This window comes from Simochromis diagramma, unplaced genomic scaffold (assembly GCF_900408965.1).
Source record: "Simochromis diagramma unplaced genomic scaffold, fSimDia1.1 OVJJ01000293.1, whole genome shotgun sequence".
Taxonomy (NCBI): Eukaryota; Metazoa; Chordata; class Actinopteri; order Cichliformes; family Cichlidae; genus Simochromis; species Simochromis diagramma.
This window is the reverse complement of record NW_024386801.1, coordinates 14,826,030-14,882,153: the sequence shown is the minus strand read 5'-3', so window position 1 is coordinate 14,882,153 and position 56,124 is coordinate 14,826,030. Positions and strand designations below refer to the sequence as shown.

The 56,124-nt window shown below is 40.1% G+C and overlaps 6 protein-coding genes across 10 annotated transcripts; 4 read left to right on the top strand and 2 right to left on the bottom strand.

Annotated features, from left to right (window-relative positions):
* The first annotated feature begins 11,200 nt into the window (after nt 1-11,200).
* On the top strand, nt 11,201-21,601 carry tmpob (thymopoietin b). The gene is made up of 6 exons (XM_040026078.1): nt 11,201-12,099; nt 12,251-12,368; nt 13,469-13,621; nt 13,798-13,907; nt 14,825-14,922; nt 19,237-21,601. The coding sequence occupies exons 1-6, from the start codon at nt 11,866-11,868 to the stop codon at nt 19,619-19,621; spliced, it is 1,098 nt and encodes a 365-aa protein (XP_039882012.1). The 5' UTR covers nt 11,201-11,865; the 3' UTR covers nt 19,622-21,601.
* Nucleotides 21,602-21,715: 114 nt separating this feature from the next.
* ldhbb (lactate dehydrogenase Bb) lies at nt 21,716-29,140 on the top strand. Of its 2 annotated transcripts, none has more exons than XM_040026080.1 (8): nt 21,716-23,153; nt 24,959-25,095; nt 25,509-25,626; nt 25,848-26,021; nt 26,122-26,295; nt 26,381-26,498; nt 27,030-27,153; nt 28,178-29,140. In XM_040026080.1, the coding sequence occupies exons 2-8, from the start codon at nt 24,967-24,969 to the stop codon at nt 28,343-28,345; spliced, it is 1,005 nt and encodes a 334-aa protein (XP_039882014.1). In that variant the 5' UTR covers nt 21,716-23,153; nt 24,959-24,966; the 3' UTR covers nt 28,346-29,140. The 2 variants fall into 2 exon arrangements, with proteins under 2 accessions (XP_039882014.1, XP_039882013.1); XM_040026079.1 differs by lacking the exon at nt 21,716-23,153 and adding an exon at nt 23,164-24,510.
* On the bottom strand, nt 29,130-33,775 carry LOC120730019 (spexin prohormone 1-like). Its single transcript, XM_040026087.1, has 5 exons — nt 30,738-33,775; nt 30,614-30,659; nt 30,467-30,526; nt 29,432-29,518; nt 29,130-29,335 (listed from the first exon to the last, which is right to left on the bottom strand). The coding sequence occupies exons 1-5, from the start codon at nt 30,798-30,800 to the stop codon at nt 29,277-29,279; spliced, it is 315 nt and encodes a 104-aa protein (XP_039882021.1). The 5' UTR covers nt 30,801-33,775; the 3' UTR covers nt 29,130-29,276.
* A 22-nt stretch (nt 33,776-33,797) lies between these two features.
* Nucleotides 33,798-46,146, top strand: slc35b4 (solute carrier family 35 member B4). 2 transcript variants are annotated; one of them, XM_040026081.1, is made up of 10 exons: nt 33,798-34,007; nt 40,143-40,256; nt 40,370-40,472; nt 40,574-40,623; nt 41,808-41,889; nt 41,992-42,052; nt 42,244-42,353; nt 42,465-42,540; nt 42,622-42,697; nt 44,479-46,146. In XM_040026081.1, exons 1-10 carry the CDS (start codon nt 33,877-33,879, stop codon nt 44,726-44,728), a joined length of 1,053 nt encoding a protein of 350 aa, XP_039882015.1. In that variant the 5' UTR covers nt 33,798-33,876; the 3' UTR covers nt 44,729-46,146. The 2 variants fall into 2 exon arrangements, with proteins under 2 accessions (XP_039882015.1, XP_039882016.1); XM_040026082.1 differs by lacking the exon at nt 33,798-34,007 and adding an exon at nt 38,469-38,922.
* golt1bb (golgi transport 1Bb) lies at nt 34,050-37,613 on the bottom strand. Of its 2 annotated transcripts, XM_040026086.1 has the most exons (6): nt 37,469-37,613; nt 36,730-36,821; nt 36,245-36,423; nt 35,863-35,944; nt 34,570-34,585; nt 34,050-34,477 (listed from the first exon to the last, which is right to left on the bottom strand). In XM_040026086.1, the coding sequence occupies exons 1-6, from the start codon at nt 37,491-37,493 to the stop codon at nt 34,470-34,472; spliced, it is 402 nt and encodes a 133-aa protein (XP_039882020.1). In that variant the 5' UTR covers nt 37,494-37,613; the 3' UTR covers nt 34,050-34,469. The 2 variants fall into 2 exon arrangements, with proteins under 2 accessions (XP_039882020.1, XP_039882019.1); XM_040026085.1 differs by having other exon boundaries at nt 34,454-34,585; nt 37,469-37,611.
* A 116-nt stretch (nt 46,147-46,262) lies between the features above and the next one.
* On the top strand, nt 46,263-55,651 carry LOC120730017 (MICOS complex subunit MIC19-like). Of its 2 annotated transcripts, XM_040026083.1 has the most exons (9): nt 46,263-46,486; nt 48,994-49,860; nt 50,628-50,721; nt 51,169-51,349; nt 51,466-51,480; nt 51,685-51,768; nt 54,707-54,777; nt 54,916-55,051; nt 55,148-55,651. In XM_040026083.1, exons 3-9 carry the CDS (start codon nt 50,666-50,668, stop codon nt 55,169-55,171), a joined length of 567 nt encoding a protein of 188 aa, XP_039882017.1. In that variant the 5' UTR covers nt 46,263-46,486; nt 48,994-49,860; nt 50,628-50,665; the 3' UTR covers nt 55,172-55,651. The 2 variants fall into 2 exon arrangements, with proteins under 2 accessions (XP_039882017.1, XP_039882018.1); XM_040026084.1 differs by lacking the exon at nt 51,466-51,480.
* The last annotated feature ends 473 nt before the right edge of the window (nt 55,652-56,124 follow it).

The window sequence follows — 56,124 nt, the reverse complement described above, 5'->3', positions numbered from 1 at the left end:
GTATATAGTGTCACGTCCTTTATGCTATCTGAAATTTCAAATCTGCTTCCTTTGCTGGCTTTTAGAGCAGGGATAGCTCAGTAGGTAGAGTGGTCACCATGCTCGCAAGATCGGGGGTTCGAATCCACTGACTACCTACCATGAGGTACCCCTGAGCAACCTACACTCTGCTTCCCGGGCGCTGGATTGGTGGCTGCCCACTGCTTCACTAAGTGAATGGGTTAAATGCAAAGAAGTAATTTCCCTACAAGGATTAATAAAGTACACATATCATTATTATTTAAGTTCAACTGAAACCAACATTGAAAACAGTTAATATAAAACACTCTAGAATGTGTCTGAAATTACTGACAAAGTCAAATTCAGCAGTTTAAACACAGTTTAAAACGGTTTTTGCACACCCACAGGTTTAAAATTGTTGGATGATGGTAGACTATAATGCAGATTTTATAGTCCAAAAACTTTGTATTTAACACAGTAATATCTAAGAGATATGATTAGGTAAGTTTGGCTACCAAACCTAGTAAAACTCATTCTTAATCCTTTTCAGAGGAATATTTTTTCTTGGCATCTAGAAAATTATGTCACAGTTCTCTGCCCTGCCTATAAAGTTTTGTCTGGCTCTATTTTTTCCACTTATAGAAACAGTTGCCAATTTTCAGAGGTCTGGTCTAGGTGACTTATTTGGATGGTAGAAGACATTGGTAGGAGGGAGGGAAGTATAAGCTTTTGTGACTATGAAGGTTTTTGGCAAAACTCAGGATATTGGGGTTGATTTTACTGTCTTGACCCCTAATTCCAAGAATAACTATTCCCAACATATTAACAAAGGGAAGAGCTGCTTTTACAGCAGTGAGCTCACTTTTTTTGTTCAGAAAGCTGTTTTACTGCTTCTGTCTTTTGCAATTAAGTTGGGCAAACCATCAGTTAAAGTCTTGCCATTCACTCATTTGATAGTCTGCTGGGAACCAGTATAACCAGACTGACTGAAAGACTTCCTGTCTTCTGTCCCCCTCTTACCAGGCGCAGAGTTGGTGGATATGGTTAGCAGCAGTCATAACAAGCATTTTTCAAAATGAGCTTAGTCTGATGACAAGCTCAGACAAATTGAATGCCTGACAGTGTTTTCCAGCCCAAGCCTCTGATGACGCTGCTCAACAAGGGCCTTCTCTCCAACGCTGTTGAGGGAGGAAACAGAAAAACATGTTCTTGTAAATGGAGCAGACATCATCTAGGAAGGGAATGTTTTTTAGCGTCTTACACCCAGCTGGACATGCAGTTTCCTCAAGCTGCTGCAGGGATTTTTATTGAATTTGCCCCAAATCATTATGTTGTCACTTCAATTTCAGTCTCACATATGGCATTATACTTACAGTATATCTTAATGTGTGTGGTTAAAACATTTATTACCTAGCCAGAGCGTGTCCATCAACTCGCAATGTTTCACCAGTAAACCAATTTCCATTTATTGTCTGCTGCTGAAGCACATCCACTCTGTCCATATCCATAGTGACTGCCGGCAGTCGGCCAACCCACCCATCTGGTCTCACTTTGACACCCAAGGCTACCATCTTGTAAGACTGAAAAAAGTAAGAGCTATAGAAAGGTGACAACAGTTTTCCTTCCTAGTTTACCTCCCTGCACCACACTGAGCCTGACAAGCTGCTGAAAAATAGGACCAGGTCACATTTCACCCTTAAAAGAATGTGCAAGGGCTGTGAGTAACCCTGTGGTCTGGCTTGGCATGTTTGGTCTGGCTCCTCATAATATCATGTAGTGTGCCACTGAGGACCAAGGGCATGAACACCAAAGAGAAGTGTTGAGGGCGTTCCTACTTTGGTCCAAAATCGATGCCAGAACCTAATAGTAGCACTGTAATCAGTCTCCCCCCCTAATATTAGCACCATAGCTTTTTTCTCCAGGGTGGCGGTTGGTGTGTTTGGCTCAGTGTGTCCTCTTTGACCTTAAATTCAGTCCTGCGGCTGTGTAAAGCACCTCTTGGCATCATCGGCAAGCAGCACATTAATAAAGCACAGTATTAGCCTTGTGTATGATGATTTTACCTGAATGTAACATAGAAGATAATGATACCAGTGATTTAAAAAACATTCTCCGTTTTGACATTAATCCTGCATAACAGAACAGATTACACAGCCGATCCATAACGCTACTCGGCATGTCAGTTATATTAACTTCTTGAGCTATTGTGGCCATATGTTTTTGTCATCGAACACTCCCAAGAACTGATTTCCCTTTTATCAGAACCAGAAGTGCCTTACAATGGTGGGCTAAAGCAGAGACTGCAAAAAGGTCCAGTTACATAAGGAAATAAATTGTGTGTCCCAAAAGGACTGGATATTACCTTAAAGATAACTTGGTCAATTTACTTTAAATCATAGCTGATATTGAATATCACCCCCGCTGGCGGCTCTTACACTGCAGGGTGGCTTTCTAGTGATGCACCTGTGCTGAATTTGCAGGAAAACTCATATCCTTGTCTGAACGAGAAGAGCACGTCACTTTTGACTAGAAGCCGATCTCTGCTCAATCAAACCACCCAGTAGGCACTCTCACTCTAAATTAGAATTAAAATTGATATCCCCAGCAAGGCCAATATTTTTTGTTCTGCCACTAAATGTCGGCGATTTATCATTCAAACATCCTAGGGTTTTGTGTAGGTACTTTTGGACCTCAGGTACAGTGGGTTTGATGCTCAGCCAGAGACAATATCAGATCCATGCCAAGAGTCCAAGCTGTGAACGCTTGTCTGAGAGTTACCGTAAATCCTTCTGCTCGCACCACTAAGAAGCTCAGAAAGCCACAACCCTGCTATTTGCCACCCCTGTGGTCCTTACAGGTAGCCGCTGAGACTCCCTAAATAATGATCGCCATGTATAGGAGAGCAATGCAAGAACAGAGCTCAATGGATAAAGGCTTACCTGTTGCCCCTCATTTTCCTCAGCGGATAAGGACCGGGACTGTCAGTTTTTCTCTGTGTTGATTAATCTGGAGCTTTATTGGATATGATTCTGATGATTAATGGCATATTATCCTGCCCCTCTGATAAAAAACATTCAGCTTTAAGATATTTCCTGATTGAACCTGATATTCCTGGCTGTTATTCCTGAAAACACTAAACTTTTGAATGTAAAAATGTAATCAGCTCACTGTATTTATTGTAGAATTACAATGTTTAGGATTTTGCTGGGACTATATTCAACCTTCTAGCATTAATACTATGCAAACTCAGGAAGCATTTGAATTTGAACATATATATACGTGCATGATTTCGCTTTGATAAATAAAAAGTAAATGTTTTTCTGAGTTGATTGATAGTGGCCGCATGGTTCATTAACGTGGACCCGTGTTCATTAATTTTAATGACCCTGCACATAAAAAGTGATAACTAGGGCAATGTCAATAAACATGATAATGTTCTTAATTTAGACGTTGGCAGATGGAAACTGTTTGATCAAAGCTGTCCAGAGAGGTTAAGCCCAACACTGCCTCCACCAGGAGTTCCCAGCAGGCTCCTGGAGTCACACATCAAGGTCTGTCGCTGGCCCTCGACCCCAAGACCAAGTTTGAGTGAGCCAGAGGGAGACAACACACCATAGCTATGTGTAACTACACAGTGAGTCCTTTTGCTCGTTGCCATGCTGTAGCTGACCGCAGGATTGCAGTGTTTACTTAAGAGCCGGTGCATAAGAGAAAGGCGGACCACCGGCAGTAGCCACCCGCCGGGCTCTGGGCAGGACCTGGGGCTCATCTTTGTTGAAAATGGCTGTAGAACCTGTCACCTCCCACCGGACTGGCCTATATTTAGCAACAAACTGAAAAACCTCTTCATTCTTAAAAAGCTGTTTAGGTTTCCATTGAGAAGAGGCTTCAGCGGTGAGTGATGCTGCACTCCTGTGGTCTGAGGGATGCTTCTCTTTGGCATGAAGGACATATTTTGCTTACAGTCATAATCTAACTTCAAAGCACAGCCTAATACGATGTGGTCTAATAAAAACATGGAAAAACACATTTTGAGACAGTTATGGCATACAGCTCCACAGCTGAACAGAAAGAAGGCGATAAGAGCAGGATGTGGAAAATACCTCGAACACATGTGAACACTTTTGCCAGTGCAATTATTTTCTTTACTTGGAAGTAAATTGAAATTTTTTTTAATCATTTCACTCTCTCACCAATATGAAATGTGACTACCAAGTCTGTAAGCTGTGCGCTTCTAATGTGCTGACCAACATACTGTAGAGGCGTAATTGCATGTGAACCGCTCGGCTCATTCCAGACTCACGAGGTGATATCGGATGAAAACATTAAAAAAAAAAATTGCACCTGATCACTGAGGACAAAACAAATATTATATCTTCCCTTTTCAAACTTCCACTAGCAGTTATGATGAATGGTTGCTGTAGAAAACAACAATAACAATATATATAAATAAATGTTATGTGTGTATTTGTGCCTAACTATCATTTCTTCTTCTCCATTCTGTAACAAACATGTTTTAAAAGCTAAATTTCTTATACATTTGAATGAGAACTGAGAGTTTTCGGTTCATTTGCTGAGAAAAAAATGAAAAGATTGCATGTTTTCTGTCCTAATGAAGATGTTTTATTAATGATGATTTGCTGACTCTTGACTTTTTCTGTTTGCACGCCGCTCTCACTTCTCAACGTCTCATTGAGCTCGAGAGGAAAGCAAATCCAAGACAGGACATGCGTATTACATGTTTTCATTTGCCCTCGTATATGCCTGAATGGTGAAACAATCCCTCTTTTCATGCCCATGGTTTCATTCAGTGGGTGGCAAGAGCACCTCTATGATTGGGGATGAGAGAGCTGGGTGATTTTTTCCAAGGTGAGCACCTCACGGGAGATGACTGTTTGCTGCCATTAGTTTAAGTGCAGGAGTGTCAGTTAACCCGACACTGGCACCAGGAATACTTAATACCAGATGGAGGGAGCTGTCCTTGAAGTCTTAACAAGCAGGCGCGCAGAAACAAGCCTTTATTCAGTATGAGAGGACGTAGAAAAAACTGATAACTTAGCAAGGTTACCACAAAGTGTACGTTAAATCCCACATAGGAAAGGGAGGGATAAAGGAGATTGAAGGGGGTGGGGAGGGGCAGAAGTCCAAAGTGGATAAAAACACAGTTTAGATGTTGCTGACTATAATTTTTTATTGCGTTCAAAATACACAGGAATATAAAACAAAGCAGTGGTTGTCACGCTAAAGGGTCCAGCTGGTTAAGAGGTGTCAAATTATTGTACCTCAGCTGGATACATCGGTGTTGGACGCCAGGGGGTGAGAAAAGAGCCAAACCCAGCAGACTTTGGCACATTTGTCCTTTACCGCTGGCACGGACAAGCCACGCTGTGAGGCTTCGGAGCATCGATAGGCTCGCGGTGTTTTACTACCCAAAACTATGAGCTGCTACATAATCTGAACCATCAAGACTACCTCCTGGAAGAACAGCAAACACGAAGACAAGTGCCTTTTCCACATGATTCACCTCGGGTCTACTGACCAAATAGTTCTGATGTAGGATGAGCTGAAGAGCAGCTCATTCAGGTAATGAGGCCTGAAAGTTTTTACATTTCCAAAATTGAATAAGATAAGAACGTATCAGCAAGTACCAGATTTGTCTTGGCTGCAGCAGATACAGAGCTGAGATCTATTACTTAAAATAACTTGACACCAGAAACTCCCAAAACTGGCGAGGAAATTGCAAGAAGCCACGTCGGTCTATGGAAGCACCTCACATGAAGATCCCCAAAGAGGTCTCTGTTTGTCAGCTCTGATAAAATCCATTCCCTTTTCTTTATTCTCTTTTTTTTTTTGGTACTTAATTGAAAATTGAGCTTCAGTTCTGCCAATGATTGCAATAAAATGATGAATGCACTGCATTGTTGGCGAGCTCACAGATCTGGAACTTGGCAACTGTGAGTCCTGCTGAGTCTCTGTTGATTGTCTACTTCTCATTCATTAGGGCCACTTAATGGGCCCTCCTAGCTTGACTGTGGAGACCTGTGAGCTCAGAGCCCAGGTTTCTGCGAAAGAGAGGAAACAGTCGCAGGGCATTGGGGTGTCACTACCGACACATCGCAGGAGCCTTTCGAGAAGTCTTTGGCTCTTCCCATGCTGGTCTGGTACCTGTGTTCGGCCATGTAGACAGAAAAACTAAGCAGAGGCAGGTCTGTGTAGAACTTTTGCCAAGTTAAGCACGGAAATATTTCTTTCCTGTTAACTTGAGGCTCTGGCAGTCACTTGTGTGAGGTTGCCCTTTCTTTTTATTCAAGGGCCACTAGCCACTGTCTTCAGCCATGTTAGGCATGTAAAACAAAAAAGCTTACCCAACATCACCACCAGTCCATTCAGGGTTAGGGTGGGATTGGTGGTCACTTACTATCCATCCATTTTTGTAGAAGTTACACCTGTTTGGAACATAATTATGAAAAACAAAAAACCTATTTCAACATCATTTTAAGACTTGATTTCAAAAGCAAAATCTTCTAGTTTCTTAAAATTCACCCCACTCTAACCTTAGACAAGCTGCGAGTGACCTGGTAACTGGTAACCTGGTAACTGTCTCCAACGTGTTTTTTTTTTTTTGTCTGACATTAACTTTTGTGACATTTGGTATCGAATAGCAGTGGATTCTTGCTGAGACTCTCAAAAGTGATTGCCCTCCTATAGCTTGCATTAGTAATATATTTAGCCAACTGAGAGTAGCAGAGACAAACTGTGAAAACAGCACAGCAACTTTGATCTGGATAACTAGTTTGCAGACTGTTCAAACAGTTTCTCTTCACGACAGCAGATACAGAGAAACATTAGGATTTTGTAGGATTTTTTTTTCTGTCACTTTTGCAAATGTACACACACACTCCTTTGTTTGTTCCTGAAGTTATTATCTGAAGAAACATTAGTACTGCTAAAACAATAGTATCAAGGAAGTGCTGACTTTTAATCAAGGATAACAACGCTGACTGATACCCGTCACCTGGAGAGAATCTAACATAACCTTAGTGATGGACTCCAGAAGGGATGTTACTCATTTTACATTGTGGTCCAGATGCAGCTTTCTTTGACCTCAAGTTCAAGCCATTCCAGAAAAGTGAAACTCCACTTGCTGTCAGTGTAAAGAAGATTAATTACACATTGAATCCCTGAGATAATTAAGAAAAGAGGCACAATTTCAAAAGCACGTCTCAGTTTTTCTACATTACAGAGAAATGCTGTTGTGGTTAATGGAGGGAATCTGACATAGATGTGTAAAATTACAGACAAGTTTTTTGTTAATTAACAGGAAATGTTATTTTTAATTTCTATTGTAAGTAAATACAGGAGCTTTTCTATCATTTAAATGTTACTTAGTTACTTAGTTCATTTAATGCCGTATAAATGGTCATGGAGGACAACTTTATCAGTGCAATGCTGTGATTGCAGCCATTCCCCAACTCTCTGTGAATGGTACTCATGGCCTTGGATCAGTGGTTGTTGAGCAATGGTCATGAGAATTTGCATAATTATGATGAAGGAACTGACCTCCCAGCCCATTGTTCCTTCAGTGGTGCTGGTTTCAATCCTTATGCAAACGCACTGTTTATAAGGTTGGGGAAACCTGCAGTCAGCTGAGTCTGAAGAATTCACTTGGATGAGTGACGAAACGTTTCTCCCACTGAAAACGTCACGTTCAGATGAACAGAATCAACCTTCGGAAACCTTATCAGTAGGAAAAACTGTAAAACTATAAGTCAGAAGTCTACACGCCCTCCGGGATTGGAGTCTTCGGTGGGCCAATTCTGCCCCTCCGGGCCTTATGTTTGACACCTCTGAACTACTGAACTACAGGATTTGAGCAGATTGCTCAGTGATAAGAGGGATAGGGTGTTAAATGTGTTTTCTTTTCTTCTTTGATGCTTGCCTACTTGTATTTCATCTTATTTTTCAGTCAATCGGGCTTTTGCTGTGACTGCTCCGAAACTGTGGAATAAACTGCCTTTACATATCAGGACCTCTCCAACACTGGATACTTTTAAAACTCGTTTTAAGACCCATTTTTACTCCTTGGCTTTTAATTCTGTATGAGTCTGTCATTATTTTATTCTTATTATTTTCTTATCTTTTATTTTACTTTCCTTTTAAATTTTATCTGATTATTCTATTGTACAGTACTTTGGTCAACAGTTGTTGTTTTTTAAAGCGCTATATAAATAAAATTGATTTGATTTGATTTCAATAAAAATGGGGCATCAGGTGCACCAGAATTTTGTATCAATAAACTGAAAGAGAACAAGAAAGAAGACTTTGGTGTTTGGTTTGATTTCTTAGTACCTCTCTGAAACATTCATAAATTACTTTTGTAAAAAAATAACATTTTGAACCTTTGTATGTGCTTATTGACAATGAGCAAAACTGTGAAGTGAATTAAAGCTCTAAAGCAGTACAGTGTCACAAGCAACTGCTCCGACTGATAAGAGCTGAACCTTTATTTAGGCAAGTGGATGGCTTGTACTAAATTTTCCACCAGATGAGCTACATGAGTGCCTCGGTGGGGACTTAATAGAAAATCTTCAATGACTACTTGAAATTTCACACACAGTTATGTTTGCCTTAAGTTCAGCGAGGACATGAGCAAGTTTGTCTCTGCTCTCAATAGCCAAATAAAACGGGAAAAAGCCTAAATCATAATAGGAATGCAAATACACAGAGGAGTACGCCTGATACAAACAGGCAGGCCGCCAAATGGGCATCAGCAAGGGCCAGAAGGGCAGTCTCATTTTTCCTTCTGACAGAAATGTCTACAACTAAGTGTGTGTCCGTTAAGTAGAGTTTAGATTGTCAACAGATGAAAATATACTGTGTGAGCATTACTAGATGGCTGTTCCTAGGCCAGGACACACAAAACCCTGGTGAAATACACTGCTGCCCGCATCCTACCCTCCTTTTTGCACAGGAAACTGCCCAGGATTTGATCTTAATTAGTTTGGCAGCAAGTAATAACATCCTTGGAGGATTAGAGATTGTTGTGATAGATTAGTGCAGCAAAACTGACCGTTTTTAGCTTTTCGTGATACTGCAAAATGTTTCACATTATGTAAAAATTTGTGAATCTTGTTGCGTAAATTTAGACCATGCAGCAGTTCTACGCCCGGAAAGTGACAGGTCTGTTGTCATACAGTATGCTGAAGCTTTGTAACACCGATTAATTTCACAAGTATGTGTTTTGTTGTGTCAGTGGAATTGGATCAGACATTCACTGGGTGGTAAAGGTTGACTTTTCCTAAGGTACTTCTGTGGTTGGCTCATTTTGGATTTAGAGATGCTTAAAATCCAAGATAAACTCAAGCGAGGAGCCTGCGTTCAACATTTTTCTAAATGATCAGAAATCCTCTTTTAGAACATGGATGTTGGCATTTAAGTTCATTTGAGAGGTGCCGTCTTTTCCAAACACAACACAACATTTAATATTTCAATTGCCAATTCAACTCTCTCTCTCGGGGTAGCCGCCCGCTGGCTCTTGCTTTCACCTAAATTGTTTTTTTGTCTTCCTCCAGCCAGTTGTTACATTTGTTCTGTCAGTTTATTTAACAATCATCTGTCAAGAAATGCCATCAAATAAACTGACTGCTCGACATTAGGTGGAGCAGGGCCATTTCAAATGAACTCATTCTGAAAATGTGAACGTTGACGATTAAAGAGTAGTCTTTGATCATTTTTCAGAGGCCATGACTGTTATGCTTAAAGAGGCACTCTCTGTGATTCTTGGCCCAAGTCTTATTTTCTGTATAAATTACATACAAAGAAAGCTTAAGAGGTGTTTCTCAAGGGCTCAACATTTTTTACGCTTACACTCCATTGGCAAATCCGCTATGGAAAAGCTGAACTATACTTCAAGTGCTGTATTTTAGTGTGGTTTGGAGCTGAGGTGGGGATCAATTGCTTGGTTTCTGCAGCAGCATCCCAGAAAAGCCCCAGAGGGGCAGGTCTGAAGGACAGGTGGGGAGCCACACAGTGCCACCTCAAACCACTGTCCCCACACTGAGGGGAGGAGGAGGAGGAGAGTGTTCAGAGACCAAGACAAAGAGGAGGCAGTCGAACACTGCCGTGTCTGTGAGGGAGTGCGTAGCTCTGCACCTAGTGATTTTCTGTTAAGGGGTCATTAAAAATAATTGACAGATTGTTTGGGCAACATTTGTCTTCTCCCAGACTCTTGAATTACCACCAACATCACGTGTTTGTTCAGCAATTCAGTGCAGCAAAATGAAATGTCACTTTAGCACAATTACCATCCCACCGAATAAACGTCCATCCCAACTTCCGGTGTCTCATTTCTGTAAGTGGTAAATGCTTTTCTACTTTACTTGAGCACTCACAGTGCTTTATACAACATGCCTCATTCACCCATTCACACCCATTCATAAAAGCACTTTTTATATGCCTTTTCTACCTAACATTCACACACATTCATCGTTTGATGGATGCATCAGAGAGCAACTTAAGATTTAGTATCTTACCGAAGGATACTCTGGCATACAGAACGGAGCAGCAAGGTATCAAACCACCAACCTTCCAATTAGTAGATGACCCCATTTGTCCAGCACTCTATAAAAAAAAACTAAAGATGTGCAACTTGTAATGCAATATAGCAAGCATGTTTTCATCTTTTAAGCTGTCTTTCTGTCTACAAAAGTATTCATGCTTATAGATTAAAATCTAATGATCATGCAGATTCTTGGTAAACATCCATGGAAAAAAGTCTTAAAACATATTCTTGGCTTTTTTTCAGTGCTCTTTTTCTTTCTTTAAATATATATTTTTTATTATTCTTGTGAAAGTTGCCAAGTAATTATACCTGCTTGCCTTATCCCTGCAAAGCAGCATTTGTGCATTTATAACGTTAATAAAGTTTGCTTGCTTTCTGACTTCATAATAAACAGCATTAAGCCTTGGATAACCGATTTCTTTTCAAAAACTATGCGGCATTATGCTGCCCTCTTCTGTTACAGAGGCAGATTTCATCTAAATCGCGGAACATACGCCCATTGCCATGTGTAGCATGAAAATCTGTAGGGGCTCTATATTATTACAGATAATCAAGTTATTTACTACTAATGATTAGACTAAATTCATGTGGCAAACGGGGTGGATAGAAACTGCAGCTGTATGAAAGCTTTTAACAGCTATTGCCATTGTAACATTGTTATCTCTTCCCTTGTTGCAGCGAATCAAATTAGTGTTTTAAACTCGCATCTGGCCGCTTCATAAAATCCCAGTATCAATAAAGTCCTGAAAATGTAACTAATATGCGAATTTCGTCGACGAGATTTAATGTAAAGCTGTTCTCCAAAACCCACAAAGCTTCGGTTTCTTTGTCGCGGCAGCCTGCCAAGGTTCCATTCATAGCAAGCCAATCAGAGAAGAGTTTACTGAGGACTTCCATCCAATAGCGGCGCTGTTTGATGTTTGGCCCTGTTGCGACCGCGGACAGACAGAAGCAAGTGGACCGGTTTGAAGCTAAGCTAATTCAGTCAAATTACATCAGTGTTAATTTAGCTTTTTTCACTGATTTCATTTACAGCAAACGCGCTTATCTGTTTTCGAAAAATCAAAGCTATCTGTAAATAGTTGAACCGATAGGCTAACGAGAAGAATTGGGCGTTTATCTTAATAAACCGCTTCTGTCCTGCTAGCTTAATTGGCAGCGAGTAGGCGCCACTTCTGTTTGACAACAGCGCTATTCCGTCACGTTCCCGGTGTTGTTTGTAGCGGCTCGGCGAACTAGCTTCCGTTAGTCACGAAGGAAATCGCTCAGAGATTTTTTTTTTTAACAATAAAAATAAAGTTAGAATGGCAGAATTCCTCGAAGATCCGTCAGTTCTCACGAAAGACAAGCTGAAGAACGAGCTTACGGCAAACAATGTGCCCCTTCCGAGCGGAGAGCATAAAAAAGAAGTGTATGTGCAGCTGTATCTGAAGAACCTGACCGTACTGAACAACAAGAAGACCCCACCTGCAGACACCTTCTCCAGCGATGAAGAGTTACCTGCCCCGGTGGTGTCAAACAAAAGTCGCTCCGGAAGGGTAAGTTTCTAATTGCTAAAAATTAGGTTTTATTTTTACTTTTTCCCACCTGTGGTTTGATGGTAGTCTCCACGCGTCTGATTGGACTGGTTTATGTTTCGAAAATTGCAACACTAATGTTTCTTGGTTTTTTTTTTCACCTTTTTTACAGAAAGCTACCAGAAAGACAGACAAGCCTCGCGCGGAGGAAGTGGAGGTGACAGATCTGACTGATGAAGACTTAAAACAGCAGCTGGCAAAGCATGGTGTGGACGTAGGACCCATTGTTGGTGAGTTCCCTGGATTCATTCATTCATGTCCTACACATGCGAAATAAAACAAATGTAATTTATCAAGATGGCAAGAGCACAGATACAAACAGAAAAATTAAAAATATTTTTAAAAAGGAAATTTTTAAAAAAGAAAAAAAAAGCAATCGCAATACATCCTTTAAAAACTGAATCAAACAATGATACTAATAGCGTGATATTTTTTATACTAATCACAGTCGAAACAGGAAAATCTGGCTTTTTTTTTTTTTTTTTTTTTTTTTAAGTGTAAGATTTGATCTAATTCCAACCCAACCCAAGACTATACAAATGTACAACACCGTAGTCAAAACAAGTCTAGTCCAACAATAAATGTCAAGACCTATGCTGTCATAAGAGAATATGTTTGTTTTAAAGGTAAATTATATTTTTAGTTTTAGTTTTTTTAGTTAGTCAAGGGTTTTCCAGTTATAAAAATAAAAATGGCAGTGCATTTGTTACACTGTGCCGTGGATTGTTGCTAAATCCACGACTACAAGGAGCCTAATATATTAGTTATGTGAGATGAACATAATTACTTGCAATGATTAAATACAAAGGTGATGAGAGGTCAGGGAAAAGAAACAGATTAGAGTTGGGCTAAATTAGTGAACTAAACAAATCTAAAACTGAAAACAGTCAGTTTTAGTAAGTTTGTTACTACTGTTAGTTACTGCTGGTAACTCCCACTCCACTTATTATAAATAAGAAAAATGCAAAAAGCAACTGAGGAAAAAAGCTTGAGGAGAGGGAGACGTGCAGATGAGCCTCCACAGCCAGTCAGTACGGTGAATCAGCGAGCATTTTAACCAGATGATGGAAAAAAACTATATGAAGGCAACAGATCAACCAATGCATCAAGGCACACCTAACACAAAACGATTTATGATAAGAATCAAATCCATTGTCCAAAAAAATTATAAAAATCTGTACTATGCAGGACATTGCATAATCATGCAATGAAAATGAAATGATACAAAGATGCCGGTAAATCTGAAAAGAAAACTAAGGCAAATACTATACAAACGTCTAATGAAAGGCATGAATTATTTTCCCTTTAATCCCTCTCTGTGTCCTTTCAGCCTCTACCCGTAAGGTGTATGAGAAGAGGCTGCAGAAGCTTTTGGACCAGCCTCCAGCTGAACCCGAAGCTCCTACTGTCACAACTCTCCCCAAGGCAGACAGTAATCAGAACGGCAACACAAACTCCGACCAGTACAGCGACAAAGAAGACGGTGAGCCCTTGGGGGGGGGGGGTGTTGGTTGGTTGGAGGTTTCATCGAGGAAAAAGTTTCCAAATTGGTTGCAATAGGCCCATGAGTATTACACATTATACATATTTGTAATACCCCATGGGTATTACAAATACACATCATGATATTGATGTTCCCTCATTTCAATCTTCACACAGAGGAGGTCCCTGCCCCTGAACCAGAGCCAGTTCCTGTGGTAGAGAAGCCTGTGAGGAGCAGAGGAAAAGCTCCTGTCACTGTCAGAACCAGCAGCAAACGGCAGACAAAGGTGAGGCTCACTCTACCAGCTCTGCATCAGTAATAATAATTGGCAGTCTCAGAGTGCAAAGTGTCTTAAGTGGATTTAGTTATTTAATATTATAGATTACTAAAAAGCCAACAAATAGACTAATATTTTCTAACCCATCTTATTCACAACAATTCCCACAGAGTAAAACAGACCAAGCATAAAGATAAGTTCATGTGTCACTTGACCCACTCTGGATTCAGTTGATGATGTTTTTCTGCATCACCAACTGAATGCATGCACATTCTCGTCACTCTGCAGCACGCAGAGTTTGCACAGCTTCAGTTTAACTGCAGGGTGTGATGTGGTGGTATTCCCAATGTTCAGCTCAAAAGGGCAAAAGGGTGAATGTGTAACACATTTCCTCAGCAAAAGGAAATATTCAGTAAAAATGTGAAACTATAAAATATTTGGGCATATTGGGGCCTGATAAATGTAAAAAGAAAGAATTACCAGATTTTTTTTTAACCTTATTTTTGTTTTTAAGAAAAATAAGAGCCACATGAGGATATTTGTTTCAATTTTTTAGTAGAACAGTAGCAGTATAATGTCCTTGTAAGTGGATATCAGGCCCTTGTAGAGCAAAATTGAGTATTTTGGTCTAAATAATCCAAAATGTGATGTCCACATATGTGGACACCAGGTACTAGGAGGTTAAAGTCAATTTTAAACTAAAACTTCACCAGCTTCATGCCAGGAGTTGTGGTTAGTTTTATTTAGTATCAGCATCTAGTTAGGTAAAAAGAGTGCCACTAGAATAACACTGAAATCGTAACACTAAAGATGTTGACTTCAAGCTCTGCATACCTCACTAACCTGCTCATCTCCCTTCATCGCACCCCACTATAATTACAGCATAGTTTCAGTTTGCGTGAACATGTTTTATGTTACACTGACAGGTGGTGGAGGAGATTTCTGAAGAGACCCCTAAAAAGGCCACTGAGAGTGTGGTTGAAGATATCCTTGCCAATGAAATAAGCACACCAACCGGCATCAGGTAACACCTGATAATCATGTTTTATGTTATTTGTCTTTATTTGTTTTGAGACAGTTGTATGGAACATGCGAACCGGATATTTGGAAATATTAAAGAACATGACTACTGTGATGTGTTAGAGAGTTGGAGGGTTTTTGACAGTGCTACAGTGCAGACTCCAGCAAGTGTAATTGTTCTTGGTAGCCAAAAAAAAACCTAAACATGGGTTGTTATAATTTTGGAATACACAGAAGGCTGTGACTATGTCTGTTTACTACGTAATGCTAACACAAAGCCAGTAATCTGCAAGGTGTGTAAGTAAAACTGATCAACATTTGTTAGCTCAAACTAAAAATCTGCTTGGCTTTGACACTTTACCCAAACTACATAAAAAAAGCTAAACACAGCATACAAAGACTAGAGATGGCACGATACCACTTTTTTATGTCCGATACAGATATCATAAATTTGGATATCGGCCGATACCGATATGAATCCGATATAGTGTGTTTTTAATCAATAAAACTGTTTTTTTTAATATCTTGCTGCATTTTGTATAAGTTCAAACTCAAGTTTAAAAAACCCCCACTAAAGCTATTGTTATACCTGTATGCAAAAAATACACTGCACCCAAAATATTTCATAGTTCAGCAATAATGATCAATCTAATAAACTTAAACCTACTCCATCTTTCCTATTCTGGTATTTTAAGGAGTACTTACCTACCTAACTAATAGGGTTGTAAACTCCCAGCAAAAAAAAAAAAAAAAAAAAAAATAGGGAACCCCCCCACCCTCCACCTCATGATGCTTAATCGACATAATCAACTTTAATTTGATGCAGTGTGGAAAAAAAAAAAAAAAAATCCACAGAAATCAATTATTTTTCTACAATATTTAAATAGATTCAACATCTTTCTTCAACAGAACTGCAGACTGCACAGCTGGTACCTTCCCAAAGGGAAAAAGTACTATAGCTTACTAGGGTATATTAGACTTAATAGGTACTATATACAGTAATGGACTTCTATACATTTTACATCAGATTAAACCTTTGGGTGTAAGATTCAGATAATTATTTATTAAAAGTGTTACGTTCTTAGTCTAGGCAAGTATTGAACGCAACAAGAAGTTGGCCCACTCACACACCACCCAAACAAGAATGACCGCTTCAGCCTTCGTCTGTCTTCGCTGGCGTGTCCTTTATGTTACGTTCTAGGTCTAGGCCTGTCTTGAACGCAACAAAACATTGGCCCACTCACACTCCACCCAAGCAAGAACACAAACAACAATCTCTTTTAAAATGCTAAGCAGCCATTTATTTGCTTCAGCAGTGAGCAGTGCCAAAAATAACAAACAAAACTCCCTAATGATCCCTATGCTTTCCTACCCAAACTGAAAACCAAACAAAAGACAATTCCCTTACCTAACTCGCTACATGAAAAACAGGAGAAAACTTAATCAACAAAAATGGCTTCTCACGCCTACTAGGCTGCTGCAGTGAACAATATATACAAGGTGGGAAAAAATACTCAATTGCTACTTTACAAATCTATTTACAGCTATTTACAAAACTACAATACCAACATCACAATGATCACGACCCATGACAAACTGAAACACAGGGCTTAAATACATAGAGGGAGCAATCAGGGAATGGACAACAGGAGGGAAACACAGCTGGGGCAAATCAGAACTGATGAGACAAGGAAGCGTAAACTGAACACACTGAGATAAGACAGACCTTCAAAGTAAAACAGGAAACACATAACAGTCACGCCCAACACAAAACACTGACAACATTGGATCGTAACAGCTAGACATTTTAAATGAGAATAAGAAAGAAAAGTATGTCTTTGTGCACCCTTTTCCCTGTTAATGCCCTATCGGCCCCCCTGGCTAAACTTTGCTAGATCCGCCCCTGCACAGTTACCAGCCGTCAGCTGCGCAGAAAAGGATCCTGGTGTAGAAAGTAATATTAAATAAATTCTAACAACAGATTATCAAGCTTAAACGTGCTGCTGTTGTTCAGCCGCTGGTTTCCTCTTTCTGGCGCGAAGTGGGTGATAAACAAACAAGAGAGACAGAGTCGCGACAGAAAAGCCGATCAGCTGATCATTAATCAGTTTCATGATTGAAGTAGCAGCAGGAGAGGGAGGGAGAGAGGCAGTCGCTCCATATATCTGTTGTTAAGCTTAACGCTGGAATGCTTTACAAACATTCAGAGATGAACTTACACACTTGCTTTACTTCTCTCTGGGATCACTTTCTCAGAGATGAAATGCCGGTTTGGTAGCGAGGCTCCAAATGCTCAACCTGACCGCAGACAGGTCCACAACCACTCTATCACGTGATGCATACTGCTCCGACGTGCTACGGTTATGAGCCGAGTTATGCCATGTTGCAAGTGCTTTTTGATATTTACTGATATTTCTCTCTGATATCGATCCAGTAATTTAGGTCAGTATCGGACCGATACGTAATATCGGATCGGTCCATCTCTAACAAAGACATTAAAAATGGCTGGGAAATGCTGTAATTCACTTGCAGTTCTTTCCATCTACTTGGAGCACTTTTAATAAAATACCAAAACTTATACAAGTTTTTTTTCTGAACACACAAAAAATCAACTGAAGAAAATACTGAATTTTTGTTTTGTGTGCTGACAATATTGGTCACAAAGACTCATAAAAATTCCCATTGAAGAAAACTTCAATCAGTTCCTCTCAAAACTCAGCCAGTGTCTATTTGAGCAACCACTTGGTGACAGTGGGGGGGAAACCAGGAAGAAATCTGTTAAGAGACTCAGCAATCTGACTCAGCCAGTTAGGGTCTAAAGAAGAAGGAAGCAGTAGTAGGATTGTTGTTGTTTTTTTTGTTTTTGTTTTTTTAAACCAGTAACACAGGGTGCACCAGCTTATCTCCAATTTTTAAATTTACTGCAGTCCAGCCCTCCTCACTGCAATAGATCAAGGAAGCTGGCTAAGGATGTATTTGAGCAGACCTCTTTCACTTTAAGTGTTTTGTGATTGAGCACAACCGAGTAAACTTAAAGCTGCCGTACACCATTCAGGACCCCTTGCTGTTTTCACTACATTATCAGCATCTCAGATTAAAAGGGCTAAAGAGTGCTGTTGGAGGCATTTAGCAGCCTTGTGAAAAGCAGACAAGTACTCCCTGACTTTTTTTTTTTTTTTTTAAGAGGCCTTTTTAGCCAAATTACATGTTTGCTTTGGCGGAGAATCTGAAAAGTTGCCTCCAGCTGAACACTCGGATTTCAGTCTGAAGCTAGCATGTTACAAATCTCAGGATGTTTTCACACATACTCCTCCTGTATCATTTACTCTAGTCTGAATCAACGAAGTTTGGTTTCTTGACACAGGAAAAAAAAAACAAGCAAACCAAAATATGTCACTACAAACCACATGAGAAGGCTTTTTGGCCAGATACAGGAAACGCAGGAACAAGTTGCTGTGTTCTCGACTGGTGGAGAACTTGAAACTCCATTTATATTTATCTGGAAAAATATTTTACATGTGTGTGGTCTGGCGCATTCCCAGAATACAAAAAGCATGCCTGGCTACAGGAAGACTTTTAGCTCACACTTGAAGTATTCACCTCAGATCATGCTCTAGAGCAGCCTTTTATTGAACTACTAAATAAACAAATTGGTATTCTCCTTCTGGCCAGATACGTGGCAGCGCTTCAGCTACAGTTTTGTTCGTATTTAGCAAAAATAAAATGAAGACATAACTGTACACATTAGTTTTTGATTGCTAGTGAAAAAATGTTTTCTTTACAAATACTCTTCTCACTGAACTAACACAGCCAATCCCTCAACATGTTTGTACTCTCTGCTCATATGGCCTTCATATTGAATATTTGTTTTTTGCTTTTTAAAGAACTTATTTTAACATTGCACTCAATAAAAAAACAAATCCTCCCTAACAAAAAAAATAACTTCAAGGGCCAAATTGCATTATGCAAGTAGGGGTGATGTGGGCCGCGAGTTTGAGATGCCCCTGCTCTAGAGTTTTTGGGTTTGGGTTTTTTTGTTTTTGTTTTTTTTTGGAACTAGATTAATTCACATTACAGCACAAAAAGATAATGTTGCTTTATTTTGTGCAAAGAAAAGAAGTTCTTTAAATGGCAAGGTTAAATATTTAAAATCTTTAAATTTGGGTCTAGATCCTTTTGATCTGCTCAGAAAAGATCGTAATATGTGAGTGCGAGCTGTGGGGAAAACTGTTGAGTGCACAGATGTATTTATTTAATTTCAGTCTAATCAAATTTTTCCTGTTTTTGTTTTGGGTTTTTTGGGGGTTTTTTTTATCAGTGCGACCTGCAGGCGTCCAATCAGAGGGGCAGCTGGTCGGCCTTTAAAACCAAGTGAGTACTGGCTGGATGAGTCACGCGTGAAGACCGATGTCCACACCGAATACAACTTGTATTCTGAGTCTCTGTCCCGGCCGAGCTTCACGGTCTCCCCAAACGCAGCACCGGTTCGACGAAGCTTCCTGCCCCTGCTGCTCAAGCTCCTGCTCCTTGTGGTGGTGTGCGCTTCTCTGTTCTTTGTCTACCAGAACCTGGACGCCGATCAGATCAGTACCCTCAAAGGCCTCTCTGACAGCGTCGTCGTCCCGGTCCAAAGCGCCGTGGACAAAGTCGCCACCTACCTGGGCATCAGCGGCAGCGGTGTCACAGAGGGCATCCCCAAGTAAAGACCATCAGCAGCCCCTCGCCATATCCACAGCACCTCCCTGCCGCCCACCACAGCACACCACAACTCAAGCAGTAAACCTTGCTCACCTCTTTTCCTCCATGTGTGGACAGATTTAATTGGAACGATTAAAAATTGTCCTCTCTGGACTCGGACTTTCCTCCTGCCACAAGAGGGAGGTATATTCAAACAGTAGCTTCTGGATAACACTGTTTGTGGCAGTCAGAAGAGACTAATTTTAATGTTGATTTTAATCTGTGAATTGTTTGTGTCTTTGTGTGTATTATAACCCTCATATGTAGAAATGAGTGCAGAATGGAGAGGCCATTTTTATCCGTGCATGGTTGTAGTTTTTAAAGGTCATACTGTAGTTTTTTTTTTCCGACGCCGTGTGCCAGGTGTTTTCTGACGGTGAAGTGCCTGGACACTATTAGCACTTAGTGCCCTCCCGTACATCTACATATATATAATTTTCTTTTTTCTTTTTATCCCCAAGCACAGAGCAGCGCTTATACTAACACCAGAATGTCTACACCCGTGTTTCTTTATCAAATAGGGACGCACTCATGTATCGAATGGTGTTGGTTGTTATTGGCCTTGTTAACTGATCAGCTTATTGGCAAATATGATGACATTTCATTGGCATTGGGGGAGGGGGTTATTTGTTGTGTGTCATCCGTTTTGTGCTAAATGTTCACAGATGGTTTGATAAAATGATATTTAGTTAATATGATGATGATTTATGTGTTTCCCTGCCACAAAAGAGGAATATAAAAACAAGATAAATAAAAGCCAGCATTAGCTTTAGGCCGTACTGTCACTGTAAGCATCGCTGTCAGGCCAAATTTTCACAATCAGTGCGTCATTGGTATCAATTTCAACATTTTCTCTCCAGCTATAGTGTTAAGTAGAATGTTTGATTTATTTCTATGGTGCTCAGGTTGATTCAGCTCAAACGTTTTTCATGTGGTCTGTGTTGGGAGGAGGCGTGGTGTAATCAGGTCACATCACTGCATGAGGAAAATCAGCCCACGTTCAAGCATGAATTAGAAGCTCTTTTTTTTTTTTTAAATAAATCTTTTTTAATAGCTGATCACTGCTAAGATCTCTCATAACGGGATTTGTGATCATGGCTTAAATTTTAATTCTCAGCTTTGTGTATTGTAGCGATTTTTACACTTGGCAGGTTGAGGTTATAAAGTTTACTCTGCTTTCTGCCTCTTGCATCGACATTGTCGTTTAAGACTTGCAAACAGAAAATTATGAGAAAAATAAAGAATTCAGCGATCACAGGTTACTGGTTTTGTCCATCCCTGCCAGTCCAGTTCATGTGAGTTTCTACGCGTTGAGTTGTAGTGCTCTGTTGTGCTTTTTCTTTTGTCCTGTTTTTATAAGATTTCTGATCCTTCGGTCCTTTATGCAGGGCTGGCTGTTTAGCGTGCACCCACATAGCCCACCTCACAGGCTGCAGGTGTTTCCAAGAGGAGGAAAGTAAATCCTTTTATTTTTTTATTTTTTATTTTTCCTCTCCTCATCTTTTTTTTTTTTTTTTTTTTTTTTTTTTTTTTTTTCCCAACAGTTAGCCTCATTTTATTTTTGTCACAAGTTCCGCCTGGGCAAAATTGTAAAGACGCTCCAGGTTTCTCCGAATGGGGTCGTTTATCCGCTTGGAGTAACAAGCAAGGATGCATTTACTCGAGGGGGTGTTGGAAGATTTCTCGGTGGCGGGGATTGTTTCTATTTTGATATTTTTCTAAAGTGGCGTGTTCAACTTTTTATAGCATATTGTAAAGCAATACATGGAAGTAATACTGTATCTTAATCTGAACCTTGCTGAGTTAACTCAAGTGATTTGATCATCAGGCAGCTCTCCCACAACGGACAGAAACGACAGGGGTTATGTGGGTAAGGATTCTGAATCTGTTTATTTATGATAATGTAGGCAGTGTATCATAAAATAAACTTGGTTGTTGCTAGATTATTTTTTTCTTCTGTCTGTGAATCCTTTGAGACCAATAAGTGTTTTATGCATGTTTTGTTTTTCTTTTTTGAACGCCATAGCTTTTCATTTATTGAACATTTGTTGTGATATTAAATAAGAAATCAGATATTGTAGCTTCTGTTGTCATCACTGTAAACTCATGGAGACAATTACAATCTCTGAAGTAAAAACGGTGTTCACTCTGCGGTATTACATTGCTCTCAGAAGCTAGCTTTAATTTGTTTGACAGCGGGCCTCTTCCAGACCAGGCTCCAGGATGGCCCCAGTAACCCTACCCAGGGTAAGGTAACCTGCACCATTGGTCTATAAGTCAAGGTCTTAGTCAGGCCCCTCACCCAGGACCAATTTGCCTTAAGAGACGCTACAAGCAGCAAATTGTCCAGGACAAGATCACTCAGTCACACAGACGCCTCCATGACAATAGAGTAGTAGGTCATGGAGTTGAGTTCAGGGGCCTCACTAAGATGCCTACAGAAAGCCTCATAGGTAAGGTGTTTCATGTACGTGGTACTGGGTGAAGACCCAAGACAAGCTGGAGAGATTATGCGTCTCAGCTGGTTTAGGTACCTCCCAATATTCCCCCAGAAGATATGTAGGAAGTGGCTGGAGAGAGGGAGGTCCAGGGAACCTCTGCTTGGACTGCTGCCTCCAGGACAGCATGTGCACTGGTGGCTTTTTAAAGGCGATGAAAGAATGCGTTTGCACTTTGCTGCATTTCATGCCTTCCCTCATGAACTGCACACAGTGTTTTATGAATCTTTTCTGCATGAGACTGTATATCCCCCTGCTGGTTTACTGGTGTGTGTGCTTGTGTTTGACAAAGTGTCCTCATGACACTCAGATCCAGCAGCGTGTAAACAAGGACTGAGCGTCCAAATGCTCGATCAGTCCACACCTGCAGCTGAATCACACATCTATTTCTTGGAACAGTTTAAAGAAAAAAATACAAGCTGAAATAAGTTTTTTTTTTTTTTTTAAAAAGATAATTGAAAGTCAGGAAATAAAGGCAAAATTACCTAATTTATATTAAGTATATTTACATAGTGAGGTAAAAGGCAGGTCCATCAGAGTGCGTGAGTGTTGTACTGACACTAAAACGCAGGGCTTTTTGTTTGTTAATTATTAACTTTGCTAATTCCAACCCAAAAGACCGGCTAGAAGGACAAACGCCACAAGACCAAATCTGCTGGAGTCACCGGCACGTGGCATTCATTCACCCACTGAATATGTAAAGTAAATGTGACAATAATGTCTGCAACAATAACAGCTCTAATTTTGGTTTGTTTTTGGAATACGTAGTCATGTTTTGTTATTTCGCATGAAGTGTCAGTGAATGATGTACCAGCTGACTGTGGTGGCCGATGGAGTGCCAAATTGAGTCTTTGCAGGGGACGGAGAGGCTTAGCCCATTAAATCCGGCAGACTGCAGGCTGACAGCACAACAGGAAGAAGAGTAGCCACACTGTACAGCACAACAGAGGAGAGTCTCACTGTAGCCCAAGGAGTTATACCTGGACGCTCAACAAAACAGGTGAACTGCGGTATAATTTTATCTTTCTGTTGTTGAAATATGTGTAGCAGTTTGTGACACCTGAATGCCTTTGACTTTGTTTTGCTTGCATCAGTCCTCTCTTCACTCTCACTTTAGGGTGGTCCATTTCAGTGTGTGCAGAATTGTGAGTCACATTTAAGTTTACATATACGTAGGGTCTGCTTGTGTTTACAGTGGCAGTCAGAGTATTTTTTTTTTTAAGGGATTTGTTTTCACAACCACAAATGAAAAGTTTATGTATAAGCAGGGCAATTAGCTAGAAGATAAAATTCTGCATTACATCAATTTTATAGCTGAGTTTGGGGCTTTAGGCTTTCCTGTTGCTTTGTTTTGTCATCATGTATTCATTATATCTCATCCTCCCCCGCAGTGGCTGTTTAGGTTCAAGTTCAAGGCAGATGTAACTTTTTTCAGACGTCGCAGCCAACTACCTCACTGTGTTGGAGTACCAACCATGCTTCTACTGCAGTTGACTGAGAGTTATGAAAACTGCTGTCACCCTCCCTCCCTCCTTCCCTCCCCAATGACCTTGGATGCTAAGCCATCTCATTAACCGCTCACATTTACAGGACTGGAGTGCATGGTGCTGTCAGCTGGTAATCCAGCTTCGGTCTTGGATAATGAATGGATCGTTTCAGCATTGCACTTTCAATAGCAGCATATTCAGCATTCATGCCTGCTATTAGAGACGCACAGGGATGTTAATGTCTGTCTCTTCAAGCATAAGTGCCCCTTGCTTTACATTATTTGCAATTTGCAGTGCATGGTTTTAATCTAATTATTTCTAAATGTATCTGATGGTTGTTTAACAACAGCATCATTTCAGATTCATTACAGGCCAGTGTTTTAAACTGCTTAGAGACACATAAAGCAGGTCCCTTCATTCATTTAGAATAAATTATCAAGCCTTTTAAATAGAAATCAGCTGTTCTTTTGAGACCTCCCATTAGAGGTGAGGTGTAGCAGATGGAAGCAGCGTTAAGGGATTACAGTAACTCCTTTAACAGTCTGCAGTCAGTCAATCAAGTTTGGCATCCGATTATACTGCTACGTCCTCCTCGTTTGGGAAGGAGGGAGGAAGGCGAGGAGCGGAGCTCTGTGCAGCTGACAGCTCCTCCATCCAACCCTGAGTCACATGAGCTCTGTGGGACTGCTGCAGCTGAGCGGATACTTGCCTGGACCGACTGCATTGCAAAAACTGTGACTCAGGGAGGTGTTGTGGATGCAGGAGGGGGGACAGAGCTCTGTAGGAACACGACTTAGTCATCCATCCAGGTGGCCATGCTGATTACATGGTGGTATTTATACCTTGCAGCTCGGAGCTTCATCGGACAATGCAAGTATTGCTGGTGTTTTTGTGTCTGGCCATATGTCATTTCAAGGTGAACTCTCTGCAAATAGAGAACGCGTGAGACAGGACCTAATACGTTTCTGTCTGAGAGCAGATCGCCTTCTTCATACCTGCTAGAAAGGGAAGTAATGCACTCTCTAGTTGTCCTTGAAGCCTTTTCTTTTTCCTGCCCTCCTTCCTTTGCCTTCAGTTCCATTTCAAAAAAGAGAAAACTGCTGTAAATGATCGAAGTGTCTGAGAAGTGGTTTTCTTCTATGCCACTGTATGTCAGGCTTGCGTTAGAAATCCCTCTGCACTCTGACTTATTTATGAGTTGTGTGCATGCAAGGCTGCACGCAGGACCATTGGCTACTGTCGTGTCTGTGTAAAATGCTTTGCTGCTTCACCTGACCCTAAACACTCATCCCTTTCTTCTTTCATTTACACTTCTCAGCACTGAAAATGGCTTCAGTCCTGCAGAAACTGATCACACCGCTGTTCAGTGGTCCACCTGAGCCTCCGAGGAATAAAGTTACAGTGGTGGGTGTGGGCCAGGTTGGCATGGCCTGTGCTCTCAGCATCCTACTCAGGGTAAGAGTCTCACTGGTTCTGCCTCTCAGATTACCACGCTGCCTGCTGGGGTCACGAGATGGGATCATACTCAGGCTCTTCCAAGATTGCCACGAGATTACTGATCTCTTGGTGTCAGATCTGACCGTTATCCCTTTACTGCACTTGTTAACAAGGAAACATGTATTTGTAATCAAAAAGGAAGAATTACAGTGGAGTTATCCTAAAGCTGTTCAGGTTTTATTTTCATTCACTTAAATTAGATAACCCGTTTCACCGTTACACTGAATCATACATCATAAAACAATTATTTAAGCCATTAGGCTTAAAACAGACTAGCTTGAAGCTCTCTATTATGTTCTTTTTTCAACTAGTTCTAATGGCAACAAACAAACTGTACTATGGATCGGTTTGACCTTGTCTGATATGTGCAGGAGCTGGCTGATGAGCTGGCGCTGGTGGATGTGGTGGAGGATAAGCTGAAAGGAGAGATGATGGACCTGCAGCATGGCAGCCTCTTCCTCAAAACCCCCAAAATAGTTGCAGATAAAGGCGAGTTCATATCGCAGACACACACACACATACACACACACATGCAAACACACAGGAGCTCAATCTCATAAAGCAGCCTTAGTTTTAATTAAAACTCTTTAAAAAGTATTTACAGGGTGCAGCTCACTATGGAGCTGTTTAAATTTAATTTCCCACCTTTGCAAAGGTTTGAAGGAGAATGTGAACCCAAACTGATCTGTTTTTTAAAATTTGTATTTCAGACTATTCGGTTACAGCTAACTCCCGCATCGTCGTGGTGACCGCCGGAGTCCGTCAGCAGGAGGGGGAGAGCAGGCTGAACCTCGTTCAGAGAAACGTCAACATCTTTAAGCACATCGTCCCCCAGATTGTCAGATACAGCCCTGACTGCGTCATCATTGTTGTTTCCAATCCAGGTTCAGCCAACCACACAGCTCTTCTTTATTTACATCCTCAGACATGAAATCTTGCAGTATTCACCTTTTAACACTATAAATCTCTCTCTCTCTCTGACAGTCGATATACTGACTTATGTGACCTGGAAACTGAGCGGGCTTCCAAAGCACCGTGTCATCGGCAGCGGCACCAACTTGGACTCGGCACGCTTCCGTTTCCTGATGGCTGACAAACTGGGAATCCACCCGAGCAGCTTCAACGGATGGATCCTGGGAGAGCATGGAGACACAAGTGGTGAGGATGCTGTAGGCAATAACTGTGTATGGTGTGCACGTGTGTGTACGTGCATGAAGGTTGATGGTTTCCAGATGTGTTACAGTGCCTGTGTGGAGTGGAACAAACGTGGCTGGAGTCAGCCTGCAGACGTTAAACCCTGATATCGGCACTGACAGCGACGACGAGAACTGGAAAGAGACTCACAAGAAGGTGGTGGACAGGTAGGCTGGAGGTCGCTTAAATCTAGTTTATGGATACAATATTTTAAAGTATGATCTTTTTAAACTCACCTGCTAGTGGTGAGCCGATATCTCTGTTCACTGATGGGCAAGTTGATAACATAGTCACAGTCAATGCTGGACATGTGCACTGTCAGCAAAGAGCTTCACCTTATTGGTCGGAAACCCTGACATGGGTCAGATTTCAAACTAAGGCCAACATGGAAGCTCATCTGCAAACTTTCTCTTCAATTCTGAAATTCTTCAGGCTAAAAGTCTCTCTTTCTTTCATGCTGGATCAACATCAGCTAGTTTAAAATATTGTGTAGATGAGTGTAGATCTCATCTTTACCGAGTCAACACCACGTCACAATACAATGGCTGACCGTTTAGACACGACACAGACGTATCACCTATCGCTACCTTAGCTGTTACCTGTCGCTGTCTTAATCAATCTCGGTGAATTTTCATGATTTTAGACACTTTAGACATGTTTTTGTTTGTTTGTTTGTTTGTTTGTTTTACATCTCTTAGTGCCTATGAGGTGATCAAACTGAAAGGCTACACCAACTGGGCCATCGGTCTCAGCGTAGCCGACCTGACAGAGAGTCTCATAAGGAACATGAACAGGATTCATCCCGTCTCCACCATGGTGGAGGTAACAGACGCTCATGTTCATGTACTCGTTAAAGAATTTCCCAGTATTCTTTAAAATATAACTTTAACTAGAATTTTGAATCCAAAATGTATAAAGTGTGAGTGTAATTACCAGTTGTGTTAAATAAAGCTCTTTTTTTTCCAAGCCACTTTTCTGATAGTAAGAGTGAAACACTAAGCCAAAAAAGAATCATCAGATGTAATCATCTGTTTGGATAATCATTATATATTCCAAAAGGCAAGTTTCAAGGAAAAACGCAGAACATTTGCAGGTTCAGTCGACACGTTCTCTAGAGTTGAAGCCCGGCAACCTCAGTCACCAGAGCAAGGGCCTGTGTCCTGCAGGTTTTAGATATCACCCTGGGTCAACACACATGAATCAAATGATAAGTTCATTACTAGGCCTCATTACCAGACATGTTGAGGAGGTAATTTAACCATTTAAATCAGCTGTGTTGGATCACGGACACATCTAAAACATGCAGGACACCGGTCCTTGAGGCCCAGAGTTCCCCACCCCTGCGCTAGAGCATAAGACTGCTGATCTCAGGGTCGTGGGCTCAAGCTCCACGTTGGGTGTTCAGATTTCAACTCCACCCCCTTTGAGCTTGTGCGAGTACATATGTACTATATTTCATGACGTGTAGATGCACTAGATCAGCGGTGTCGAACTGCAGGCCTCGAGGGCCTGTGTCCTGCAGGTTTTAGATGGGTCCTTGAGCCAACACAGCTGATTTAAATGCCAAATGACCTACTCAACATGTCTTGAAGTTCTCCAGAGACCTGGTAATGAACTAATCATGTGATTCAGGTGTGTTGACCCAGGGTGATATCTAAAACCTGCAGGACACCAGCCCTCGAGGCCTGGAGTTCGACACCCCTGTTCTATACACAGTAATGGCATATTTTAATATTTAAAAAAACAATTGCTTTCCCTATAGTGCCCCTCTTTAGACCTCTATAGCAAGTCTTTGTTATGACGCTAAGCCCTTCCACATAAAGACAGTGTGCTTTGTCATTAACAGGGCATGTACGGGATCAGTGACGAGGTCTATCTGAGTCTGCCCTGCGTGCTGAACAGCGGGGGTGTGGCTAGCGTGATCAACATGACCCTGACAGATGAAGAGGTGGCCCAGCTGCAGGCCAGCGCTAACACACTCTGGGACATCCAGAAGGACTTGCAGGATGTCTAACCTGCCCGCAGGGGGAGCTAATAGCTACACCTTCCTGACTACTCATGACCTTCAGCATCACTCCACGGTCACACCAGAAAGCTTTGCCCCTCTGCACCTTCAGCCTACTGCACTATGTAGATTCCCAGATTTTTGGAGGGGTTTCATCCAGCCAGATTTAGCCGTAGGGGTCAGTTTGTGCACTTCTGCTCGCTGGAGACCAAAAGGTGACCCCAATAATGAGGGAGATGCTCTGACTCATTTGTCCTTTGCTGTGTTGCACTGTGGGACCACGTGTCATGTTGCTTTGGCAACTAATAAAAGAAGCAGGGGCTTAAAGCAATAAGTGCAGTGTTTCAGTTCTTCAGTGTTGGCTATTTATGTAGCGTGATAGAAATCTGTGAACATGGGCTTTCTCTTTTGCTGAAAGTGAAGAGCAGAGTGTTACATGTGGCCTATGATCTAACAACATGGTTCAATAAAATAAATCCTAAAACCCTGCTGGAAGCTCATGGTGATTTTACTGGAATGTATTAGTCGATGAACTCTGTCTGATCCCGATCGTCTACCTCCGACACGGCTCTCTCAGTGACCGCTGTGAAGACGGCGTGATGATGAGTGACTGATAGTTTGTCATCCTGGTGTTAATCACTTCATGGTGTGAATGAGTGACTGGCGTAATTGTTTTAATAAGTTGACAAGGATGAGTGTAAATGGAAATCCATCCATGCGTCACACCAACAAACTGCACATGATGACAGTCAAATGAAGAGATAAACTCACGCATAAATCAGACTCTAACATCTTGCAGACGGACATTTTCATTTATTTTGCGCATTTTATTATAAGTTAAGTCAAATTTGCGACACGCAGACAAACATCAACAATAACAATAAAATGTAACAAGCAACATAAGAAACAGAAAAACATAGAACTGGGCTCTGATGAATGTTCACAAGTGGGTTCTATTCACCTCCTGATAGTCCAGGTGATTATCTGGATTGCCTGCATCTGAGGATTAAAAAAAAGAGCCATAAATAATCTTAAAGCAGTTCAGGAGGATCTGGTAAGTCAGGGTGTTGGTGGTGATGAATTCCAAGGTTTTACCTTCTTCTACAGCTCGCTGTAGGAGTTCCAGTAAAATGGATAAAAGCAAAGAAGAGCCTCGGCCATCGCTGTTCTGCTTGTGAGTCCCTGCAGAGAATCAGAGCAGAAATGGCAGTATTTGGAAAAGAAACAAAAAACTGTGCAACCAACAAAATACAAATATAGCTGTGTGAAGAGGAGACTAAGATTTCCTCTTTTTTTTCTTCCATATGAAACCCTCGTAAATAAACACCCAGGATCAGGCTGATGAAATCACATATGTGGCACTTCACCCTCTTAATGCCTCGTGTATCATATTTGACACATACAGTTTTTGAGACTTCTACATCATCAGTGGGGATTGTCTAAAATCTAAATAAATTCCACAATACACTCTGTTTTTTTTTTAAAAAAAAAAAAAGAATTTTCTGGTAATCATTTCATTGTTCAGGCTTTAAAGGGTTAAAACAAGGAACACAAAATTAATAAGTAAACATAACAAAATGTAATATTTATTATGATTTCTAACTCTGGTAATAAGCCATCACTTCAAACATGATAGCAAAATAATTTATTCATGGAGTTTTTACTCTGATGGAAATAAAATACCTGCAAACTAAAAAATTTAACAAACTCTTAAAACTGCCTAGGATTAAAAAGAAGAAGAAGAAGAAGCTCTCATTAATGACTGATTTCTGAAACATTAGTAAATGTTTCAGAAAATGTAACCAGTTGAAAATCACAATATCAGCCTTATTTCTAGAGTACATTTAAAACAAACAAGCTCGACCATAGTGCTTTACAAGTTAGTGTAAAACAAACAAGATCAATAAAATCAAGTAAATCATTAAAAAACTAACAAATACAATAAATGTGAGTAAAAACAAACTAAAACAAAAAGTTACCACAATATTAAGTACAAACTTATTCCAAAGGATGATTTATTACAAATGAATACAGGCTCCTAAGAGCCAAATACAATACTAGTCATCTTACACAGAATATTTAGTTGTTTATCTGATTACACTACTCGAGCTGCATCATGTATTCACACACCTGAGTGAAAAGTGCTTTCTTCCTCTCTTCTGGCACGCTCCAAAAATGAGCGGCGTCCCTCTGTAAAAGATCAGCACACAATATTGTTTTGATCTGATAGACGTCTAAAATCTGGGTGACTGTTTGCTGCCGTCAGTGCGTTCTTACGTGCTCCTTTCAGGTATAGGATCGCCTGAGAAGTCCAGTTTCTCCTCTGAAAAGGGAAAAGAAAATTCTGTTCCAGCTCAGGCTGATCAGGGTTAAACGTGACAAAAGAAAAATACCGACTAACCTGTGGAGCAGTCCAACACTGAGAAACCAGCGACAGCAAAAGCAGCGTGACTAGTAGAGACATTGTTGAACTCTGCAACAGAACAAGAGGGGAAAAAATGTTTTTCTGAGAAGTATACGTTTAATTACAGTCATCCAGCACAGATCTATTTCTCTGTGTTTAGATGTAAACTCACTGTAAACAAATTTTAAAGCACTTCATCGGCATCTGGATGCCAGTAATTTACAGTAAAATGTTTGCAGTAACTTTACAGTAAATTACATTTTCTGTCATTTTTATTACAGTAAATTTACTTTAAATTAAATTACAGCCACTACCTTCAAGTAAATTTACAGTTGGACACCAGTAAGTTGCGGTTTGTGTACATTATACAGTTAAAATGTATTTATAATAACAGTATTTGTAGCATATTTTCCTTAATAGTGTTGTATTTTACTTCAATTTATAGCATTCTGACTTTGTTACATGTTACTAATGTAAACACACTATAATAAATCTCTGTAAGCAGGTTTAAGAAATTGCCCGTGTATTTTTAGCAAGTAAACTTCTCCTGTACACACAATTGTGAGCTGTTGTATTATACTAACACCTCACTATACTAACTACTACTGAATGACAATAGTTACATGTTTTCTGTCTGTGCTTTATTAGCTTTATGATTTATTATGCTGTATTGTGTTATAAACAGATTTTATTTTGCTCATAAATAGTAAAAGGTAGACTTAGAAAGTAAAAGTTTAATTTACTTAATTTTTTCACATTTAAGAAAATTAAAATATTATATATAACTAAGAAGAGGGATATCTTACCTTTTACTTTAAGCGTCGTGCTCTCCTGCAGGTTGCAGCTGGTTTAAATGTTTAATGTTTCCCTGTCAGTGCAGTCACATCGTTTGTAAGAAAAAAAACAACTGATGACGCTGACAGGTGTCTTAATCACTTCACACCTACTTCTTCAGCTGACGGTGCTGTTAAAGATGTCGCTGCACATTAATCGCAGACGCATGAGAGACACTCAAACTTTTAAGTCTTGCGAGCAGCAGAGTATTTTCACAGGGTCACTGCAGGACGACAACGCCGGTGAGATTTTATGAATGAAGCTGATGCGGTGAGCAGTGATGAGGTGGCAGGTGCAGATGCCAGAATAAGACAATTCTAGTCCTTCAAGGGCCCTGTGTAATCTGTAAATCTATTTTATTGGCTACAACTGATTTGTCCATATCCATGACTTCAGTAGGTCTTCTCCCAAATTGCGGTCATCATTGTGAGGAGCACTACTTGCTCATAGGGGGCGGAGTCATATGATTGTTCAAGTGTCTTGGTAATATTGCAGGGTCTTTGTCTCTTTAATATAAAGCCTTGGGGCGACTGTTGTTTTGAACTGCAGCTATGTAATAAAACTAAAGTGAATGGTGGTCTTTGCTAAAATAAGACCAGCACTGTATTAATGTGAACTATGGATGAACTTAAGTCTTGCCGTGGCTTAAGTGCATTGGTCCTTCAGCCAGGTGAGCTAAAAATATACACGTACTAATACATTTTAACCTCTCAAATATTTTCTAAGAGACATTTAGGCCTTTACTATCACAACATGGCAATTAATGTGTTTATTTCAAAGGCAAATATAAGTGTAGTTAAATTAAATGTGTTTGTTCTACCAAGGGCTCTAGCAAAAATATTTAAGTAACCCATCATTAGTTTTTCTTCCACTTTTATTATGAATGCAGTGCATTTGCTTGAAGATGATGGATTTGTATCAAAGTTTGAGAATGTGGGTTTGACATGAGGAGCAGAAGCCTGGATCAGCTGAAAGCATGAAGGACATTGGATGACATGAGGACCTTGAATTTATTTGTTATTTTTGTTTCAACTGTTTTAGAAATTTCACACATACATAAATCTCTGTGTTTATGACCTGTACACACTGTGTATAAACAGTTAATTCGTTTTGAATTATAAATCTAATCTCTGATATGTGAATGCTTAAAGGGAACGTATTATCATTTCACAGTGGTTGACGTTGTCATATAAAGCTGGCTTAAGACACATCAGAGTAAACAGCAGTTTGATGACCAACCTTTCCATCAGAAGTTGACCGTACAGCACCCTCAACCACTGAGTGACCACTTTGAATCACAAAGTGACCGCACAGGTCGCCTGTTGGGAGGCAACCTGTCTGCAGACAATTGCGGGCCACTCGGACTAACTGCAATCACTCTCAGGCAGATTGGTGAATATTTACAATGCCGACCAATTAAAAACGCAGAGTGCCAACACACTGCAATCTAAACAAGTCAGTCTGTGCCAATCAGCGCAACTCATCTGCAACACGCCTCTTTGTAACAGGACTCAACTGGTTTCCAGCTGCTTATATAGTTAAATCCCTGTCCTGTAACAACGCCGTCACTGTTTTTGGATGAATTTGTTTCAAATCAATGAGTTTTCAGCTGGACTCTGAATCTAAATGGTTTAGACTTCTGTTTATATACATGGCAACAAATTTGGAAATTTATGCTAGTAAATCTTATATATATTATTGAGTATAACCACCGTATTATCACAAACAGATTGCATGTGGATGCCAACTTGAGCACATTCAATCGTACACTGATAGCAGACTGAATCCATTTAATGCTGTTGTATTGCCACCTTTGAATCCAGCAACTGACTACAAGTGGTTGCAGACTTGGTCCCTGCCTCTGAAGCAACCAAGACAATGAGATTAGTTTACTGCACACGATCATACAGTCTCCAACCGCCTTCTTCCTTCTTCTAAATATGTCCCTGCTGCAACAACCTGAATAAAATTAGTAGGTCATTAGCAAGACTTGACTACATGCTCAGGTGGCAACACCTAACCATACTGAAGTTTAAATAAATGTGAGTAAATATAAGTTTTTGGAAGAAAATAAAAGTACTTTTATTGTACCATGTTAATTTAGTCATGAGCTGCTGTAACATGAATCAAATGGATGAATTGCCACCTCAGCATCAGTCAAGTTCTATAAAGTCTAATGACCTACTGATTTTATTCAGGTGTGCTGCAGAGGGACACATGGAAAAGTTTCAGGACACCGGCCATCGAGGACTGAAGTTGAACACCTGTGCATTAAAGGGTAAAACAGCTTGTTTCAGAGGACATGTGCATTAGAGGAGCTTCACCAAGGCCCAGTATGGGTGAACCATGTAAAGCTCTTCTAGTAGAGTCCCTGAATAGAAGATGGAGCTGGGCTTCTTTTAGCAAATCATACTGTTATTACCCAAAACGCAGGTAAGATCTGGGACATCTAAATTACTTACGCTACAAAACAAAATTTATAAAATGCACACTTTATTTCAAGCGCTTAGAAAAGTTACAGTTAAACATCTCCATCCAGGACAATATAAACTGTTTTTACATTTCTGCCACATTTAGCTCAACCGCACATTTTTTTAAAGTATAAAATTCCACTAACTCTTCATGGAGGAAAAAAAAAGGCCCTCAGTGTCTGTTCAGGCACACAGATGCTGTCACTGTCCTCCGAGTTAATCCAGTGGTCCCAGATTATCAGTCCATAAATATCAGAGTGGAATGACATAAAAGAGAAACTGCTTTCAGCCTTAAAAAAAGATCTCTTGGTAATGTTTTCCAGTAGCAGTCAGATAGAAACAGTTTCCCTCAAATAGAATTAAATGTACAGTCAGTCAGACATCCACAGATGCGTGTGTCTTTTGTGCAGAGTAATGTTTGGATTCACAGCTCTGGAATGGCAATGGTCAAAATATACAGTCACCATGACACGGTAAGAAACGCTGAAACTGTCCTCTTTGTTATACCATCGTGTTGCTCTCACCAATTTTGTCCACCAGCTGAAATAAAACATGAAAAAGGGCAGAATTATTTACGAGTTGTTATGCGAAGGATGATTTAAAATAACATGTATGAACCAGAACATGCAAGGATGATGATGTTGATAATGCAGTGAGGTTTTTATATTGGTAAACAGCTGTAAAATATTAGCGACCACGACAGAATTAACTGATCCTGGACGCTGACGGTTTCCAAGAAGCTACAAAAGGCTTCAAAGACACGAGACTGAGCGGGGAATCCCATGAGGTCGTGCTCAGGACAACAGGGACCCTGTTATTAGTCTAGATGAGAGAAAGACCAGAGCCCTCTCATCTAAAAAACCTTCCTCAGCTTTTGGAGCCATTTCACTCTAAAAATCTTTAAGGCCCACATAGATCAACAAAGTAATATCAGCTTCTTTAAAAACTTTCAGCTGCTTTTTGCCGTAAATGCCATTTGTATCATCTAATGGAAAAAGTTCATGTTTAGCTTAGAGAACTAATCCCCAAATATTTTGATAATCAATTCTTTGCACTTAACATTATTCAAATACGAATAAAGAAAACAAATCCCTGGTTCCAGCTTCTCAAATGCAAGATTTTAAATGATGTTTTTTAGTCATATATGGTGGTAAACTGAATTTTGTTTAGCACAAATGAAACAAGATAGTTTAGTATTCGTATAATTATACTTGCATGACTTTTTAGACAACGGGCTGCAAATACCAGATTTTTCCATGTCTGCCAAAGACTGTATTTAAAAAGATGGAGGAGGCCACCGTGACACCCTTTGATTAGCAAAATTCTGCTTCCAGGCCTTGAGCTTAAATAGATGCAAGGTGCGGATCAGACCATGAGTCTGAGTGACTCGGCCACAATGTAGGTGGCGTACCCTGCTATTTCAACTACAGCTGGAATCTTATGTACACAGTGGACATCATGTTGTATTTAATGAAACCTGAAAGTAGCAACTGAGACCATAACCTAAGCAGGAGAGCCAGAAGCCATTTTCTCATGCACTTCTATAGAATCTGACTTCTTACTGCAACCAGAGAGGCTTGCATAAAAGAAAACTGCAGGTGCACTCAGAGAGCACCTTCTCCACCATGACCAACTTTTATTATTACTGCATCAAAGATTAGTGGAATCTTCCTCTCCACAAAGTTTCATCAAATTCAGACAATGTTTATTTACTGTTAGTCTTGCAGACAAATGTCATTGAAAGCCTTATAAAGCTAAACAATACTTTGTGATTAGTGACCCTTATTAAGGTTAAAGTGCCCGAGAGTGACACTTACCGCACTGATCCCCGGTAAGCTGAGCAAAGACCCGAGCACGGGCACTCGTCTGATGAATCCGACTGCCACCGGGAAGAATCCCCTGTTAACGAGTGCAAGAATAAAGTGAGACTTGGAAATTGTTTTGGACATGTGCAGAGGAGAGATAGTGGACAAAAGATGTTGAATATGGAGGTGCCAGGCAGGAGGAAAGAAGGAAGACGGCAGAGGAGGTTCATGGATATAGTGAAGGAGGACATGCAGAGGGATTGAGGTGACAGACAAAGGACGTTAGGTATAAGGAGAGATTCGGGTAGATGATCCACCATGGCAACCCCTAATAGGGAGCAGCCAAAAGAGGAAGAAGAGGAAAAGGAGTTCAGCCCTTTCTGACTGAGCTGACCTGAATAAGAGGAAGAAACCGTAGATCTCCAGAACAACCCCAACAATCGGCCAGCCAAGCAGAACCACCAACACTCCTCCCAGGAAGAAGCTGGTGGCTTTTAGTTTGTGCCTCTGGAAGAAAAACCTGAAGGTACGCTCGAGGCCGATGACGAACGACAGTCCGGAGACAAACAGAATCTGCACAGGAAACAACATGTCACGAGTCCAACATCTTTTAGGTTATATAGGGTTGACTTTCACACTGTGTTATAATTACTAGGTAGGTTCTGTGCTCACAGCAATTTTTAAACTAATAATTTACCCGATATAAACATTCATTTTCAACATCTGTTTCCTTTTTACTGCCCTGCTCTAGAGCAGCAAAGAAAAGATCAACTTCCACTCACATCAGCAAATGTGATCATATGGACCAACAGCCAAATGGCAATCAACAATACAGGTACTACTCTGATATATCAATGAACCCAAAAACCATCAACTCACATTTCCAATGGCAAGGAGAGCTTTATCAAAAAACAGCATCATCCCAAAGAAGAGGAAAAACACACCAAACCCCGTCAGTCCCATCCCAATCTCTGCAGACATCAAGAAAAAGAAAGAAGTTATTAATAAGTCGCATGATCTACTTTGGTTTACATGGATTTCAATTTTATTAAAGAAATGCAGAATGACTATTCATTAAGGGGGGTATTCATATTCATTTCCAGCTTCACATTTTATTACAGGGCAGCTTTGCATGATCCAGTCCAAAGTAAGCCTTGTTTATCTTACAGTGGGACTCTGGATTAGCCAGCTGTCTGATTTTTTTTTTTTTTAATTCTATCCCTCTCATTTTAAGCAAGCTTTCTTATTATTGGCTGCCCTTTGCAGACAGAAGGTTTGAACAGCAGGTAGGTGGGACTTCTGTGCTGACATCACACAGCCAAGTGTAAAAAAACAAACAAAAAAAACCAAGCAGTTAAATGACTCGTGCACATACGCTAACCTCGTTGGTTTACACTTCGGCCGTGCTCAATATACGTTTTTTTTAAAAAAAAAACAAGAAACAAGTGAAAAAGGAAAAAAAAAACAGTTCCCCTTTACAGCTACTTCACGTGGTGACGTAGCGTTGCTCTCAGCCAATCGTGTTTGAGCTGCTGGCCTCGTACATTCAGCTAAACCCGGTTTCGCACAGAAACACCAGAAAGACAAAGAACAGCATAGAAACAGAAGCGGCTCTTACTTTGTGAATCCGTGAGCGAAATCATTTTGGTATCCGCTGAAGACTCTGTCCAATCACCAAGAGGTCGCAACGACTCAAACTGGCAGCTTTACGAAAGCAGCGTAGCCAAAGTGTTGATGCTACAAGCGGCAGTAGCAGCAGTGGAGGCAAAGGTAGCGGTTCATTACGCAACCACGTCAGCCGCGCACTCCAGCAAAGATCGTCTATGATGACACTCACTGATCCAACACACACTCTGCCAATTTTGCTGTCTGTGTGTGCACGTTTAGGAAAAAAAGTACTTGTTATCCTTTGGTCTTATTAATTTGATTTATTTGGCTGTTGTAATCATTTAACTGTAAGACATCTGTAGTCCAAAAATATATAAGGTGTCATATCAGATAATTATTAGATGTTTCAAATTGTAAATGTTATTGATATTGGATCGATGCTAGCGCGAAATAATCAGTACTTTATTTTTATCCCTCAAGTTTAGTATGTAGATCATTGAATTGTGTTTTTTTTTTTAATTAAAACATTTGGAAAAAGAAAAATGTCTGAACCTTTTTTGGCTTGACTGTCATATCTATTTTATCTATAGCCTATAACATATTTAAAAACAAAGTCCGTCAGAGACAGGCATATTTACATTCCAGCTCTCCAAAAAGCTCATTGTTAAAATCCATGAAACGCTGATTGTGTTAACTTTTTATTATGGAAAGTAAAACCACAGTGATTTAAATCTTTTCAAAATTTGCAAATGGATGATGATTCATGTCATAAATCCCAGCACCCCGCTCTTCCCTATATAAGATCCCTTCATAGATTAAAAGTAATAGTATCAGTAATAATCTTCCTGTATTTACTTGGTATCAAATCGATACCAAAATTTGCACGATCATAGTTCATAGTGAGCAGCTCCCCTGCTCCAACAGCCTTGCGTGGCTTCATGTACCTATAAAATGAGGCAGAGTGATATCTCATTATTTTTCAGTCTGTAATGAGCTGCGCATGCGTGTCGTCAGAGCTGCACCGTGATTACGCTGAACGCATATTTATTCATTCGTTTGTTACATTTTTCTCTAATATTCACATGTAGTGTTGCTTCCTGTACAATACTTTTTTTTTAACTCGTAATGTGTTACATGAAACTATAAATATTACGCACACGGGAAACCCCTTTTCCTATTTTTTAAATAAACTACAACTCCCATGAAGCACCTGGAACAAGGAAGAGCGAAATCTCGGATTCAGACGTGTTCAGCTGAAACCGGAGTTTGTGTGAAAGCACAAGAAGTCGGACACACAAACCGCTGCCGTAATGCAAACATGCTCCGTTCATTGTCCCGTTTGATTAAGTGACACATCTTCCACCGAGTTTTTCCCGCCGTGAACACCATGGGGCCCGTGTTTGCCGTTGTTCTTGTTTTTGTCGGCTGTTGTAGCAATGTGGTGTTTCTGGAGCTGCTTGTGAGGTCAGTGAGAAACTTACACCGTGTCTACACCAATGACTCATGAAGACTTTACTTCACAAACGTTTGTGTGAACAGTTTGTTTTTAGATTCCTCGTTGCACAGGTGTTTTCACTGAATTCATACAGGAAGTGAAGTCTCATTTGCATGTTTGTCTAAGTGTCTGAGTGTTACTAAGCTACCCTTCTCCTCCTGAATAATTTTAACTGTCGTTTTCAACGGTTTTTGCTTCTTAAATCATACTTGATCAAGACGTTTTTTAAGTTACTCCTGACCTCACGTAGTTAATGGATGGTGTTAACGAGAAAACTGGCTACGCTGCGTGCAGTATATGTAGCAGAGCAGTATCACTGTGTGTCATAATCACTTGCATTACGAGTTTATGCTGGAAGGAGTTCAGTCTTTTGACATGTACTTTGTGCTTCTGTGGTTATTCGGTGTTTCTGTGTTATCAGCTGTTGATCAGTGTTACTGAAGTGAAAGTAAGAGAGTGGTTTCCTGTAGTTAGTGACATTCTATGGAAATACTTTTACTGCACACTTATTTGGTCCAAGTTTGGACCTTTTGCCTTCAGAACTGTTTAATTCTCCCTGGCAACAGATTTAACAAGGTGCCTATGATTGACTGATGAGATAATTTATTTAACAAGAGCTGAGCAGGTATTCCAAATAAAGTGTCAGGTGACTATGTGTATGCACAGTGTCAATACTATACACACCCATATTTGGGGTGTCTGTCAGCACCTTGTTTTAGTTGTTTGTTTTTATCCCCCCCTTCCTTAGCTGTGAAAGTTGTGCGTCCATACAGGTGAGGCTGGGTGTAAATCTGAGTGTAAATTTAAGAATTTCTGAATAAATAATCACAGCACTTGTGCAGGCACCTGGCTCATATTCATGTAGATATCCCTATGTCTAGAAACAGCCATGCAAAAGCCTGCTCATGGTATAGTATCCATAGATTGGGCCACATTACCAAAGACTAAAACTAAAGATTTACTTCTATCTTTATTTTCTTTTAGCACATTTATTCTGAGGCTAGTTTTTATTTTCATTACAGTTACATAATGCCATTCAATTATACTAAGTGGGTATGTAGATTAGAGAAAAAGTTATACATATATTGCTCTTTTTTCCCCAGTGTATTCATTTTTGAAATGTCTGTCGTTAGCATTAAATGATGCATTATTAATTAACTCTTGGCTCTTTTTTTTTTTTTTTTCATAGAGATTTTCCAGGATGTGGCAACATAGTCACCTTTGCTCAGTTTGTCTTCATCGCATTGGAAGGTTTCATCTTTGAAACAAACTTTGGACGCAAGAAACCAGCAATACCTATTAGGTGAAAATTAAATAATTTATTAACAAAAAAGATTGATGTGAATATTTTTCAGCTGGTGACTTTTTAAAGCTGACACTGAATCACATTGTCCATTATTTATTTATTTTTTTCAGTAACTATGTGATCATGGTGACCATGTTCTTCACTGTCAGTGTGATCAACAACTACGCTCTCAACTTCAACATTGCCATGCCTCTACACATGATCTTTAGATCAGTAAGTTTCACACTATGACTCTTGAATGTTTCCTGTTATCACTGACCATCACTTCCTTCACCAAAGCCTGATCTCTGAACTGTTTTCTTGTTTCTCTGTAGGGATCACTAATCGCTAACATGATCCTGGGAATAATCATCCTGAAGAAAAGGTACCCAGCATCCCCCAACAACATACACAACGTTTCCCCACTATGTTTTTGACTTTGTAAATTTAGCAACTAGAACGCTTCATGGAGTGTACTTAATGACCACACACTTTGATTAAATGCTAATAGGATCCATTTTTTGCTGACAGAGATTATAATGATCAGGGTTTTATTCTGTGTACAGACCGTTGCAAAAATCCCTGCATCTGAACTGATTCATCCCGTGTTCCACAAATTTGGCTGTTTTATAGAAATAAAATCATCTTCACCAGATCCTGTTGGAGCAGGTTTACTACGACAGTCTGATTTACACATTCATCTTCATTATCTTGAAAGTTTGTAGTGGTGCTGTCTACAGTACCCATCATTATATTTTATACATTGATAGTTTTAGTTTAAGAACAGTTTCTTCCCCTCTGCTGTTGGACACATGAACAATAACCGTATGACTGTTCCCACCACTAACACATGACCCTACGCTGTGTTCACTGCATCATTCCATGTTTGGCACTGATCACCACCTGCACTCATGTATATATCATGTATATATCTATCTATCTATCTATCTACTTAGCACTTTTAATTCTTATTCTTTTTTTTATTTTCATGTCTATTTAAGCGTAATTTATAACACTATGTTTGCACTGAAGCAATTTCCTAATGTTGTAAACCCGCTCAACATTTGGCAATAAAACCCATTCTGATTCTGATCTGATTCTGATTAAAGATGGACATAGCAGCCAGGTTGGACAAAGGAAGCTATTGTGGAAACACCTGCATTATATCTGAAGGCCACCAGATGACGCTTGCTTAGGTTGCAAAGATACTTCCATACTATAGAAGTCTATGGGAGGAAAAGCTGTCTGTGTTCCCCTCTCGGTCACTCTGTTTTGGTTATATTCAGTAACAAATACATTCTATTTTGTGAATCTTGGTTATATTATGTTTAGGAACGGAGAATTATCCGCTCATTGGTTAATGAGTCAGCTTTCCTCCCTTCCTTGTCACAGCCAAGTTTTCAACCAAGGCGACAATTAAAACGCTCATCTCAGGGCTTAACAATGCAAATTTTATTCACTTTTTTTCAGCTGTGTAGTTGAAGCTATTGAAAAGAGGAAGCTTTCAAATCGAAATAAGTTGAAAAGAGTCATAGTGAATCTACCCACATTTTTCTTCTCTCTCCGCAGATATTCGGCCAGCAAATATCTGTCTATAGCCTTAGTTTCTGCAGGTATCTTCATCTGCACCATCATGTCTGCCAAACAAGTGGTGAGTCCTCTGCAGAACACTGGGTACTGCTGCAGTTTGACTGTGAGTCATTTTAGCATTTGTTTAAGTGTGCTCTCATAAACTGCACTCCTGATTTTGCAGAATGTGTCAAATGAGGGTTCAGAAGACCAAGGCTTTTACACCTTTATGCACTGGCTTATAGGTGAGTGGCAGCTGACGCTGACTTTTTGCAGATATGTGAATGTCGATGTGTATGTTTAGTAGTAAGTCACAAGTTTCTGTCCAATCATTTTGTGTGTTGGAGGCATTTGCAGGGGTGGGAAGTTTAGAATAGAAACATAACGCTTCATGTCATGTTGATAATCCATATACATGTTGTACGGATGCATTCAGGTATCGCCATGTTGACCTTTGCCCTGCTGATGTCTGCGAGGATGGGCATTTTTCAGGAGACGCTGTACAAGAAGTATGGAAAACACTCCAAAGAGGCACTCTTCTACAATGTGAGTTTTCCTCCAGCACCAACAGCCCAGGAATTCACTCCACAAATGTTTTCATGGAGCTGTTTTAAAATGTGCAATCCTTTAACATGATTCTTTTGCATCTTTTTGCAGCACTGCCTGCCTCTGCCGGGCTTCCTGCTTCTCTCTACAAATATCTACAACCACTGCGTCCTCTTCAGTCAGAGCAGTGAGTGCCGTCAATTCATTCTGGGAGTCTTTTTCAGAGTGTGTGTTTCATCACAGGTGTCAATGATTACTTTCTTTGCAGCTCCCACGCTGATTCCTGGGGTCGAACTGACCGTGCCGATAATGTGGATCTACCTGCTGATCAATGTCATCACACAGTATCCTACCAAAACAAGTACTTTTGCAGTTTGCTTGTACTGTTTTTCTCTTTTTCTACTAAACACAATATCACAGTTCATAACTTGCTTTTTTCCCTCAGCAGCTAAAAAATATAAACTGTAACCTCAGCTTACTGCTGTTTTATTAAATCACAAATTTCGATCCAAATGACCTTCATCAGATGCAAAAAACAATGTTCATATCATTAAGCACACACAGTTTTAAAGAAATGTTTACACCCACATGCCAAGCAGAGTTTAATCATCTAATTAGGCAGAGATAACTGTCGAGCACTTCACATATGTGTGTGCTATTAAAGCTAATATTAAAAAAAAATCAGTTTAGTTTGATCAATTTTCTCTCAGCTTGCACTAAAGACACATTCAGCCCACTGTTGACATTATGAACAGCCGTTGAGTTTGAAAGTATCGCGCTCTTACTGGACTTAAAAACTGTGGTGTCACAAACAGCTCTTTACACCACAGCAGAGGATCTATCTGAGGTGGCCCTCGCTTCAGCAGCCCTGTGGTTTTAGTCACGTCTGGGCGGGATTCACAGAGTCAGCAGGTCTTAGTCCCACAGATGGTAGCTTCGCTTCTCGGCGAGCTCACAGATCAAGTATCCGGACATGTTCACAGCACTGAGCCCGGTTTCTGTGACAACATCAGTGAAGTAATACCCTCTCGTTGTGAGGCCAGCTCATGTTTCCCCTGAGTGGGTTGACAACTCTGTGCTGATGAAGGCTTGTTTGGATTTTCTTTTGTTTTGTTTAAATAAAGGCATGAAAGGCACTGCTGTAAAGGAAGAAGGTGCTTGGATTTTTATACCAGAAGTCAAAACTACAGCGTGGTTTTAATCATTGAAATTTTATACATCACCTCTTGCTCTAAGTAGCTGACTCATCAAATTTCATTGTTTCTGAGCATCAGCTGAATTTTGATTACTGACTTTGCCTTTATTTATAATGATAAAACAGAGTTATTTGGGCAAAGCCGCTTATGCGCTGTTTTTAATGCTTAACTCTTATGCTGGTTCCTGGTTGGGCCTCTCAGCTTAGAACCAAAAGCGTGTCTGAGATAACTTTGGTAGTGATATCCTTTTTATTTGACAATACAAAGCCGTGTGTTCAGAGCAGTCTGAAACCAGAGCTTATGGTTCACAGAGATTACTTGTACATATACTGATTCATTTGAAATTCAGAAAATATTTGTGGGGATTCAGCCTTTGTAGCATGTATGTAAACTATAATGCTGTCTCAGTAAGAGAAACAGTATGACCCAGAATCTAAATTCGTGCTGTAACAACTGCTAAAATAGTTCGTAACACAAAGTAATATTATAAGTGAGAAAACTAAAGAGTGGTCCTTATTTTTTTACTTTAAAAAAATGAAAGTTTAAGTTGTTTTCCTAAATATTTGTAAACTAATATTAATTAATGGAACTAAACTATAAATCAGCTGTAAAATAAAACCTTAATAATCCACTATGGGCTTCATAGAAAAATGTTAATTAAAATAAATACTACAATAATTTACCAGAATAATTTTATATTACTACCAAAACTAGGTTTGAATATTTCTGTTATACACGGGATCACAATATTAACTGATTAATCCCTGCCTGATCTGTCCAGTGATGCTGATCGTGAAAAATAACATTAATTAAATGGCGGTTTAGCTAACGAGGTCAACTGACACAGACCGTCTTAGCAACACGTGAAGAAATTAGTTTTTTGTCTTCTGTATCTCAAGTCTTGTTGCAGTCTTTAACCGTTTCTTCAGGTACGTGTGCATCCGTGGTGTTTTCATCCTGACCACCGAGTGCGCCTCACTGACGGTCACGCTGGTGGTGACGCTCAGGAAGTTCCTCAGCCTCATCTTCTCCATCATTTATTTCCAAAACCCCTTCACCGCTTGGCACTGGGTGGGGACGGCCGTGGTCTTCGTCGGTACTCTTCTGTACACGGAGGTGTGGAGCAGCGTGCGGGCGGCTCTACGGGGACCCGACGCCAAAGAGAAGAAGGCAGAGTGACGAACCAGAGACTGGCGGTGGACAGAAAATCAGTTATCGTGTTGGACGTAGAGTGATGTTGTTATCCCGCAGCAGTTTTATACAGTTTTAGGGTCATTTAGATTTATACTTGATTACACGGTGCTCAGTCATACACCACCTGAACAGTTTAAAGGATGGTGGTGTTCTGCATTTTTATTGTTGTCAGCAAATCCCATGAACAGATCAAATCCAGCAGATTATTAAAAATCAGCACAGATTTATTGCTAGGAGCTTTTTGAGTCAGTTGAGCCAGATCTCATTCGTGATGGATTTATTTATTTTAATTCCACGTGTGAATGAATCTGTGTTTTGTCTGTCTGTGCTCTCTGACTCCAAGCACCAAGCCCATTCGCTGTGACTGAAGATGTAGATCTCTAAAACCAGCTATAGTCAATATTTTTACACTACTTGATCACGTGACTACTTGATTATGGTGATGAACCCACAGAGAGTTTTCCCCCTCTCTCCAGGCCCAAAGAGATACATGCCATCATTTACCCCAGAACTTGTTTTTCTTGTGCTTGATTGCAGAAAGTTGTAAAAACGACTTACTGTGAGCTTCCTGTCAAGCATTTTACCACAAACTTGAAGAGTGATTATTAGTCAGATTAAATTGTCTTTTTTTTTTTTTTTCATACAAATCCATAAACATTCCTTGTTTCCGCTTGACAAACAGACTCTAGGTAAAGATGTTTTCAGTGTTTAATCTGTTATAATTATAATGATAGATTTGAAGGGGAAATAAATATCTGTTTGCAGCATGTATATGCTGTGTCGACAGTTTTACTGCCCCCTGTGGCCAAAACGTCAGATTTTCACACTTAGTCCCACCTTTCCAGCCGGTGTCATTTAGCGAAATCATTTCTGAATACAGCTGGAGACTGTTTTTATCAGGACGAGTGAATATTTTATTTTGTAGGTACTGTTCGAAGTGTGTGATTGGGGGTCTGGTGAGAGCTTTGTCAGCCAGTGCAACAGTGTGGGTCAGTGTTGTGTTGTAATACTTTGGCTACACAGATTCTGAGTTTGGTCTTTTTATTGGATTTGCTAACAATGGGAAAAATACGAATACTCTCATACTTAGGTGTTTTAACATTAGTACCTCGTTATGGTGCGTTCACAGACACAAATTCAGTGCCACTTTTCTTTTTTGCCTATGACGTTGTTTGGATATTTATTTTTTTAGCCTCTAGCTGCTCCAGGTTCGTGTTCATTTTAAGGACTTCACCGATTCATGTGTGAAGAGCTGCTGGAGTCAGATTGCGTGATTAGATAGGGGGACAGGTTATGCAGTGCATATAGTCCCCGTGTCCTTGTCATATTGTCTCAGGTGTATTTGTCAACAATAAATCTTTACACTCCCTGGTGACTGAAATTAAAGTGGGAACATAACTGAAGACTGAGACTGTTTTTGTTTTTTGTTTTTATCTGTGCATGCTTCTTTTTTAAGTGAGTTTTATGAATGTTTAAAGCTGGGACACTCTGTTCTCTTACGTTTCACTGACTAATGCGCACTGGACCAATCCAGGGGGGTGGTGTTCAACTCCATCCAATGGCTGCTCATGTTATTCCCCGTCGGTGGTGGGAAGGGCAGCTGTTTGGGTTTTATGTCACTGAGCACTCGTCCACGCTGTGGGTGCTGTAGTTTCAGCAGGGGCAGTGATGGGGGGAAACAGCCCGAGTCACTTCTGTGAGGAAGATGAAGGCGGAGGAATTACTTTTCTGAAGGGCATTCGGGTGAGTGAAGGCTTGTTTAGAGCTGTTTCCATCAGTATAGCGCACGGCTGCACAGCGCATCAGTGCAAGTCAGTGATTTCCTGTCATTCCTGTCTCAGACGCCCTTGTTGAAATTTTTTATTTTTTTTATTTTTTTTTTCCATTTTTTAAAGTCTGCTAAAATCACCCCGCACAAAGTCAGCGGCTTCCCTTTGGTGTAGGGGTTAAAAATAGAAAGTGCATGCTCGCCTTACATTCCCCACACGTGTAGAAGTGCTGCTTCACAAAGTCTTTAAATTCCTGTAATATCCAAACTATGGGTTAATTCTTTACGGCATCATATCTATAATTAAATCAGTTTTATTTCAGGTAAATAATGCCATTCTCAATCTGCGACCTTTATCGACCTCTATTGGTGACATTACAGTGTAACAACAGCACTTTTACTTTGGTTTGTATCAGGGGTGTCAAATATTAGACCCGCGTGCCTGAATCCGGCCAGTCTGGCCCACAGGATTGGAGTTTGTTCTTTTTTTTATTTTGGACTTTGAACTGTATTTTCATAAATTTTACAGCTTGTTCTGCTAATAAAGACAGCCCAGCCACCATTCATACTACACAGAATCAGAATATCTTTATTGTCATTGTAACAAATTAAGTGAAAGTCCCTGCGGGGTCAAGAGAAGAGGTTTAAATATAATTACAAAAGAGTAATATAAGAAAAACAGGATAGAAACTGCTATTCAGTATTTGTCTCTGTATTTGTCACCAAAGTTATAAAGTAATAGTTAAATGAAAAACACTAAAGTTATTATTTTTCTCACTATCCACTACAGAAATTCCTTTTTTAATCTGTCTACTGTAAAGTAAAATAAACAAATAAATAAAATAGGAAACTTTCTGTGAATTAACAAAAATATTATTCTTTATAATTACCGGACGGTCTGGGCAATGACCTACCAGAACATCTTTCTGTAATTTTATGCTTTTATTTGTTACAATTTAAGCCAGAATAGTCCTGCTCAAAGATTTCTTTTATTAACTACAGCACAGTTCCTTTGTCATGTAGAAAAACATACTTCCTTTTTCTTACATTGAGATATCACAGGGATTAAGTGTGCAGTTACATTTCTTTACACTGACAGAGGGGCAATTAAAATCAAAGTGGGCTGGATGTGACCAACAGTGTAAAATGAGTTTGACATCCTTGGCTTCAAAGATCGCAATAAAAAACTATCCTAAAATATATAATTCTCCAGTAGGAGCTGGCTCAAGCCTCTGATTTTGTCAAGAAGGATTGTATTTACAGATTGTATTAAAGTGTGTCCAAATATGCAGAAGGCATATTGCTAGTTGGTGTTATGTGCTGTCAGTGGGAGGCAGCATAACACCAAAAAAGTCCTGAGAAATGTCAATGATTTAAATACAGGCACTGGGGTCCTTAAATACAGCACGGTGCAAAAGTCTTGCGCCACCTCTCATTTCTTTCCTTTTTCTCTCATTTTGAAGTGGCGGGCTTAAAAAAAAAAACTATGCAGATTAGATGAAAAGCATCTGAAAGTTAAGTCCTAATAATAATTATAATAGGACACTTTTTGCTAAAGCTTAATCAGAAATGGTCTCAGTGGAAGGGTGGCTGAAATTCAAGGCCAACTAAATTTATATAGTGATGAAGCTAAATTTGAAGTTGTAGGTTCAAATCTTAAATTTATGGAGGAGGTCAGGAGAGAAGTGTCTACAGAGCCTCCGCTGTGTAAAAGCACGGCGGAGGCTCTGTCATGGTTTGAGCCAGTGGTGTTTGAGATTGTGTTTTAAAAACAGCACAATTTCAATTTAAAAACTGTCAGTTATTGTTTTGTTTGACATTTCATTGGATTGATTGGCTTGTTTTCAATGCTGCAATACTGCTGGGCTTTCTATTTTCTTAAAAGTCATTAAACTTCTCCACTGATGTAGCCTTGGTCATGGTATTTGATAAGAACTCTTTTAAAAAAATATATTGTTGCATAAAAGTGATAGGTTCTTCACTCTTAAACAAATAAAGTTATATACCATTTATGCTTTCATCTTTCTCAGTAAGTGTTACTTTTTCAAAGGGCAGCAAGGCTGTACCAAAGTTGCTTCTCTGGATTTTGAATGTGTATTTATGTCACTGCCGGTGGCTGTTCAACAGACAAAAGCACAAATAAAATAACATTATTTCTCATTTGTTCTTATTCTGAATTTCTCTTAGAAAATATTAAAGGTCAGACAGTCTGAAGGTCTTTTCAATTATATTTACAAGAAACAAGGAGACCTATTTTCTGATGTATTTGATATACAATTCCATTGGACACTTGTTCAGTGGCACGCTGAGTCTTGTGAAATAACTCTGCAGTGTTTAATGGCAGTGATGCGTAAACTTCACATTACTTACGCAAGACTTGAACCTGTGATAGAGAGCAGAGCACCAGCATGGGAAACATTTGAATTTGCTCTTTGTGGCCTGCAGGTGGCGCTTACGGTTATTATTATTCTTCTTTCATCAGCTGTCAGACCGAGTCATCAAGCGGATGAAGCTGTCGCCAGAGGTCGTCTCGCCGCATCTCGCTCATGCATCAAAACCAGTGGCTTCTCCAGATCCCACCTCTTCTGTGGAACACTTGTCACCTCCTCCACCTACAGTTATCGCAGCACCACCTCCTTCTCTTTCTCCTCCTTCTCAGGGAGCCACAGTTCCAACAGTGGCAACCTGCTCCTGCTGTTAAGCTCATCCCGCCTCCTCCTGTGCAGTTTCACTCCTTTCCTCCAGCCCCTCCAGAGCCTGCAGCTCAAACTCCATCCACCCCTTCCCCAGGAGTCAAAGCACCTGTAGAGCCCCTCCCTCCGCCCCCTGCTGAAGTCCCACCTTCTGCCGAAACCTTAATCCTACCCACGTCTGTAGAGTCATCTCAAGCATCTCTGGCTCCACCTGAACTTTCATCTCAAACACCCCCCACTATTATTGAGCCCGCTACTGTCACTCCATCTGTTGAACCTCTAGAATCTGTTACCCCATCACCTCCACCAGTAGAAACAGTCCAACTTCCACCCACGGTTGAATCTACTCCATCTGGACCAGTGGAGGAAGTGGACCAGCGGTGTCAAGTGGAGGCACCAGTCGTGGTTCCAGCTATTGATCCAGAGCCTCCATGTGCTCAATCTCCACCTCCTCCAGAGGACGCTCTAGCACCTCCAATGCTCTCTTTTGAAGAAACATCTCCATCCTGTCACTATGTGGAGCAAGCTGTTGCCCCAACTCACCCACCTCTAGCTCCACCGCCACCAACCTGAGGAGTCCCCCAAGAACCCATCTGTGCCTCCTTTTGATGAGAGGGAAGTACCTGTTGTCACAACACCACCTCCACCTGTGACAGGTGAGTCTGAACCATCCTAATCTTTTGGCATTTCCAATTAGCTCTTGCGATGCTTTGAAGTGCATGATGTGGCTAAGGACATGGAGGTTAATAGGACAAACCTTATAATGTTGCTCAGTCAGATACACAAGTATGCAGAATTAAAGTCCAAATCACATGACTCTGAGGAAATGAGAGAGATACAGCTGATGAAGCATCCAAAAAGTGTAATAATAACAATAATAAACCACTTGTCTCTAAGGTGGGATTAAGATTTGAGAATGAGCATTTCCGTCTTTTGTCTGCAGGATCATTTCAGTTAACAAGAGCCGAAAGCAGCAGTTTGAAGTTTCCAAGCCTAAAATACATTACAGAGTTACAGTGTAACATCCTGAAATCTCTGAGGCAGAACATTCAGTGGAAATGACCCGAACTGTAGCGTGTGCCAGAACACGCCACCTACCACCTCAGCAGATTTGCCTCCCAGTGAGGTTCTCCGTTTCCTTGCTTCTTACTATACTGACTCTGTGAAGAAGATCAAGCACTCATATCAGAAAAATAAGTACACAGGGACACACCATTTGTTGCTTTTCTTATTACCAATGTGTAACCATTATTTCAGACCATTAATTCTGGTAGAAGTTTCGTTTCAGCGTTCTAAAGCAGTGATGTTCAAGTTATGTTTGAGGCTTTCATTTGGAAAGAGTTTCAGGCTTTTAGTAGGAGATCAAACTTAATCAGTAGATTTAACATGTTTGCAATCATTGCTTTGTTTGTTGCTTCTCAAGTGTCGGAAGACGAGTTGAGGCAGAAGCTCAAAGAGGAGATGCAGAGAAGTCTGAAGGAGGAGATCGACCAGAAGAGGCAGGAGCTACAGAGGCAGTAAGGACACAAGACTGAATGTTTTACTGAGTTTTGAATCTTGCTGTCTCATTTGTCCCTTCTGATAAGATAAAAACACAACTGTAGAGGTTTGTAGTCGATCCGTACCGATGCACACATCATCTGCTCAAGATGCCACATTAATTATTTAGTCACTAATTCTATTTAATAGGAAAACATTCGAATTTATTCAAAATTATTCTTTGATTTATGCAAAAATGCCATAAATCAATAATAAATATAATATTTAAATAGCGATAACAAAGATTTTAAAGTTAAACTGCAATCAAAACTTTGAATATCAGAGAATATATTCTTATTAATTAAGTACAATTATCCCAGGATATCTGCACACTTGAGCAGTTGCTGCTGATGCATTCTCAGTTGATCAGCTTATCGATTAATCATCTCTAAGTTCTTTAAAAGATGCACTTTGTGCATGTGAAGGTTGGAGGAGATGAGGGTGCAGGTTCGAGCTGAGGCGAGGGCAGCAGCTCGGGCTCAGGTGGAGGAGCAGGTGAAGAAGATTCTGGAGGCTGAGAGGGCGGCGAGCACGGAGAAGCTCACAGACACTATCACGAAAGAGCGAATGAAGACGGAAGATGAGAAGCTCATGGTGCAGCTTTATGTAAGCAAAGGAAGACACGCTTGACTCTGAATATGTGAGGAACTCTGCTGTAAATACAAAACTCTTTCCTCCTTTTAATGTGCTTCTTTTTCTTTCTTGCCGCGTTGTTGTTTCAGTGGATGGAGCTGAAGGTAGGACGATAGAGATGCATGCATGCATGCCTCACTGTCAAACAGCTGCAAATCACAGACATGATTTGCAGCTGTAACTTTGAAAAACAGGAAAAATTGACCCTGAAAAAACCGCATGTAAATTGAGTGTCAGCCTCTACAAAATTTCAATATGACGTTTTTAGAGCTGTGCTGATATCTTCTACGAATGTTAAATTATCGCAGGCTCATCAGCTGGAGGAGAAGGAGAAAGAGCTGAAGAAACGAGACGCTCTCTACAAGGAACATCTTGCAAAACTCGATACAAAGGTTAGTTAACATTTTTGAGACTTGAAGTAATTCTTATATGTTTAAAGTTCTTACAGGTTTAAAGCGAGACTATGTTTTACTAGAGATGTGTCGAGTGGCCGGGGGGGGAAAGACTGTAAACAAAAGACAACGTGTATGCCTAACTGGCTTTTTAACTAGTTTTGAAAAATTCCAGTTGTAATCTAATCTAATGTGATGTATATATTACTCCAAAATCTAGGAAACCCTCAACACACAATCAGACATCAGATCTTGATAAATTAAATGTTCAACTTGAAAATCTTTACTGACATATGGTACTGAGCAAAAGTCTTGAGTCACCCTTTATTATATTTTGCTTCTAAGGAGCCAAACTATCTTGTAACTTGTGTAATCTTAGTGTGTCCTTCAAAGTATTAAAGGTAACCAGAGACATTGGGGACAAAAGATTTTGTAGGCCGAAAAAGTATCTACAGCAAATGATCAAAATCTGAACGTCATGTAATTAAGAAATGGGAAAAATATAATTTCATTTGGCCTTTCAGCCGTCTGCTGTTCAGTGAAGCCGTGTTAGAAATGGTCTCTCTGGTGGATGTCAAGAAGCTATTTTTAAGGCAGGAAAACAGGGAGAAAAAGATAAGCTGGATTAATTCAATTCAATTCAATTTTATTTATATAGCACCAAATCACAACAACAGTCATCTCAAGGTGCTTTATATTGTACAGTAGATCGTACAATAATAGATACAGAGAAAACCCAACAACTAAAGTGGGAAGGAAAAACTCCCTTTTAACAGGAAGAAACCTCCAGCAGAACCAGGCTCAGGGAGGGGCGGGGCCATCTGCCACGACTGGTTGGGGTGAGAGAAAGAAGACAGGATAAAGACATGCTGTGGAAGAGAGACAGAGGTTAATAACAGACATGATTCAATGCAGAGAGGTCTATTAACACATAGTGAGTGAGAAAGGTGACTGGAAAGGAAAAACTCAATGCATCATGGGAATCCCCCGGCAGCCTACGTCTATTGCAGCATAACTAAGGGAGGATTCAGGGTCACCTGGTCCAGCCCTAACTATATGCTTTAGCAAAAAGGAAAGTTTTAAACCTAATCTTGAAAGTAGAGATAGTGTCTGTCCCCCGAATCCAAACTGGAAGCTGGTTCCACAGAAGAGGGGCCTGAAAACTGAAGCCTCTCCCTCCCATTCTACTTTTAAATACTCTAGGAACAACAAGCAGGCCTGCAGAGCGAGAGCGAAGCGCTCTAATAGGGTGATATGGTACTACAAGGTCATTAAGATAAGATGGGGCCTGATTATTTAAGAACTTGTATGTGAGGAGCAGGATTTTGAATTCAATTCTGGATTTAACAGGAAGCCAATGAAGGGAAGCCAAAACAGGAGGAATCTGCTCTCTCTTTCTAGTCCCTGTCAGGACTCTTGCTGCAGCATTTTGGATTAGTTGAAGGCTTTTCAGCGAGTTTTTTGGACATCCTGATAATAATGAATTACAGTAGTCCAGCCTGGAAGTAATAAATGCATGAACTAGTTTTTCAGCGCCACTCTGAGACAGGATATTTCTAATTTTAGGGATGTTGCACAAATGGAAGAAAGCAGTCTTACATATTTGTTTAATATGTGCATTGAAGGACATGTCCTGGTCTAAAATGACTCCAAGGTTCCTCACAACGTTACTGGAGGCCAAGGTAATGCCATCCAGAGTAGGAATCTGGTTAGATACCATATTTCTAAGATTTTCAGGGCCGAGTACAATAACCTCAGTTTTATCTGAATTAAGAAGCAGAAAGTTAGCGGCCATCCAGGTCTTTATGTCTTTCAGCCCATTATCTTTACACAAGATAATGGGCTGAAAATCAGTAGCAGCAGGTCTTATGTAGTGATGAACCCAGATTTGAATGACGTTTTTGTTTTCAAGTGATTATCAATCTGTACAGCAGGGGTCAGAAGAGAGGTTCAACAGTGACTGACTGCTCTGTCATCACTTGGAGCTGCATTTCAGCCAGTGGTGTTGGGGATTTTTGTCAAAACTGATGGAATTATGAACGCAGAAAAGTACGTTCAGATTTTGATCCACCATCTAGTATCATCTGGAAAGTGACATTTCAGCATGAAAATGATCCAAAAGGCACTGCACAAAACATGCAATGACTAACCATGACTAGCACTCATGGATTGCCCCCCCCAAGAGCCCAGACCTGAAAATTATTAAAGCAGTGTGGGGTCATCTTGAAAGAGAACAGAATAAAAAGAGGCCAGGATCCAAAGAAGAGCTTTGAATGTCTTTCAAGAAATTTAGAGAACGATTCCTGAGGACAGTTGTTAGAATTATACAACTCTGTTTTCCATGTATATCTGCACGTTTTGGCTATTTCCCATTTTCCTAACAAAAAAGATTTTGCACAGTACTGCACACTGGATAACTTGTGGAGAAGGAAATGAAACAACACCAGTTAGTGGAAACCAAAATTATCAAATCGTCAATCCTTTCTGGGTTTGATGTTAAAATTATTAAGTGATCCTTTAATTTTTCAGCAGTATATCTGGAACTATTTGAAACTGTTAATTACTTTCTTCAGGTATCAAATTGCATTGTAAATGCACCCGTGTGCCAATCCAAGATACAGCAGTATGCTGCGCTTTGTTTTCATTTTATTAACAGTGCCATAGGTACATGATCAAACACCTTAACAAATGTCATCACGCTTTAATTCCAACATGTCTGGATCCTAATTAGAACCTAAACACATGTAGCACCACCTTTTACAGCTGACACCAGTGATAGAACCGTGAAGTTGAGCTAAAGTATGTTTTCGGGGTCTTTAAATGCAAATTTTGGCCACTGAGGAGCCGTCACGTCCTGAATTTTTTTGTGGGATTTTGTTGAAGCAGTTGTGATATGTTATGTTGAGGGTAATGTGTGTGTTTTTTACCACTTTGGCAGTGTGCAGAGTTTTACAAAGTCTCTGTCGAGAGCTTCCGGAAGGGCAAAGAAGAGACTCTCAGCCGTTTTACGTAAGTCAGAACACTTTAATTTGTTTATGTGTAGTGTCATGTAAGCCTTATTACAGCTTTTATTTGATGTAAGTTAAGTTTGAATCATAAGAATGAGGCAAATGTTATTTAATATTATTTTCTTCATCTCTCTCTCAGTCGTTTTAACACCCAGCCAGTGTGTGGAGACTTGCAGAGTCAGATATTAAAATGCTACAAGGAGAACACGGGAAAGACTCTGTGCTGCTCGCGCATTGCCGCTGCCTACATGCAGTGTGTGGACGAAGCCAAGAAAGTACGACCGTCTTGACTTAAACACATTATTTTATTTCATACCTCTCCTGCTGTGGATCTTTATTGATCATTTTAAACCATCTCTCTCCTCTCACAGAATAAGATGAGAACAGGCGGTTAATGTGGACCGCATCCTGGCAGACTACTGCAGCCTTTCTATGTACCCAAAGAAGTGCCAGACGCATGCAGACGTTAACTAAAAGGACACTTTAGTCTGCTGCTCATCATGGGATCAAAGCAATTATATCAATGCAACAGCAAAATTAATTTTTAAGTGCTTGCTTTTTTCTTTTAAATGAAGCAAAACACAACAGACAAGCAGAACATTTGCAGACTGAGAGCCTGATTAATCATTTTACACACGTGCCTTGAAGTTATAAAAGCTGTTTATCAGAGTGTGAACGCATGAAGGAACTACTGAGTGAGCAGAGTGTAACAACGAAGAAAAAATTAAATCCATCAGTAAACCTTGATGTGGAACATAATGGTTCACGGTTAAAGAAAATATTCGTGCGTGTGTGTGTGTGTGTCTGTGTCTGTGCTGCCCCCTGCTGATTTTGAGTTCACAATTTAATAAAGATTTATTACTGTGCTCATGAAATCCAGTTGATGCTCTCAGGGAGGTAAAGCGGCTGTTTTTCTGTGATATAACTCATTACTTGTGGCAAAATTATGGATGCAAAGCAAAAAAAGAAAACACATAAACACAACATCCTGAACATTGCAAATAAGACGGAGTACTGGACAGCAGAAGTGCAGGTGCATAAACAACCTACGTAGAAATGCTTATATGTGACAGTGGACATGTGATCATCGTTTTACCACAAATGGAAGATGGTCTCCTTTCTGCACAGTTACTTTTTATGGCATAAAAAAAATCAGTATTAAGAAAATAGGTTCAAATTTCTGTCTTGGAGGTCATTTCAAGAAAATTGGTGCAGTTTCAAGAAGTCACACCCGTCAATACAATCAATCAATCAATCAATCAATAAATTGTCAGTCAATTTATTCGCTTTTATCACATTATACTGTTAGTTATTAAAGTAAGAAGTATTTGCAAAAAAAGGGATTTTG

Coding starts and splice junctions, on each gene's coding strand:
- tmpob (XM_040026078.1), top strand. CDS start 11,866: ATGGCAGAATTCCTCGAAGATCCGTCAGTTCTCACGAAAGACAAGCTG. Junction 12,100..12,250: donor ACAAAAGTCGCTCCGGAAGG/GTAAGTTTCTAA, acceptor CCTTTTTTACAG/AAAGCTACCAGAAAGACAGA. Junction 13,908..14,824: donor GCAGCAAACGGCAGACAAAG/GTGAGGCTCACT, acceptor TTACACTGACAG/GTGGTGGAGGAGATTTCTGA.
- ldhbb (XM_040026079.1), top strand. CDS start 24,456: ATGCTGATTACATGGTGGTATTTATACCTTGCAGCTCGGAGCTTCATC. Junction 26,296..26,380: donor AGAGCATGGAGACACAAGTG/GTGAGGATGCTG, acceptor GATGTGTTACAG/TGCCTGTGTGGAGTGGAACA. Junction 27,154..28,177: donor CCGTCTCCACCATGGTGGAG/GTAACAGACGCT, acceptor TGTCATTAACAG/GGCATGTACGGGATCAGTGA.
- LOC120730019 (XM_040026087.1), bottom strand. CDS start 30,800: ATGTCTCTACTAGTCACGCTGCTTTTGCTGTCGCTGGTTTCTCAGTGT. Junction 30,527..30,613: donor CCTATACCTGAAAGGAGCAC/GTAAGAACGCAC, acceptor GATCTTTTACAG/AGGGACGCCGCTCATTTTTG. Junction 29,519..30,466: donor AGAAAGCACTTTTCACTCAG/GTGTGTGAATAC, acceptor GATTCTCTGCAG/GGACTCACAAGCAGAACAGC.
- slc35b4 (XM_040026081.1), top strand. CDS start 33,877: ATGTGCATTAGAGGAGCTTCACCAAGGCCCAGTATGGGTGAACCATGT. Junction 34,008..40,142: donor TGTTATTACCCAAAACGCAG/GTAAGATCTGGG, acceptor TTTTTTTCATAG/AGATTTTCCAGGATGTGGCA. Junction 42,053..42,243: donor CTTTATGCACTGGCTTATAG/GTGAGTGGCAGC, acceptor GGATGCATTCAG/GTATCGCCATGTTGACCTTT.
- golt1bb (XM_040026085.1), bottom strand. CDS start 37,493: ATGATTTCGCTCACGGATTCACAAA. Junction 36,424..36,729: donor CTCTCCTTGCCATTGGAAAT/GTGAGTTGATGG, acceptor TTTCCTGTGCAG/ATTCTGTTTGTCTCCGGACT. Junction 35,945..36,244: donor GGTTTCTTCCTCTTATTCAG/GTCAGCTCAGTC, acceptor ACTCGTTAACAG/GGGATTCTTCCCGGTGGCAG.
- LOC120730017 (XM_040026083.1), top strand. CDS start 50,666: ATGCAGAGAAGTCTGAAGGAGGAGATCGACCAGAAGAGGCAGGAGCTA. Junction 50,722..51,168: donor AGGCAGGAGCTACAGAGGCA/GTAAGGACACAA, acceptor GTGCATGTGAAG/GTTGGAGGAGATGAGGGTGC. Junction 54,778..54,915: donor GAGACTCTCAGCCGTTTTAC/GTAAGTCAGAAC, acceptor TCTCTCTCTCAG/TCGTTTTAACACCCAGCCAG.